This window comes from Sceloporus occidentalis, unplaced genomic scaffold (genome assembly GCF_023333645.1).
Source record: "Sceloporus occidentalis isolate IW3139 unplaced genomic scaffold, rSceOcc1.0.p SCAF_1, whole genome shotgun sequence".
NCBI classification, from domain to species: domain Eukaryota; kingdom Metazoa; phylum Chordata; class Lepidosauria; order Squamata; family Phrynosomatidae; genus Sceloporus; species Sceloporus occidentalis.
The window spans coordinates 263757955-263830043 of NW_028316981.1; the positions used below are offsets into that span (position 1 = coordinate 263757955).

General features: G+C 41.1%; 1 pseudogene; it reads right to left on the minus strand.

Annotated features, from left to right (window-relative positions):
• Positions 1-5023: 5023 nt before the first annotated feature.
• Positions 5024-28257, minus strand: LOC149323819 (uncharacterized; annotated as a pseudogene).
• Positions 28258-72089: the final 43832 nt, after the last annotated feature.

Sequence of the window (72089 nt, forward strand, 5' to 3'; positions counted from 1 at the left end):
GACTCCACCACACTCCGAGGGAGTGTGTTCCACTATCAAACTGCCCTTACTGTCAAGAAGTTCCTCCTAACGTTGAGGTGGAAGCTCTTTTCCTGCAGTTTGCATCCATTGTTCCATGTTCTAGTCTCTGGAGCAGCAGAAAACAAGCTTGCTCCCTCCTCAATAGGTCATCCCTTCAAATATTTAAACAGGGCTATCATATCACCTCTTAACCTTCTCTTCTCCAGGCTGAACATACCCAGCTCCCTAAGGCATTCCTCATAGGGCACGGTTTCCAGACCTTTCACCATCTTAGTTGCCCTCCTTTGGACATGCTCCAGTTTCTCCACATCCTTTTTGAATTTTGGTGCCCAGAACTGGACATTACCTTGTTCAGATACTTTCCATTGTACAGATTGACTGTCACGATAGGGACTGTCTAGCACAGAGATCTTTCATTTCTTCCCTTCTCAACAAATAGCTGATGAGTGTTATAAAGAATACATGCTCAGGCCCACACAAATACAAAGCTGGGCTAAGGCCAGATATTTGAATTATCCAATGCTAGTTGAGAGATTCTGTGACCTACAGTCCAAGAAAGTATTTTTTCTAGGGCTCTGCCTCCTACATGAATTGATATTTCCTATCCAGACATATTGCCTGAACAGGGAGAATGTCTCAGCAGTTTATACTTAGATGGAATTCCCCTGATTTCTTTGCAATAAATACTTAAGCACCATTCAGAGAATTGTATCTTTCTAAACATTCATAAACAATTGCCATTTCTTCTCACAGTTCCTCACTAACCATCTTTAATGTATCAGTTTAGTGCCTGACAACAGGATGTTAATTCAAGATCCATTTACTTAAATTAGCTTCTGTCATTGTAGCAGTTTGAAGTCTTGGTTCCCCCTTTGCATGAACACATTGACAGGGTATTCTGTGCATATAGGCAATATGTCCCCAGAGCAGAACCTTCATTATGAAGCACAACAAATATCGGCCATGAGACTCAATGATGTCTTTTTAAAAATGGTTTAAATGTTGCATCTTCCCTTGAGAAAAGACATAAAGAGAGAAATGTAGGAAACGTAGTTGAGCCAGATCTTCAATTCACTCATAAAGCTATTTGGATTCACTGGAGATTTTACAGGCAATCATCCAGTTGGCCACCACAACTCTTGAAGTTGTATTTTTTGTAGGAGTCATCTTAGAGCCCACAATTCACTATTGACCATGTGACAACTCCAAATCCCTGCCAACCTATCTTATCTCAGCAGAACCCCCACTAAATCTGGCCATTTTCTGGTCAGTGGAGAATGAGGGGAACAGCAGTGTCCAGAACAATGACATCATCTGCAGGGACCCATGGAGGAGACTTGGAGGTTCCTGCCTGTCATTTTTCATCCAGGTATAGAGAAATATCTGGACTTTCCTGCTTCATCTGCTCTCCACCAACCAAGAGATGGCCAGGATACAGCTGAAAAAGGGTTTGGGGGAACACAGCTGAGAATGTCTCTTTGGGGATGGATAGGAGATTATAATAGTTCAGTCTTGTAGTTACCTCTCCAGAATCAGGATTGGTGCCAATGTTTCTTTTTGGTTTCATACATCTATGAAGTACTTCACACTACTAAAGTGTCTTGAACATATGTCTTCTGAGGTGAAATTACTTAAATACAAAGCAGACAACAGCAATTCTTTCAGTTAATAACAATAATTAAAAAATAAACCACAGTACTGGCATGAAACAGAAGGATTAGGGAAAGTTGTTAATCAAATTCACACTATTCTGAAAGCAGGGGACTAAGAAACAGCAGGAATGAGCTGGTAGATGTTGAGGGCTGCTGAGTACCATAATATGAATTTTGATTATGTTTAGTTTTAGATTTCCAAAGTATAAGATTTAAATTCTATGTAGCACAGCTAAGATGCAGATATTTTGTTTTGTGTCGTACCTTGCAGTTAACATTTTGTGGCAGGTATTTAGAGCAGAGGGAAAACTGAATTTATTGACATGAATATTGTATATTCTCAAGGGGTTCCAGCTCCTTTCAACAGACCCTTGCATGTTTTTAAGCATGTTTCTGCTTAAAAAACTCCCTAACCCCTGTGGTGCAACATGCTCTTTCCTTGCTGTTTTTAAACAACATGTGGTGCTGTTTCTAAACAACATGTGGATTTATACTGGAGCTTAAACAATTTATTGCCCTTTCACAGAGGAGAAGGGTTGACAGAGTAATTCTGCAGGGATGATAAACCCATAGCAGTGGGATCATCACTTCCTGAGGTCAGCATGCTTTGAGCAAGTCAGAAAGTGGGAGTGTTTCCCTACCCCTTCCTGATCCATTCAAAGCTATGGCTCTGAGTTTGCAAGACCTGAGCAAGCTATTGATGACTGGGGCTCATAGAGGCCTCCATAAATTGAACCTGACATGATGGCAATTCATATCAAAGTAAATCTGTGGTGTTTTGATACTGTTGAATTTCAGTTTTAATCAGCTCTTCGCCACTGGTAAAGAATGATGGGTGAAGGAATTTATCAATAATGGGAGGGCAAAACATTCCCCACTTCTTCTATATCCCATCAGAGGTGTACTGACAGGATGTAGGTCTGCATGCCAATTTTCTTCTTTGCCACAGGTTTTCAAATATTTGAGGACTACTTTTACGATTCCTCTGCAATTAATTAATCACGCCCACTGCTTTATATATTTTATATATTTTCATGCAAAACCTTTCTTCTGGCTCCTGATTCTCCCCTGAAATCCCTCCATTCTGTTCTCAGCAAGTTCAGTGTTTGATTGATAAAATTATCATGCAAGTGGAGACTAAAATTAATAGCTTTGCTTCTTGGCATTAAATGTGACATGCTCATCTTGATATTATGGAATGATAAAAGGCTAATTTTGGGCACTTTTTAAGCTTAGAGGTAGGATAGGATGAGGTAAAATGCATAATCTTGCTGTATTGCCTACTGTGTTAAAACAGTCCTGTATTTTTAAGAAGAATACAAAAATGAAACAGATGCTTTACAAGCTTTGCACCCATGTAAGGATACTGTAGTAATTCTAAATGGCAATGCTTTACTGTTTAGGATCAAATGTTCTTACTCTGAAATATGGCACTAGCTGGTGGCTTTAGTATCAGTGAATCCCTGCTAGGATTCAACGTAAAAGGAGCTCTTCAAGCTGCTAAACCCAATTGCCAAACTAGATAAATAATCTTGGGCAGTTCTTTTGAAGTTCACACTTAAGCCCAGAGTGGACCCCTCACCCCACTAATATGGAAAGCACCAGCTGCCTTTGGAAAATACCTACTCCATTTCAGTGTGGGGGTGAGGATCACAATGGGTGACACATTGGTTGGGGTGTGCAGCTGCTGCACCTAACCCTTCTTCTCTACTGCTCAGGCTCTCTCTGCAAGGAGAAAGCCAAGACAAAAGAAGAAGAGAAGGGGCAGGGCACATTTCTTCTGTCCTGTCCTGCTGCCCCACTTGCAGAAAAGGACAAAGGGAGGGCAGGGTAGGCTGCTGCCTCTTGGCAGCCCTTTCTGAGTTTAGTAGGGTAGCAGGGGAGAGCGGGGTATTAGCCATAGTGCATTTTCCACAAAGCGATGGGACATATACACACCACACCCACATGAGGTCAGCCTAGGGTTGCCATATCCTGGTTTCTGCTGGGACATTCACAGTTTTTAACTGTTTTGAATGTCCTGTCCCAGATGTGGAGTCAGTCCCAGCTCCCGGCGCCCATCTCCTCCTCCACTGCCTCCTCCTTTGTTGTCAGTCCTGCAGCGGCAGCATGATGCAAGGCCTAGCTGCAAGGATGGCTCAGCTGGCTAGGCCCAAGAGAAAGAGACCACTGCGGCAGCAAAGCTTCTTCCAGCAGCAGGGGAGCCGTGTGGGGCCTGGCCAGCCAGCTAGGCCCTAAAAAAGGAGGCAGCAGCCACAGCAAAGCCTCCTCTAGCAGCTTCTCCACCATGTGGGGCCTAGCCAGCTGGCTAGGCCACAGAGAACGAGGCCGTCACCACGGCAAAGCCTCTTCCAGAGGCAGGGGAGCTGAGAGGGGCCTAGCTGGCTGGCTAGACCCAAAAAGAGCAGGCTGCCGTGGCGGCAAAACTCCTCCAGTGGCTCCTCTGCTGTGTGGGGTCTGGCCGGCCAGCTAGGCCCCAAAAAAGGAGGCTGCCACTGCGGCAAAGCCTCCTCCAAGGCGAGGGAGCTGCGCGGGGCCTGGCCCTAAAAAAACATTCAAAAGCATATATCACATAACTAATATTGCATGTTCTAAAGTGTGATCATTTGTATCATCGTTGATCAATACAATTTATAAATTCTATCATTTTATTTGTATAGGTGCAATATGTATAATAACCACATTTTGCACCTATACAAATAAAATGATGTGAGTGAGAGAGAACGGTGAAGGGCAGGATCCAATGTGACTTCCAAAAACAACAAAAATATTTACAATCTTTTTTTTTTAAAGACCACCTGAAGCCCAGTGGACCTGAGTTAGCTAATTGGGAGACGCCCTCGAAGAGTGGCACCTTTAAAATGCTGGCTCCTCGGCCCCCTCCCCAGACCACCTGGTTACACTGGCCCAGAGAAGGATGCGGAGGAGAGCAGCAGAGTATTTTATGCTGGCTCCAAAGCCCCCAGCACACTTGGCTGCACTAGCCTAGAGGATAACTATTTTAGACATGTAATTGTTAATAGATTGTTTTTTTGCTGCTAGGAGAGAGTTGGGGATTGTTATTTAGATTATTATGCTATGTCATGTATTTTGGATTTTTTGTACTTTGTACTTTTCTATGTATTTTTGACTTCTTGTCTAATTAATCTATTGTATTATGTTTGCTGTGATGCATTTGATGTGTGTGTGGGGTGTACTTTGTATTTTGCTCCATTTGCTTTGTAATCCACCTTGATTCCACAAGGAAAAGGCAGAATATAAATAAATCATAGCATTATTAAATTATTTGCTTGCTGGGCCATGTGTGGTGTATGGTTTCAAAATCATTTCTTGCTTGCCAAATGAGACCTTCATGAAACCCAGGTGGTAACTACCAAAGTGTACCACCAGCACGTCAGGTCGAAGGCCAACACAGTCCTCAAACCAGAACTTGAGTAGACCATTTCAATGTAGGCTTTGTCTGCCCAACCATTTGACTGTGGCGATGTCACTAAGCCTGAGGTGGGAACCAAGATGGCGAGATTGTGCTTGTCTTGCTGCCCAGTAAACCATATTGTATCCACAGATGAGGACACGGAATCTATCATAACGTACCCTGAAAACTAGAAAAGGCAAAAGTTAATGTTTACTTCAAAGTATGAACATTGCACACATATTTTCTGAAAGCTAGCAGATTTCCACCTTCCAATGTACTTAATTGTTGCATCGTCCATCCCAATAGCAGCTGCAGTAAATGCTGCTGCAATGCTGAATGAATGGGCACTAAATTTGACTCCCTGGAGCCCAAGGTTTGCCAAAGCCTTAGTTGCCACTGTACAAAATTGAAATTGAGTCAAAGGAGATCAATCAACATGTTGAAAGAGAGGACCCTGAAACTGGCCCCTTAGGGGTAAATATTCCTAAAAGTCCTGAACGGGGCAAAGACCCACTAAAGAAGATTTGTTTAATGTGATATAGTTCCCTTTACCTTTTTGATCAGTCTTAGACCTCCTAATTTTCAAAGTCGCTGTCTGGTTCATCAAAACTAAATCCTCAAAGAATAAAGCCCTGTTTGATGTGTCATTTTTTGATTACAAGACCAGCTCGCTAATTCGTAATGCTCCAAAGAATGTGGTTAAAGCTGTTGCATGGAATAAAGTGGCTTCATAATGGCAGAAATATAAATTAGCCCCATGTTCTCTCAAACCCCAAAGATTCTCTGGCGTGATGGGAGCCCTATCGTCATGTCTGATACCCTGAATCCTGGCCCATCCCTCTGAAGTTTTATGAACCCTAAAATCTGATGTGTGATCAATCAATCCCTGTGCCTTGGCAGCGGCTAGGGCAGATAACTTATTTTTAATGATCTGAGATGTGAGCCCTTTTTTATATAGATACACACAAAACTGAAGGCAATGATCCACTGGTGTAGGCTACATGGGGCTTAAACCATATTCATGACAAACTGCTCAATAACTTTGCATGGCCTTTTGTAATTAGAATGTGTGTTGTCTGAAAGTGAAGCACTTATTCCCTTTGCCACCTCATCCCCCCCAAGCATCCACAGTTCTTCCGGAATCGCTGGCGGTTTGAGATCCACCTCTGGAGCCAGCTGTCTGAAATGACACATTTGTTGACCAGAAAGGGCATCAGCGATTTCATTGTCTACTCCAGGGACATGGAAGGCCTTGAATAGGATGTTATGCCTCAAAAACTTAAGGACAAACACCCTAACCAGATTCATGACCCAACGGGACTTGAGTGTATGATCTGTATTTGAGCTATGGCAGTTTTTCATATATTCAGTGCATTGTCCATTTCCCTCCCAACATTTTTATTGACCTTTTACATGGGTATCTGAAACAAAAGCAAACACAACCTCATGACTCCTCTCCTCCCCATATTTATACTATATACACGACTTCCCACACTCCAACACCTAAGACAAAATTATATGTCTTTTATGTACTTCTTCATTAACATCACTACATCAACAATCACTCCTTCCATATATTAACAAATGTAAGCAGCACCTTCATAAATCAAGACTAAAAAGGTGCACATATAGCCTTCCCTCCAGTCTTATAAAAAATTGAGTAAAGTCTTTCCAATCTTTCACAAAGCTGTCTGATGATTTTTCTTCAATAATAGTAGATAGTTTGTCAATTTCTGCCAATTCTAAAGTTTTTAATGGCCATTCTTCTTTAGACAGAATTTCTGAGCTCTTTGATATGTTTAGAGCGGTTGAACTGCCAATATCACAGCATGTATCACTTTGTAATTTAAACTTCTAATCTGATAATTTGATATACCTAATAGGAACAATTCTGGGTTAAACACTATTTTAGTTTTAACATATTCTGCAAGATTTTTTGTATTTGTTTCCAGAACTGTCCTTCAAAAAAAGAAAAAGAAAAGAAAAATACTACTTTAAAATCCAATATATTTTTATATGCAACATTTTCTCACACACAACTTTTTCATGTACCATGTTATAATATCAATTTTCTTTTTCTTTTCTTTTTATCTAAGGAAGACACATTTTTGCACTTAAAAATTTGTTTTTATGTTAAATTATGAGCCAAAAACTGCACGGCAAAATTGGAACAGAATATGAAATCTATGCTTCTTAAGCAGAAGGATATTTGCATATCACTATGCATATTGTTGCTCCAGGAGTTCTTTAGATAAGGCTATTGAGAGAAAAATCATATGTAGATGCCTTATATGCTTAGAAGTGCACTATGGGGTGGGAGGAAGAAAGATATTATGAGGCGAATATATTCTTGGCACACTGCATAATGAAAGATTCTCTGGGATGATTTTAAGAAGCACTTTGACCTAAATGCTATTAATATTTCAAACATATTTCAAGCAAATTATGAGCTGCAGTTTTAAAGAAAAAAGCAGGCCAAATGAAATTATTTTTCATGTGTTCAAGAGCTGTATTTTTTTTCAATTATCCTAACTTGAAAAATTTGCAGCACACAGTCATTTGTATTGAATATGGTGGCTAGAAGAACTCTTTCCTGTCCCACCTTGTTCGTTTTACCAGATGGTAGCTTTCTCCATGGTTGATTTATCGCTGTAGCATTGAACCAGAAGTAAGAAGGAAAGAAACATGAATGAAAGGATGCAAATAAACACTGGGAATTCACACTGGTCACTACCTCAAATTGTGCCACCTGCAGAGAGTCTGCAAATTGGGCATGCCAAAAATGTGTGCTTGAATAGTGATTACAACAAATCTTGGGCTAAACCACTTGGATTTAAAAAAAAAATTAATCACTAGGTTATACAATGCCATCAGTATACACAATGGTTTGCAAATGGATGTGATAAACTAGCTTATACTAGTCAATTTATAGGGCTATCTAGCTCTGTACTGTCTAGCAATTACTCACCAAGGTTTCAGTATTTTTGTCCCTACCTGAAAATCCCAGAGATTAAACCTAGGGCTGCTTGCTACCGAGCAGCAGCCTTTTCAGCTGCTGGCCATGATGAATGGTCAAAAGCACTATTTAAATACAAGAGGTATAGCCATTCTCAGAATGAAGATCATGTTGGATCTGACTATCATGATGCTGTTAATAATGAGAAGCCTTGCAGGAAAAAAAGGAAGTGGCATCTATAATTCAACATTTCAAACAAAACAAAATATGTAAGGATTCAAATCCAAATGTTCAATCACTGAGCATTCGAACACTATGGATGGATGGAGAAATCTGTCAATTTCATATTCTCTCACATTTTTTAATTTTTAAAATTATTTTCATACTTTCACATATGAAGAAATTTGCAAATTTTTGAAATTTCTTGGTGGATGGGGTGTGTGTGTCAAAAATTGAACACAAGAGAATTCTCATCCATGGCTACCTTGCACAGAAATGCATAATTTGACCACATCTAAATTTAGTTCCTGAATATCAATCAACGTTTCCTCTTTTCCCTATGAAAATCCTGCTTAACTGATATGAAAATGGATCTTATAACACCTTTGAGACTAACTGAAAGAATGCTTCTCCCCGACCATTTGGGCTGGGGAGGAGATTTTGCTGGCCTCTCATTAGAGACCAGCATGTTAAAGGAAAACAGCATGCTCTGCTGGCTGTTGGGAGAGGAGGGGGCGGGGTTTAGCTTGCTTGGGGCTTCCCTGCCCAAACTCCTCTCACTTGGCTTCAAACGCTGGAGCAGGAAGGAGGCCTGAGATGCCTGTTCCTGCCCAGCACTCCTGTGGCCAGCCTTGGAGAAGAGGGGCCTGAAAGCCGGCTTGATTCAGGATAAGCCAGCAGGAAGCCAGCTGGCCTGATTGTGGGAAGCCCTTGGCAGGACAAGAGATCTCTGGAGGCTAAGTGATGGGGCTGGGAAGGGGGCTTGGGTCCTTCTTCACAGCAGCCCTCAGTTGGGCTTCTGGGGGAGGAAGAGAATATCCCCTTCAAGTTCTGTGCCTGCTACCTTCCTCCCCCTGTTAATAGTTTCAGTAGCAGCCATTTGGTTGGAGGCTTGGCAGCCATTTTGTATTGGCAGCCATTTCATATAGCTGCCTTGCAGCCTTGTTGTGGGAAGAAGGCCTGGGGCTCAGTGAGGAGGGTCCTTCCACTGCAGAGGGCCCCAACTTTACATAACAATCCTCAATCAGACCTATTCCACTGATACCTTAAAGGACTCAGATCCTGTCTGATGTTGGGAGCTAAGCAGTGTCTGCCCTGGTTAGTATTTGGGTGGGAGGCTGGCAGTGCTGCAGGCTATATTTCAGAGGAAAGAAGTGGCAATGCCACCTCTGAGTCTTATTTTAGGCTAAAAAGGTTCATGCTAAGCTGGGTTTGCCCAGATGGCTTTTGTAGGGGAATGTGCCCATAAACACAAGAGCAGCTGGTGTTTCATTCACTGCTGGCTGCCTCCCTTGCTGCTGAGAAGTGTGGCAGCCATTTTCTATTGGCAGCCATTTTCTATAGCTGCATTTGCAGCCTTCTTCTGGGGAGGCCTGTGGCTCAGTGAGGGTGCTATGCATCTCCAGGGGCCCTAGTTTGGCATAACAATCTCTAATCAGTCATTTGGGAATAAAAGTTTTCATGCTAAGCTGGTGTTTAATTCATTCTATAACAGCATTCAGTGCTGGCTACCCTCCCTTGCTGATTTGGTTGAGGCTCAGCAGCCATTTTGTATTGGCAGCCAATTTATATAACTGCATTCCCAGACTTGTTTGGGGAGGTCTCTGGCTCAGTTGGGAGGTCAAACAACTATAGAGGGCCACAGATTGCCATAACAATCTGTAATCAGTCATTTTGGAATAAAATTTTCATGCTAAGCCAGGTTGGCCTGGACGTTTTTTGGGAGGGAGTCTGCAAATAAACGCAAGGGCAGCTGGTGCTTAATTCCCTTTATAACAGCATTCTGTGCTGGCTACCCTCCTTTACTGATCAGTGTGGCAGCCAATTTTTATTATTATTATTATTTCCCCAGCCATTTATTATTCTCACATTGTCAGCCTTATTGAGAGGATGTCTGTGCTTCTACAAGGGGTGTCATACAATTTCAGGGGACCCCAGTTCCACATGTCAAGTGTTAATCAGCCATTTTCAAATTAATTTTGATGCTAAGCTGGGTCCAGTATGGATGATATTTGGAGGGGAGTCCACCGTTAAATACAAGGATGGCTGGTGACACAAACATATACATTCATTAATGTTGGGATGGGTGATATATTATGCAATTCAAGTTTGTTCTGTTCAGTATGGCCTTTGTTTTTTGGAGCACATCCTTATAATAGGAACTATCATTTACTCAGTTAAAGTAATTGCTAATAGCTCCAAAGAAAGGAATAGAGGGAGAAGGGCCCTGCCCCCAAAGAGGATGATAGTGATAAAGATATTCATTGGGATTCAGTGCTATCCAGGTTGCAGGCTTTGGAATCTGAGAGGGTGGAATATGTTCCAAATGCATCTTCTGGGCATATGTCAGCTGTGATGTTGGAACAAAAGAGATTATTTAACAAAGTTTGCTCTCGTCTTACTCCCCTTGAGCAGTTACAAGCCCAAGATGAGGGTTCTTCGCAGTCAATGTGTCAGGGGGCTTCCAGAGGGTGAGCGAACTACAGTGGATGGTAATGTTTCAGACATTTCACCAGGTGAGGAACTTGAGCAACAGTTTCTTTCATCACTGGTCACTTGACCACGGGGTCCAGGCCAGTTGCAGGCTGTATCACAGCCTAACCCCATACCTGGGACTTCCATGGCTACAGGGGTGCCATCTTCCCCTTCTGCTAGGCCTACACAAGGTGAGCGCTTGCATAGTGGACATCTGGTCCAGAAAACGCCTATTTTGTCTTCCTTTCATGGTTCAGAACCAACAAGCCAACAACAAAAACTGTTATGCTGGGAGTTTGGCTCACAGGGTGTCTGTAACCGAAAGCCCTGTAGGTTTAAGCATGAATGCTCATTGTGTGGAGGGAATGAATCCTTTAATAACTGCACCCTGATAAGGGGACAAATGGGACATAAGGACCAAGATACGAGAAAGGTAGGTGGCCCTGCCACCCCTGCTACAAAAGGGACCTAGCTCATTAGATGCTGATACCTTCTCTATCTGGCTGAAACGTTATCCCATCAGAGAGGCTGCATTGTTCTTGTTAAAAGGTTTTACTTATGGTTTGAAGATCCCCTTTTTGTGATATTTCGTCCCCCTTTCTGGCTCCTAACTTAAAATTAGTTAGGCAAATGGGAGACCTGGCATATAAATGATAATCAAGGAAGTTCCGAAGATAGGTTGATTGGACTCTTCCAGGTACCTCCTGTTCCAGACCTGTGGGTCTCTCCATTGGGATAGTCCCTAAGAAGACACTGGGGAAATTCCAGCTTTGACATCATCTTTCTTTTACCAAGAGAGACTGTGTTAAGGATGCCATTCCACACCAATTGGCTACTGTTAAATATATCTCTTTGGCACTTCCATGAGGGAAGTCAACAAATACGGATTGAAAGCAGAGTTGGCAAAATGTGATATTCAGCTTTTCTCCTGTTGCCAGTTCACCCAGGCAAATTTGATTGGTTAGGTTTTAGTTTTGGTGGTACATTTTATATGGATCTGACACTTCCTATGGGGTGCTGAATGTCTTGTTCAAATTTTCAAATGTTTAGCACATTTTTGAAATGGGTGTTTAAGACCAAATTGGGCTTAAAAGGGGTTATACATTATTTAGATGATTTCCTGTTCATGGGGGCATCTAGCTCTGGACAGTGTCTCCAATTACTACAGTGTTTTGAAACATTAGCTGGAGAGTTGGGGGTTCCTTTCTCACCAAAGTAAGACAGAGGGACATGCCAATAGTTTACCTTCCTAGGTAAAATTGTAGATATGGTTAACCAATGCTGGTAGAGGGTCAACTGCTTTGCTTCCCTTAGAAAGGCAACACTAAGGTAATTTCAAGAGCTCATTGGCCACTTTAATTTCAACTTTAGGGTTGTGGCCCCAGGTAGGGCCTTCTTAAGATGTCTCTGTGATGCCTTTGGTGGGATTTCACACCCTTACCATAGGACAAGGTTGATGCAAACTATCCACCATTTGATCTATTCTTAGATAAGTTCAGTGATATAACCATTTGGAGAGAGGTTAAGAAGCTAGATGCCCAGCTACATATTTTCTGATAATACAGGTTCAATAGGCTTTCTAGTCCACTTTTTGAAAAGATGGTATGCCCACAGGTGGCCTGTGCAATAATTAGAATCAGATATTACTTTAGACTTAACATTCTTGCAATTGTTCCCCATTTTAGTTGTCGTACATTTATGGACAAGCGAGTTGGCCAACTCTGGTGTGACAACATGGTGTTTGTACAAGTAGTGAGTTCACTGACCTCTAGATCACATAAAGTCATGAGATTAAAATGTGCATTCACATTGCATTGCTTGTCGCATAACATTCTCTTCGCAGCCTCCCTGGAATTGATAATGAGATTCCTGATTCTATTTCTTGTATGCAGATGGAGCGATTCAGGCAACTAGCTCCAGAGGTGGCAGATTCTCTACACCAGAGGTGGCAGATTCTCTACACCTGATGCTAACGGACATATGGAATATTGGCAGGGAAAATTAGTTCTGGCTTTGGGATTGTCATTGACGCCTGCATCAAAGAAAACCTGTGTTGGGGCGGCCAATGAATTTATGACAGTCCAAAGATGCTCAGGGTTGGCTGACCGGTACCCTGTGTCTGTTATACATTTCTTACAGTTTTGTGTGTCCTTACATGATAAAGGATTAACAGTTTTGTCTAGACAGAACAGGCTTTCGGCTATAACCTTTTGGCTACAGCCATGGTACTTCAAGTGATTTTAGGATACATAAGCTACTGGAATGATGGTACAGGGAAGCTATAATAACTAAGGACCCACACAAGCTTCTGTCACCCAATACTTTAAAGGGTCTCAGTGTTATTTGGCCATCTCTATCCACTTCCTCTTATAAGGCAATGCTTTTCCATGCAGCCACACTAAATGCCTTTTTTGGCATGCTGAGGATAAGCGAGCTAGTGGTAGCTTCAAGACAAGATTTCTCCAATAAGGCCCTGTTATTTCAAGATGTTACTCTATCCGAGCAGTCTATTTTCCTTTTTATCCATTCCTCCAAATCAGACCAGGCAAAAAATGACAAGGTGCTGCAACTACTATCATTCAGTGATAAATAGCTCTGTCCTGTTAGAGCTTTAGACAAATTCCTACAAGTTAAAGGACATACCCCTGGCCCTTTGTTATGCTATTTGGATGGGCTACCAATCACCAGGTTCCAGTTTTGTTCAGTTCCAGAAAGAATATTAAATTGTTTATGCTTTAACGGAGTTGTATTTGCCACATACTCCTTTTGTATAGGGGCTGCATCTACAGTGGCTGCCTTGGGCGTACATCAACGAGATATGCAGAGGATCGGTCGATGAAATCTCAGGTCTATGGGTCATGTTTGCGACCTCTGACTTATTGATGGTGTTTTTGTATGATCTGTTTCAGATGCAGTACACCCTGTGATGAGACACCATGTGTGGATCTGCGGACACATCATGGTGTTCTGTGTGGTTCGCCAAGCCAGGAGGTGCCATTTTGGAAGCCAGCTGGGGCTATCAGATAAGGCCATTGTTGAATGGAAAGAAAAACGTGTCCTGTGGTGGCACGGGCTACTGTCTTTGGCGAAGGCCAGTTTCTGCTCCCTCTTGTTTTGGAGATACATTTGGGAGGCAATGATTTGGTTTAAGCCATTCATGACATGCGGTGCATTCATGAGAGATGGCATTTTGTTATGCTGTTAGAGTCGGCAAAGCTGCCACACCAAGTTTGGGGCGGTGGAGGTGATCCACGCCTTTACAATAGGGCCTGTAAAAGGGCCAACAATAAGATCTGCAAGGCTATGAATGGAGGACTGGGTTTCTACCTGGTTCACGATGATATCATGTTGCTTAAGCCTGAGCTCTACTGAGCGGATGGCATCCACGTTTTTGAAGTGGGGAACCAGCTCTTTCTTCGAGATCTGCAAGCAGGGGTTTTGGCTGTTTGGCCAGCCTTGTGGGGGATAGGGGCTAAGCGGACGCTTGCCCCTTATCTGTGGCATAGGCGGGGGGAGATAGATGTTTCGGTGAACACCTCGGCACCCTCCTAAAGGGTGAAGCTAGGTCTCTGGAAATCACGTTTAGGTCTTGCGAGTAAACGTGAAGGGAAAGAGACTTGCCTTGGGGCTGGCTTGAGATTTAAACCCTCACTTAAGTCTGGCGAGTTAAGTGGGGGAGTCTTGGGTTGGCCTTCCGGATGCCGGCCGGGGAGCAACCCAAAGTATGGATTGCCCTTGGGGCACAGGTGTTTTCGCCCTTTGGAAGCTGGGGAATTGGTCTTGGAGCAGACCATCTGCCAGCTGTTCCTACACAAGGTTCTCCCCCCTGGTTTTTTGCAGTTCTCGAAGAAATAAGTTTAAATAAGTTGAGTTAAATAAAGTTGCCCATTGTATAACCCAGTTCTCTGTGTCTGGTCTCATTATTAATGAGTTGGTCAGCAATGCTTCTCCCCGACCATTTGGGCTGGGGAGGAGATTTTGCTGGCCTCTCATTAGAGACCAGCATGTTAAAGGAAAACAGCATGCTCTGCTGGCTGTTGGGAGAGGAGGGGGCGGGGTTTAGCTTGCTTGGGGCTTCCCTGCCCAAACTCCTCTCACTTGGCTTCAAACGCTGGCCCACCCCCCCACCTCGACATCAGTGTGAAAATTAATTCTGGTCGCCTCGGGGCCGGGTAGGAATTTTCTCCCCTTTCCAAGGGTTTTTTCGCCTACCCCACACTGTTGGTTGAGGACTTTGACAATTGGCATGGGTGTGGTCATAAATAGGTTCCACGCATAGGCGGGGGGAGATAGATGTTTCGGTGAACACCTCGGCACCCTCCTAAAGGGTGAAGCTAGGTCTCTGGAAATCACGTTTAGGTCTTGCGAGTAAACGTGAAGGGAAAGAGACTTGCCTTGGGGCTGGCTTGAGATTTAAACCCTCACTTAAGTCTGGCGAGTTAAGTGGGGGAGTCTTGGGTTGGCCTTCCGGATGCCGGCCGGGGAGCAACCCAAAGTATGGATTGCCCTTGGGGCACAGGTGTTTTCGCCCTTTGGAAGCTGGGGAATTGGTCTTGGAGCAGACCATCTGCCAGCTGTTCCTACACAAGGTTCTCCCCCCTGGTTTTTTGCAGTTCTCGAAGAAATAAGTTTAAATAAGTTGAGTTAAATAAAGTTGCCCATTGTATAACCCAGTTCTCTGTGTCTGGTCTCATTATTAATGAGTTGGTCAGCAAAGAAATGCATTTGAGCAAGTAGGCTAAAGTCTACAAATACTGATTTTCCAGACTAACATGGCTATGTCTTTGAATTCTACCACTAAGCTTAACTGAAAGGATGACATGGACAATTCACATTTTTCAAAGCTCCTGGTGTGTAAAATGAGAATAGGAATAATCAAAAAGTTTTGACAAGTAAGCAACAAAAGACAATAAAACTTTGCCATCCACAAAGGGCTGTGGGAATGATTAGTGACTGCAGATAAATGGTTTCTTCATCAGAGCCAAGGCATATTGAGGTGTAGCTTTCAAGGTCTGCAAAATTTAAGTCTTCCTTTAAGAGTGCATTATCTTTCTGAGGTTAGCCAAGGAAGTAGCATCTAAAAGTTGCCTACTACTCTGCTCTAAAGGGCATTAAATACATGTTCTGAGGTATTTTGCTTACTTGCTTTTCCTTACTCTCCATTAATAATCCATACATCTCATTCTAATATTCACAGAGAGGAGCATATGTGCTGATGTTAAGTATGCAACCTCTGTCTATTCTTGGTTTTTAAAATTCTCAGTTTGTTACATACAACAATATATATTATATATTATATACACAGTTATTCAGAGGAATTCATCCTGCAATGAGGATGGGGTTCCGCCCACACATTTTTTTTTATCGAGTAAAGTGTCTGTGTCTCTGCTATCCTTTTCTTATGGACATTTAACTTTGATTTATTGTTGCCAATTGAGGGGGCTGGAATACTTAGAAGGAGAAGAACTGTAGCAGCCTCTTCCGCAGAGCATCTCTGGTACCATTCTGTTTCTTCTCTTCCCTTTATGTCTGAGGTCTGCTCCCTCTTTATCCTTCTCTCACCTTCTTCTTCCTCTTCCTTATCACCCCCCCCCCAAAGAAACACATACAAACATAGTCAAAAGAGCAATGTGGAGCTTTCCTCCTGAGATCCTCCACCTCAAACTGCCATATGGGTTTAATGTATAATGCATGAGAAGCTGCACAAGCAACGGTTGATTCAGAAAGGAGAGTGGCAGAGGCTGGGCTCAGGAGGCACTAATAATTAGAAAATCAAACAGCATTTCACTGTTGTTCTAGTCATTTCATTGCAATTTAATAAGCCCAGCTCAAACACTTCCATTTTAACCCCCAAAAGATATTGTCACCTTTCCCCATCACAGTACAACTATTGCCCAAATACATTTCTTTGCTACTGCTGATCAGATTCATTTGTCTTGCTTTGCCTGTTAAAATAACAGTGCACTGAATCTTAAGATATAGAAATTGCTTAAAAGGGAAATTTTTGCTCTCCAAAGTTCTGGACCCTTTACTCCCAGAAGTGTCAGCCAGTATGGCCAATGATAAATAATTATGGTAGCAATAGTCCAAAAGGTTTCGGGCAAATGTTCCATAAACCCATCTAAAAATGACATGTCTGCAATTAAGTAACTATACCATTTTAAAATGCTATTTGAGTTGCATTGGCTTAGCATGGTGAGCCTCCCCATCACTCAATTTGGTTTCAGTTTGCTCACTGGGATACAGCTACTGTATATGTAAATATATTATTCAGGATTTAAGACAAGCATACTTCCCAAATCTTCTTGCAAATGTCAAGGCCTGGATCTGGGAAATTTTTTTTGCATGAAGCTCTCCTACTGAGCTACAGCTCTTCTCCAGAATTTAACAACAGATGGACAGAATAAAATAATGGAGAGCAAACCCATAATTTTCTACCTTCATTAAATGGCTCTGATGCTTAACACACTTACAAGAGAGTCAGCTTCACTGAATTTAGTGTGGCAGATGTCCAAGTCAACATAGGCTCATAGGGTATTCATGTTTCCTTATGAAGGAAGTAAAGACACTTTTAAAAATTTGTTCTTAAGGTAAATTTTGTTGAGCAATGAAGAACTATATCAGCATCATTTTTCTTGGCATCTTTGGCTCAAGATGCACTATTTAGATCAAGATACACCCCTTTGATATCTCTGATTTCTACAATCCAAAATCAGTTTCCAAAATTATAATCTATATATATCGTTTTTTGGAAAACATACACTTTTTCCTCCATTGCAGGGGAAGAGAGGTGTTTTTTTTAAAAAGTAGATTGAAGAAAGCATCTATATGATATCCTTGGACTCCTATGCTTTTAGCTATTTACTTAAAACACTGATTCATTGATCTTTGGCAAATGGTCACCTACATTTAATTTGAATTTACATGCAAATAAGATCTAGAAGATAAATCATAATAACTTGAATGACCTGGAGGTCTGTCAGAAAAAGCTTTTGAGGTGCTTGTTGGGAGTACTTCCAAGAGAATCCAGATGTGTGCCTCAGAACAGAGAGGTGGGATCTGTAAAAGCTAGGGCTAAGATGGCAGCCCTTTTGGATTATAAGAGGTTTTGGGACAGAGGACTGCCTTGTTTAGGTGGAAAATGGAGCAAAGGTGGGTGGATTAAACTTGTTCAAAACTCATTTACTGCTAAAACCTTTTCAACAGTTTTTTTTTTTAAATCTTTCCTGGAGCTAGAAACAAGCTGAGGGACTGGATCCATATGCTGGATAATGATCAGGACATAGTTTCAATTAAATATTCAAATATTTCCCATTGGTATCATCTGTTAAAATCAAATCACACATGAACTCAATATTTACAGATGCTTACCTTTGCTCATCTGAGAACTGCATTTACAAAACAGTTTCCAAACTATGCCAACATCTATTTTTGATGGCAGATATAGAAATGTTCTGAGAAATGTAAGGCTCTGCTTGTTTGATGTAGGAGAGATAGAGGATATTTCACTCTATTTACTCTATAGCCAGCTTTCTCAAAACTTCAGGAAGAGGTTCTTGGGACAGATTTTAACTTTCTTACAGGGTGAGAGCTCTTGCATGAAACCATGCTGGTTACTATCAGACTATGATCCTTATGTCACAGATAAAACAGCTTTATTTGCTAAAGTTGCTAAAAATATTTGTGCTAGTTGTTTGAAAGATATTGCTATAGACTGTGCAAGGGGATTCCCTGATTTTTTTTTGGTTGAGGTATAGATATACATGTACATATTTTATGTATTATTTTATTGGATTGGTTAGGGTTAGGGCACTAGTGGCTATGTTTCAGCACCTTGGATAGCTTGGTTTATATTGAACCTGGATGAATTCACTGCCTCATTGACATGGAACCCATAAGCCACCACTAGGTTTCAGTTTAATGTAGACATCTTGCATTTCCTGAATCCACTGAGAATGTCCCCCACAACCTTCTCCCAACCTTCTCTAACTGAATGGGACCAACCTACTAACAGCCAGAGTATACCATTTCTGCTTCCTAGCATCACTGTTTGCTAGTAATGTCTCAAGAAAATGAAAAAAAAAAAAAATCTCATTTGGTTGGGACAAAACATACCCTAATACATTTCTTGAGACAAATTTAGTTGTTTTTAATATATTTTTTAAAAAGTAAAATAAAAGAATATGGCCAGTGGTTGAATCGGGGGTACTCCATGACAATTGGAGTTTATCGTACTGGCCCTGAAATGGGCCCAGTGTGTTCTAAACGTGCACACGCACGGGCACACACAGAACGGGATGGGGCCAAGAACCCCATTTTATCACATGCTGGAACGCCGCCTTTGCCACTGGGTGTTCCAGTTGCATTCCTGTTCTGTCCCAGAGGGTGCCACTTCTAAGAACTGTTCTAAAGCGTTCTCAGAAATGGCGCCCTCTGGGTCGGAACAGGAATGTAACTGGAATGCCTGGCGGCAAAGGCGGTGTTCCAGCATGCGATAAAATGGGGTTATTGGCCCCATCCTGTTCTGTGCGCGCCCATGCATGCACACGTTTAGAATGCACTGGGCCCGTTTCAGGGCCAGTACAATAAACTCCAATGTTATAGCAAGCCTATAGTGTCACTCTTGTTCTGTGTAGACATTGCAACTAAACATGACTTTGTGGGATTAAATTAGCCTTATGCAACCCACCCAAAAAGTGACTTACTTCCCAAATATGCATCTGCATGTGAAATGGTATCACTTTTGCAAATCCACTTTTGCAACCTTGAACTGAATGTGGGATGTTCCACATCAGACAAAAATATCCAAGCACTTCTGTAGGGGAGTTTATGCATGTACCAGCAGGTTTCAGCCAGTGTCACCAAAGTGTTGTGGTTAATATTTCAGTAATGGAAAGGTAGAAGATCAGATGTGACCTCTTGGAAAGCCTATGCAGACACATTTTTGGCTTTCAAATTTTGGACAATAACTCCCACCAATTCACTCAATTTCTCTATGGTAATCACAGCTGGTGAGAGTTACCATCCAATGGAAATGGTCAAAAACCATGTTTTTCAGTTGTTGAGGAACCCTGATAAAAATCCTTGATTGATAAAACATTTTGCAGTTCAGGACCACACAAAATTCACACAAGCTTGTTTTGCACAGAAAACAGCAGTTTCTCACAGGAAACAGGATTTGATGGACAGAAAATAAAATTTCTATTCAGAAATACTATTTTTCTGCACAAAAAGGACTGTTTTCTATGAAAAACAACCAAGTTCTAATTTTGTACAAAACTGATTCCAAATTACAAATAGAACTGTGTGAAGAAATAACTGCTAAAATTACTTGTTGCTTCCTTTAAACAGAAGTTTAGCGAAGAATTACATTCCTAATCTGGATGAATGCAAATTGCCCACCCCATACTGAAAATGAAGCAGTTATTTGAGGCACTACACCTGCATGATGTAGTATACTGGCGAATATATGACATGGCAGCATACCCTTTTAATTTTATTCCACTCCCCAACACAGAAAGAAATATTTCCCTACATGCTGCAGTTTTTCATTCTTCTCAAATTCAGCCACATCTCTCCTAATAGTGCTAAATATAATCACATGGCATAAAATGTGAATAAGAAAGTACTGCACATGTTCCTATATAGCCCTCTAAAAGATCCCACTTCTTTAAGATGCATTATTTCTAGCTATTTCTCATTTTTTAAATCTTGTCTCTCTCATGTTCTTGTGAGCCCCTCCTTCCCGCCCACCTAAACAAAAGAATTACTTCTGGCTGTAATCCTAGATTTTTCTATATACCCCAAACACAGCCTCATAATCCTCACTCTATTTTTGCAAATATTTTGCAAATCCCATTACAAGCTTTAGATGTGGAGTATAGCTGAACAATCTGTCTTCAAGATTTACTAGTGTGAGCTCCTTTTAATGTATTGTATTTTCATGGGAATACTGGGTGGTGTCATGGTGAAAGACTTGCCCAGGGTGATCTATGCCTTAATTACTTGAGATCTGGACCAGAGCCTGGCAACATTAATTTGCCCCCCCCCCCCCAAAAAAAAAAAAAAATCCTCTCTTTTTCAAGCATTGATACAGCTACCAGAATCTTGTAGTAACGCTTCTGGGATTTGTCATTGGAATTATTGCAAATCATTCTACATAGGGCTGCCCTTGAAGAAGCGGCAATTGTTCAGATCAGAATTCTGATTCTCTGTGGCTAAATTAACACGATTGCATATAAGAAGAACATGATTCTCTTACTGAGGCAGTTAAACCGGCTTCCTGTTTATTTCCATACCTTTTGCCATTTGAGACTGGAGATTTTATAGCACCTTTCAGACTAACAGTGGGGCTGTTCAGACCAGCCTCAAAGGCCATCCACGGGGCGGAGTCGGGCTGCTGCATCCACATGATGCACACCCTGACTCTGCCCCCAGGGTGCTGTGATGCTGTGCCACGCTGCACAGTGTGTGGTGTGACAGCACCAAAGGAATGCCACCAAGCCGCAGCAAAGCGGATGTGGCACTCTTTCCGGGGTGCAAAAAGGACCCGCTTTTTTGGCTCCTTTTCCTACCCTGGAAAGGCCACATCGGGCCTACAGCATGTGGTTGCTGCAGCCCCAATCTGGCACAAAAAGGATTGGTCTGTTGAGCCCCTGTGTGAAACAAGTTGTAGCATAAGCTTTCATAGACATGCTAGATTACTACACTACACTCTTATAGTGCTGCTATTCCACTTTAACTGCTCTGGCTTTCTCCTGTTGCATTCTGGGATTTGAAGTTTAGGGAAGGGCATTTAGAATTCTCAGCCAGAGAGCTCTTGGGCCTCACTGAACTATAAGCCTCAGAATGTAACAGGAGGCAGCCATAGCAGTAAAAGTGGAATATAAGAATGTAGTGCGGCAATGTGGTCTGTCTACTTGCTTGGAGTATTTGAACCACCTTCTTCCATAAGGATTTGACTTCTGTGGTCACTATGACTTCTGTGGTCACCATCAGAGGGTCTCCTTTGTCTCCTATCATCCTCAGAAATTCAGTCAGTTGGGATCAGGAGAAGAGCCTTTCTACTTCCAATGATCATAAGTAAATGTGGGAGGGCTCTCCTTTCCACTTTGGGGAGAGATGCCTCCCCTATATGAATCACAGGCCACTGCTGCTTTTTGATGGATGTCCCTCTAACCCTCTTGCATCCAGCTGCTTTGAGCTCCTATGGGAAGGAAAATGTGGGTGCAATCCATTCAGAAACACTTTGTCATCCCTCCCCCCAATCTAGAACCTGCTGTTTCTTCATGATCTGAATCCCTTCCCACTGTGGGAGGACACAGAGCCATGCATCATGAACAACACATACATATAAAATCTCAGCTTGTACATGTAACACTGCAGCTATGTTATGCAACTCTGATGTAGGATCTCAGCCATTCTGTGACAGCGGTTGGCCTTTACCCAGCATTGCCATCAAAAAGTGGCCCATGGTCTATAATTTATGTTAAACACACACACACACACACTTATTTATTTGAGATGGTCCTAGTGGTTGGAAAGTATCTTCTCAGTCAAGGTTTTGCATCGTGTAAGGCTGAAGGAAATGGATTTTTAGTGGTGCCTCATGACATGAATCCCCAGTGAACACTGGTATCCTGTTACCACAACTGCAGAAATGAGAGAAATTCCTAGTACTATACAATGAAGCAATCCAGCTACAAACTAAAATAGATATAGGGAACTTTTGATACTCCAGACGTTTTAGCCTACTACTTCCATCAGTCCCACCCACAGCTATCAACAGTAAAGCACTGTATAAATTGTAGTTCAGCACATAGCAATCAGCAGATATATTATTGGAATCTGGTACAATTGTGGGAGTGAACCACTTCATGTTGAGCTGCAAGTTCATCATCAGCAATGCAAACTTTCCATTTAAATTTTAAACTAAAAGAAAACAAAAAGAAAATGCCTTGATGCAGACTGCAATTTTAGATTCTGTTCTGAATAATTATTTTGGCAGCCTTTCCCACATAAGTTCCACGTACCAATTCCCCATGACAGTCCATGTGTATTTACTAATGAAGTGCTCTCTGGTTTCCTAAATCACTTTTGCTCTCTTAATTATTCTGCTTGAAGATTCAACTTGCTTTTTAGTTTGGGTTCATTAAATTACACCTTTATAGCAAAGTGACAGGTAGGGAATTTTTGTTCCCAGAAGGAAGGAAGGAAGGAAGGAAGGAAGGAAGGAAGGAAGGAAAGAAATATGCTTACTGTCTGGATGACTTGTGTTATGAGAAATTTAAGGGCAATGCAAGAAGGATATGTACATGTTTATGAGACATGCAGGATTCTGGTTCCTTTCTATTAGGGATGAACTAATCCTGAATGTTTTTCAGGATTAAGACCTCATGTCAAATGTTCATGTTAAAGAACAATTTCCTCTGCGAATTTGCAATGTGTCAAGCATTTATTATGGCTACCTATGATGTAATATTCTGAATATACCCTAAGACATTTATCAGTTCAGATATTATTTGATACAATGCTAAAAGCACTAGCATGAGTGGACATGTATACAATGACCCACAAAGCACTGGACATAGAGGGTGTTAACTGCATGTAGCCACAACCATGAAGAATGCATGGGGAGAAAGCTTACTAGAAATCACAGCTGCACCCCCCCCCCCCCACACACACACACACTGCATTTCTGGCATGAAACTGACAACCAAAGGATAGTTCTTCCAGATCAAACAAGGCCAAATTCCCTTTTATCTTGTATGTGTTCCCCAACACCCAAAATATATCCTCTTCGTTTTGGAAACTCAGATCTGTCTAAGTGTTGTAAAGTCCATGAAACGTCATCAGTCACAATCAAAACTTCTCATTCTCCCAAACATTCAAAGAAACTCCTCAGTTTAGAAACCTTCTCAGGTTCCATCAGAGATAATCAGACTTTTGGATTTTCTACAGAACTTTCATGGAATAAAGGTGTAAATATTACTCTGAAAACAAAAACTTTTTGCTGCAGTTGCAGCAGCTTGTTTTTCCCCTGCATACACGACAACATTTTTCAGAGTCCTTTGTTCCTGTCCTCTCCCAAAACTTTCAGGCTCAAGCGCCCTAACTTGAGCCTTCATTCTTCCTGGCTATCTATGGATTTTTCTCTTCAATAATAATAATAGAGTTTATTTATATGCCGCCCAATCACTGGGAATCCGGGTGGCTTACAACAGAGGGGATAATACAAGGCAATAACAGTAAACATGAAGTAAAAAACAAATGTAACATAACAATGCATTAAACAATAACAATAAAATAAGATAGCAATCAACAATAGCAATGAATAACAAAAATACATAGCAATTATAGTAACAATAAAATTAACAAAGCAAAATACATAACAAAGCAATTAACAGAGCAAAACAAGTAAAAAGAAATTATATAATAATAGCAAATGCAGCTTTATTCAAGACAGGTATCTGCCTCAACCAATACTCAGTTTTCACTGTCTCTTTTCAGTTCTCTGTATCCTGTTAGCTCCGTATGCTGTGGTTTTAATGTGTTATCTTAGAATGTATGCTAATTACTATTATTCTTGATAAACCTATTTATAGTTCCTTGTGCCTGGAGTCTCCATAATGAGTACTGGTATAGCTAGTGCCAGTTCCTGCATATCACATTACCCTCTTTTGCATGGCCAAGTTCAGTGGTTTTCCCAAATTAATTCAGGTAGATTGCAACTGCTAGTGGAAGCTCCATATATTTAGGGTAACAATGATCATGATGCTCTCCCTTTTTGGTGATGCAGACAGAAGTGAAAAGATATTGAGGTCTAATCTGCATTGAAGAAATAATGCTGTTTGACAAGGCCTTAACTGTCATGGCTCCATCCTATGGAATCCTGGATTTTGTAGTTTGTTGTGTCACCAGAGCTCTCTAACAGCTAAGTATCTTACAAAACTATAAATCTCAGAATTCCAAAGCATTGAGTCATGTCAGTTAATTCTGCAGTGTAGATGCAGCCCAAATTTAGTAAGGACCTTGCAGAATCAGTGGTAGGATGTAGTTTCCATGTCAGTGAGATGGCATATTTGCTCTGTCTTAGGGCCCAAACACAGAGGCCAAAATAAGGCTGCTTCAGGTCACTTTAGAGGTATGCTGTTTAAATGATGCATGTGTCCTAAGAGGCTGGAAGCTGTGCCAAAGCCATGCTACTTTGGCGCAGCTTCTGGCTTCTTGAGATGCATGTGTCATTTAAACGGCTTACCTCCAAAGTGACCTGAAGTAGCTTTATTTTGGTCAGTCTGTCTGGGCCCCTAGTCTGAATATTAAAAGGGATATCTGTATCATATCCTCCAAATAATTTAATGTTCTTGGAAGTTCTTTTAACGATCATACTAAAACTCAGGGTAGATTCACTGTCACAGTGGCGGGTTATAGACCGCCCATTTGGGGCGGTCTGCACCCGCCCCTTTCCCCAGTGTATCGGGGCCTCAGTGTGCAGAGCGGCAGCCGCTGAGGCCCCGATCCGCCGCTTTTCAGGCTGCGGGGAAGCAGCAAAATGCCGCTTCCCCGCAGCCTGAAAAGGGGTGTCCCTGGGGCTTCAAGCCCCAAGGACACCCCGCGGCGGCGGGGAGAAGAGAAAGGGGCCCTTTCTCTTTTAGTCCGCTGGGTGCAGCCGTCTAAAGGCTGCGCCCAGCGGACTAAACCAGAAAGGAGCTCCGAAACGGAGCTCCTTCCTGCTCCGTGTTCAGGGCGCACTAAGTGCCCTGGCACAGAGCAAGGACGTCACGTCCGCACCGCCACGTCTAGAGGCGGCGCGGCCGTGACGTCCTCACGGCGGCGGCCGTATGGAAGGGCCGCCGCCATTTAGTGCGTGATGAGCACGCACTAGGGTTAGGGCGGTGTGGAAGCACCGCCCTTTTGTAACCCTAGTGCATGCTCGTCACGCACTAAAGTGCCGGTCTGTAACCAGCCAGTGACATAGAAGCAACAAACAACACTCAGCTCAATGGTATGTGGATTCAGTGTGAAGAATGTATGGTGGATTGGATAGTTTTAGTGGAAGTAGGTTTGATCTGATAGTTTTAGGACAAAATATTAACCATGAAGTTCAGTTTAACTTCAGGTTCTTTTCTTTTATCAGCTGACATTGTGAGGGGCCAATCAGATAAAGACCTGGGCATGCCAAATATAATTTTTCATTAATTTCATTCTTGAAAGTAACGGTGACTAATTTTAGTAATTTTCTTTGATCTACAAAAGTCTCCAAAAACTGTCTAGTTTTTCAAGATCATTTTTTGTACGAGATTTCTGTGCAAAAATTACATGTGGCATTGTTGTGCACTAAACAGCAGTTATTTTTATTTCTGCTGAAAATGCTGTTTTCTGTGCAAAAGAATCCCTGTGTGATTTTTGTACAGAATAACTCCCAAACTATAAAGATTATCTTCCATCCAGGACTGAACTAATCAATGTTCCCTGGATGACTGGGAAACCATTTTTTGACCATGTTCTGAATACCTGACTGTTCCCATCCTTACCAGACATGGAAATAGTGAAGATTTGACATTTTGTCCCCTGCTCTGCAATTGCAATTTCTACTAAGAAATAAAACCCCATATCTTTCAAATTGTTATTCACAATGGCTCGAGAAATTCCACTGGGATAATACTGTTATGTGATTTGGAATGCAATCTTCAGTTTGCATGAGCATTCCACCACTGGAATCTGCTGCTCAGCTGTGAGGGGGTGGTACCTGTGAAAGAGGCATTTCAAAAGCTTGCTTGCAGGCAGAAGCACCAAACCACCATCGGACTCTGCTGCCCAGCTGTGAAGGGGGCAGTACCTGTGAGAGAGGCCAAGCCTTGAAGTCGCTTCAACTACTGCTGGATTTGCTGTCAGTTGAGAACATAGAAAGAGGCAGTGCCAGTGGGAGCAGCACTTTCAAAGCCTCCAGGCCAGCAGCAAGCTTACCAGTGCCAGAATACTTGTGCCTGCGGAGAAGGAGGCAGTGCCAGTGGCAGCAGCACTTTCAAAGCTGGATCGCTGGTCAGACCCCAGCCCAGCAGCAAACTCACACCAGCACCAGCGCGGGAACACTTACACCTCACTGGCCAAAACTTCCAGATTAATCTGGATTAATGCCAGATTTATAACCAGCTGGAACTGCAGATATAGGCAGTCTATTCTGATGCAAGTGGACACAGTGAACACGGAGTTGAACCTCATGCCTTGCTCCTCTTATTCTCTTGAAATAGACATTCTAGGAGTTTGATTTATATTTAGTGGCTACAGTTTATAGGAGGATTACATAAGTAGATACCTTCATAATTATGTCTTTTATCTGACCTCTAATTTTTTTCAGATAAATTTGTAATAACATCACTAGTGGCCCATATGGGAACGAATTACATTGTCTTAATCCTCCATATATTGACATTGTTATCAACCAGCCACTTCATGGAGGAAGATAGAAATGGTCAGGGAATTAATACTGTGGATGGAGGAAATTATGGGATTGCTGATTCTAATTGTTGAGCGGCTAATGGAGTAGTGTGGGGTAATGGAAGATATAGCATTAACAGGGTGAAAATGATGTATAAGGGAAGGTGGGATCGATGCTTAAAATACATCTCACCTTCCATTCACCCTGTTAGCCCAAAAGAACCAGGGAGCATTCCAGCCATACCACAGACCCTTACCCTGCTCCTATGTAATGCCAGGTTGGTTAGAAATAAGACTCATATAATCTACGACCTATTAGAGGAGGAAGATGCCGACCTGGCATGTTTTACAGAAACCTGGCTGGGCAATGATAGTAATGTGACCTGGGTACAAGCCCTCCCAGCTGGGTATATTGTTAAAGAGCAGGTTAGGGAAAGTGGGCGAGGAGGGGGAGTTGCCTTGGTCCATAAAAACATCTTCACAGTGACCAGGAGACCTATCCAGAAAACTGACCACATCAAGTGTATTTACCTGACCCTCAAGGCCAGGGACAGTCCAGGGATTCTGTTGGTATACTGTCCACCCCATTGCCGAACAGACTCCCTGGCTGAGCGGACACAGCTGGTCTCGGAGCTGGTGTTGGATTCTCACAGGCTTCTGGTCCTGGAGGACTTCAACATCCCCTTCAAGTCAGGCTCATTAGATCTAACAGGTACAGCTTGGGAGTTCATGACTTCCATGACAGACATGGGCCTGTCCCAGTTAGTTTCAGGGCCAACACATTGTGCAGGTAATACACTCAATGTGGTCTTTAGTATGGATCAGGAACAGCCGTGGGCAGAGGTTATTCAGACCTCTGCTCTGTCATGGACAGACCATTTCTTGGTCAAAGTGGGACTGAAGGCTACTACCCAGATCCCCCTTGGGGGTGGAGGACCTATTAGAATGGTCAGCCCTTGAAGGCTGATGGAACCGATTAGGTTCCAGGAAGCCCTAGAGGGTTTTATTGCTGGGAATGACGGCGATTCTGTTAAAGCCTTGGTTGATACCTGGATTAACAATTTTACCAGGGGTATCGACATTATCGCCCCCGAGCATCCTTTCTGACCTGCTTCATATAGGAAACCATGGTACACGCAAGATCTTCATAAGATGCGCAACGACTAGAGCGCCGCTGGTGGAAACATCAACTTTTATCTGATAAGACATGCCATAGAGACTCTTTGAAGTCCTATGGAATGGCGATGGATGCAGCAAAGGATTCTTTCTATGCTGCATGCATTGTGTCTGCAAGGTCTCGTCCAGCAGAGCTGTTCAGGGTGGTTAATGAGCTAACTACTCTGCCTCCCGCCCAGAACCTTCTTTTGGAGTCAACTAAAGCCTGCTGTGATGCATTCAGTGATTTTTTCGCAGATAAAATCACTCAGATAAGAATTGATCTGGACGCGGGCATTAGAACAGAAACAGTAAGAGAGATGTCCAATGACTCTGTGGACTACATTAAACTGGATCATTTTGAGTTTGTAAATACCGATGAAGTGGACAAGCTTTTTGGAAGTGTAAGGAGGACAGCGTGCCCCCTCAATCCTTGCCCATCATGGTTGACCACCCAGGGAGGTGATGCAGTAAAAACTTTGTTAAGATCTATAATTAATGCATCTTTTAGGGAGGGAAAATTTCCAGATCAACTAAAACAAGCGGTGGTTAAACCCCTCTTGAAAAAACCCTCCCGAGACCCCCTGGTGAGAAATAACTATAGACCCTTCTCCCTTCTACCATTCTTGGGCAAGGGGATTGAGAGTAGGGCAGTTGCCTTCCAACTCCAAGCTGTCTTGGAGGAAGCCGATTATCTGGACACATTTCAAACCGACTTCAGGGCAGGATACAGAGTTGAGACTGCCATGATTGCATGAGTCGATGATCTCCGTCTGGGTATTGACAGGGGAAGTGTGACCCTGTTGGTGCTCTTGGACATCTTAGTGGCCTTTGATACCATTGACTATGGTATCTTTCTGGAATGCCTGAGGGAGTTAGGTATTGGAGGCACTGCACTCCAGTGGCTCCATTCCCACCTCTCAGGCAGATTCCAGATGGTGATGTTGGGGGACAGCTGCTCTTCAAAAAGAGAGCTGACATCTGGTGTCCCTCAGGGTGCCATCCTGTCCCCCATGCTGTTTAACATTTACATAAAGCCGCTGAGCGAGATTATCCGGAGACATGGGGTGGGATGTTATCAGTACGCTGATGACACTAAAATCTACTTCTCTATGTCCCCAACTGCAGCTGTGACTAAGAATGGCATCTCTCCTCTGCATGCCTGTCTTGGGTCAGTAATGGGCTGGATGAGGGAAAACAAACTCCAGCTGAATCCAGAGAAAATGGAGGAACCTGCGATAGATACCCCAAGTCCAGGGAAGGATATTTATCTACCAGTCCTGGATGGCATCACACTTCCCTTAAAGGACAAAGTTCGCAGTTTGGGAGCACTCCTGGATTCTTCTCTACAATTATCATCTCAAGTGGAAGCAACAGCCAGGAGTGCTTGGTACCAACTTCGGTTGATATGCCAAAAAGACCTTGAAGCAGTGGTACATGCATTAGTAATCTCTGATCTTGATTTCTGTAACGCCCTCTACATGGGACTACCCTTATATCAAGTTCGGAAGCTTCAATTGGTTCAAAATGCAGCAGCTAGATTGGTCACCGGTTCATCCAGATTTGACCACATAACACCTGTTTTAAAATCTCTTCACTGGGTGCCAATTAGCTTCTGGGTGCAATAAAAAGTGTTGGTCATTACCTTTAAAGCCCTACATGGCTTGGGTCTGAGTTACTTGTGGGAACGCCTCTCCCTACATATTCCGCCCCACACTATCAGAACATCTAGGAAGAATCTATTAGAACATCAACCAACCAGATTTTTAATGACTTCCCAAAGAACTTTCACTGCGCCTGCTCCGAAATTATGGAATAGTCTCCCAGAAGAGATCCATCTTATTGCCTCCTTGGAAGCCTTCAAGAGGGCACTTAAAATGGATCTCTTCTGGTGAGCTTACCCACCTGACCTCATGTAAGAAATACTGTTCCACTTTCTGATCACTGTATAATTGTATTGTATTGCTGTATGACGATGAGCTAGTTTTAATGAAATTATTTTTACTGTATTTTATTGATGTGTTCTTGTATGTATTTTATGGGTTGCAATCCCGCCTCGATCCATTTGGGAGAGGCAGGAAAATATAAATACCTTATTATTATTATTATTATTATTATTATTGTCAGAGGATGGAAAATGTATTTTTGGACTGTACTTCCCAGAAGTCCCTCTTAGCATGACCAGATCCTTTTTATTTTATGAATGTAGCATGGCCATTACTAGGGCATTCTGAGAGTTGTAGTCCGAAAAGGGAACTTTCTGGACATATCATCTTGATTTTATGAAAAAATGAAATGAAAGAGAGAACTCTCTGCAGTTTAATTATAGGGCCAATTCCATAGTTCTATAATTTCTTAAGGAACATGCTATTCAAAACTAGCAAAGGATCGGAGCAAAGCAACTTGGCCTTTCAGTGCTTGGCAACTGTCCTGAACTTTCAAAATTCAGATTACCTCCACTAGTTCCAGTTATGTTACTTAACAGCTATTCGTGACTTGGGAAATATAAGGAAAATTTGTTGTGCATAACACCATTTGATCTGAAACTCTCTATAGACTTTCTTACTGACAACAAGAATAGAAGGCTTTCAGACCAAATGGAATAGTGCTAAAAGAAGTCATGAAGTTGTTGGTAGCAGTAGGTTGCTCTAAAGGGAAATGAAAGAAAGAATTTCTGTATTGAAGAGCCTAATTCCTTCAGGGATGTGTTTGTGATGGATTATTCTAGTGGAGGGTAGCATGAAAAAGAGAAGAAAGGGAAGAAATAGCATCTGTTTGGTTATCCTGTAACTTTTAAATCTGGCTCAAGGTATAGAAGTGATGAAAGGACAAAGCAATTTTCCACATTTAATCTAACACAGTGTGGTGCACTGATATTCACTTTATCAATTTAGACTCATATGGCAAAATCACTAGCAGAATTCACTTCTGGGTTACGAAAGCCAGCCAACAGCAACTTGATTTTTTAACTTCTTGGTTAGACTACTCTCATGAATTTTACATGGGGCTGCCCTTGAAAATATCTTAGAAGCTACAACTAGTTTAAAATGCAGTGGCCAGGATTTTGACTGGGATGATGTACTCAGATCATATTTCACCAGTTCTTTAGTGACTACTAATTTCCACTGAAACACACTTTAAAGTGGCCCTATCATCAATTGTGTGTGTGTGTGTGGGGGGGGGGGGGTTGGTTTTTGTTGTTGTTGTTGTTTTGTTTTGGTGTGCCTTCAGATCATTTCCAACTTATGAGAACCCTAAGGTAAATCTATCATAAAGTTTATACTGGTCAAAGACCGAATAAATTTTATTACTATTACTATCATAAAGTTTTCTGGGGTGACAGTGTATGACTTACCCAAGATCTCCCAGTGAGTTTCCATGGCTAAGCAGAGAATCAGACCCTGATCTCCAGAGTCATAGTCCAAAGCTCAAACCACTATACCATGCTGGCTCTCTCCTATCATTATAGTTGGGCCAAATACCTTAAAGGCACCAGATCCCATTTGATCCTGGAAGCAAAGCAGGTTAAGACTTGTTAGTACTTGGGTGGGAGACTGTCAGGTGCTGTAGGCCATATTTCAGAGGAAGAAACTGGAAAAACCACCTCTGAGTATTCTATGCCTAAGGAAACACTCTGAATATTCTGTGTCTAAGGAACCACTATGAAATTCATAGGGCCACCAAAAGTCAACAGGCATCATCATAATCATAATCATCATATTCATCATCACCATCATCATGGTTAAGATAGAGAGGCAACAAAGGACAGGGCTTTCTTTTTAATCTGTGACATTCACAGTTATGGGATACTTTCCCTTGTGATGTTTGCCTGACACTGATTTAATAATATTTGAGAAACCAAGTTAAAAACCAGGCATTTAAATGAGTTTCATATATTAAAAACTGTGTATTTTTAGAAAATCATCCAGTTTGCCATTTTGTCTGTGTGCATATGTCTGTGTGTGTATGTGCGTGCATGCATGCTGATTATTATAGTAGTAGTTGCTGTGTGGTCATTTTATCAAATAGGGAGAATACTTTTGAAAGAGCAATATACAAATATTGTAAATCAGTGATGTCCAATTGCAGAAGGTGTGGGAGCCATTTTCTATTCAAACACACCCCTGGAAGGCTATATTGGCATGCCCAATATGGATGGAAGTGATATCATATCACTACTAGATTTTGTTGTGGATGATGTTTAACATTTTCTAGGGGATTTTAAGGCAGATGGGATTGTGTGTTATGGTGTTTTGATGCCATGTGGGCATGGAGTTGAGGCTGAAAAATCACCCAAATTTAGAATCTTACAGCTTTATTGGCCTCAGGGGCCCAAATTAAGGCTTTCTTTTCACCGCCCTGCCAAAAATAAAAAATGAAATAAAATATATTTAAAAGTATAAACTTCTGTCCATGTCTGGTGTGGCTATTGGTCCTTAGAATTTCCCCCCCTCATGAAATGTTTTCACTGCAACCACAGGCAAATGTAGAATAGTGAAGAAATGACTTAGTAAGCACATCCAAACTGAGTTAAAAATCCTATTGCTTCGGGGTTCAGTTGGCTGTAATTTTTCAGGCAGAGATAAGACAAATATTATCATAGCCCCTAATTCTACCAGTGTGATGCTTATGAAGTGCATAACCCAGCAGTGCCTCCTTTAATCATACTGGCTCAGGACAGCTGTGCTGAGAGTTGCTAAAACAGAATGCTCCTTGTCCCTACTAGATGATGCTGTGGTAGCCCTGGCATTATTATGTAGTCAGACAATCCTCTCCCCATGTGGTATAGTTGCCATAATAGTGAACTTTCAATTAGCTGCTGTGCAATTCTTAATCACCTATTTCTATACCATTTTGTCCCCTCTGCCCTTGGATTGACTGCTGATGACTAAGAGCTCATGTTTGACATTCCTCATCACATTCACTAATTGCTTTTCTCTATTCTGAACAATCCAACTGTGGTCTGACATGGCTTGGCTCTGACTGCTATGGTTGGCTCCTTTCCATGGCTCATACTTGCCTGTTCTGGAAAGTTTTTATCAATTTCTCTCCCTTGCCATATGCTAGACTGACTGCTTGGCTAGACTGCTGGCATACTCTTCATTATAAGTCTCCCCATGCCAGATGCACCTATCCATGGAGACAGTAACCTATTATCCCAGTGGCTTGGCAGGATTATGTGATTAAGCCTTCAGTTCACACTTTATGGAGCTTTTAAAAAAAAGGATAAAGGTAACACTGGCTAAAGCATAAAATAGCAACTTCTGAAGAGTGTATTACAAACTTAAAAAATCTGTGAACTGCAGTAAATAATAATTGCTATTCCATTAAAGTCATTATCACTCATTATACACAGACATTTTCCACTTGAGATTATCAAAGTTATTTAAAAACCTGTTAATGACTCCAAATCTATGATACTGGAACTTATTACTATTAATTATAACTAGCTTCCTTATTTACAGATAACAAAACATTGCCAGAGTGAAATATTGTGTCCATATTTGACATCAACACTATGGATAGGATTAGCATTCATCCCAGGATGGTAAAGCTTGAATCCTAGTAGATTTGTAACTAGAGTAAAAATAAATACATAAAATAAAACTTTTTATTTTTATTTATATCCCGCTTTTCTGTGACAGGACAATCAAAGTGGAGTATCCTATTGAATAAGTTGTTCCATGGTATGTCACTGTAGTGAAGTCCCTATGATTCAATACGTTACTCTAAATGAAATTAACTACAAGATTTAGGTCAAAGTAAGACTGGTGACTGGTGGCCAATGAGAGGGAAATTTGTGAAATTTTCATGATGTTAATTCTATTTTCTCTGCATCTTCTGCTGATCTCTAGAAATATGATCATGAACCACACCACACCACACATAAACAGCATGAAGAAGCCAGTGCTTTCTCTATGGGGCAATTCTAAACATACTTAGACAGGGCTCTGTTGTACAGTGCAAGATAAAAATGACACAATCTGTCAGGTTTTTTAAATGTATTTTTCCTGCATTCAGATTATCTAAACCTCATGTTCTTTCCTTCTTGCATATGAAGAAGTTTATAAATTTTGCTGGATTCTTCAAAATGAATGGAAGCAATGTTCTTCCATCTTTAGACTAGCCAAATTCAATAGAAAAGTGTATTATTCCCAGTATGAAGAAGTCTGTGCTGTACCCACCAGTCACACAGAGGTTAAAACTGAGAAATGACTAAGAAAAAAAGTACTAGTAGCCACTGAATGCCTTATCCTTGACAAATTTGTCAGGTGTGTATGTTTAGGGACTTGTGTTACAACCTCCATGGTAATTTTGGTTAACATTTGTGAAATTTAAGCCCCATGAAAATGTCAATAATGGGTATATAAGACATACAAAGTATATGAAATATAATGCAGAAGGTCCTGTGTATTGTAGAATGTGTGTGTGTTACCAAGAGCCTAGAGATACTCTAGTTCTAGGCAGAATGCAACTGATAACATGGCTGAGTGCCTCATTCTGGATGAGGCACCCAACAATGATAATATTGCTGGGCACCTCATTCTAACCTCAGAGTGACTGCAGTAGGGGGAGAATCTAGGGCCAGAATACTCTGAGGACAACCTGGAGTATTCTGGCAAATGTAGATGAGCCCTAGGTTATCACCCTCCTTGCTTTCCTCCTGATGGCAAGCAAAAACTATCCTATTACACCACACTTTTCAGAGTTTCCTGTGATGGCCTTTTAATGGTGTGCTGTTTTGTTGAGGTTTTTTTTTTTATATATTCTGTTTTATAAAACAAATTTTACATTGTTTTAACTCTATAGATAGTTCATTCTTTGAACACACACACACACACATTATATTATATTTTGAAATTTTTAACCCATATTGATTTTCAAAATTTCTAAGCCAGCTGGATTCTCAAATCATTCATGACTGTGGATTGATCCAAAACATAGTACTGAAGTGGTGCATCTAAAGATTGTCCCTACCAATTTTAAAGTACAAAGATTGACTTTAGGGAAAAAGCAGAGTATCTATATATGGTACATGAGAAGTATATACAATAATGAAAAGTATATAAATTGTGTATGCTGGGTGGATGACTAACAACAACAATCACATGTCTGTGTGTGTGCACAAGTATGAGCAGGCAACCATGGATCACACCTCCTGTATGTCAGAAATATTTATAGTATATTATTGATCCATTTTCTCTGAGGCAGGGGAAAAATCTACTGCAGCAAATAGGGGGAGATACATGAAAGAGACCAAGGGGATAATTAGTCAGTATTGACTTTATGGCACAGTTTTCTGCTGTAATATTTGAAAGAATTGCTGTAATTTGTTAAAAATATAAGAATAAAATACCTAATCCATGTCACCTGTCCTCTCCTCAGTGAAAAAATCCAAGCCACACATTCAGTGATGACAAAAATAAAATTAACATCAATGACTTATGATTCAGAGAGAGGGAAAGTGTGTGAGTGATTGAGAGAGAGAGAGAGAGAGAGAGAGAGAGAGAGAGAGAGGATGGTATATAGTACCATGTGGGTGACTGAAATTCCAATTTGATTAGAATACATGAATGCAGAATTCTGGAAGATTAGAAATTTCATTTTAGAGGTACTTAAAAATTCATCCCTGAAACAGAAATAGGAACATCAAAGGTTAGAAAATTACTTCTCCAAGAACCCAATGTAAAGATGACCTAAGGATGTAAACTAATTCTAAGGAGTGTTCTGTCTAAAACAGTTGGTAACTTTACAATCCCTAGATTCACCTCATCCCCTTCAGGTAATGGTGTATCATTTCACAGCCTATTCAGGTTTATCTCTAAAGTATGCTTGTCATGTAGAAATGAAATGAATTAGATGAGAATTAAAAGCATGGAAAAAGATTATAGCAAATCCAAACATCAAGTTGGATGAAATTTTAGAGAAGCAATAATACTACAGGGATGTGAGGATGATGAATCACATTTGACAATTATCTCCACGGTTGTTGAAAGGAGATTCTATGCCTTATTCACAGAGAAAAAGGCTCAGTGGATATCATCCAAAACATGATAGTGGAGAGATCCTATCCGGAGTTGGTTGGCCTGATAAAGGTACTGTTGTTTTGTGAATTTTGGATGTTAGTGGAGAAGTAGCTCTGAGGATTGTCCATAACAATTTTGAAGCAGAAGGGGCATGAAATAGCTTAGTTATAGAAATAAATTTTAAAGAAAACCCACTGGGTGACCTTGGGCAAGTCAAACTCTCTCAGCCTCAGAGGATGGCAATGGCAAACTCCTCTGATGGAACTTGATAAGAAAACTCTGTGATAGGTGCACCTGAGATTTGCCATAAGACAGAGGTGACTTGAAGGCACACACCACACACACACACACACACACACACACACACACACGTGTGTGTGTGTGGGTGCTGTCTGTTTTTATAGTGCCATCATCATAGCCTTCTGGGAACTGTAGTTTGTTTGTGGCTCTAAAGGAGAGTTCACACACATACAGATGCCCAGAACTCCCCCATTGCACTGTGGTAGCATCTCTCCGCCATTCCATTACTGGTGAAGAGCAGAGAGGATCAGAGAATAACCAGAAATTGGCTAATGACATCATCTGCTTGGACCCCAGAAGAGTTCAGTGGAATCATAGAATCATAGAGTTGGAAGAGACCACAAGGGCCATCCAGTCTAACCCCTTGCCTCCAGGAACTCACAATCAAAGCACCCCCGACAGATGGCCATCCAGCCTTTGCTTAAAAACTTCCAAAGAAGGAGACTCCACCACACTCCAAGGGGATGTGTTCCACTGTCGAACAGCTCTTACTGTAAGGAAGTTTCTCCTAATGTTTAGGTGGAATCCCTTTTCCTGTAGTTTGTATCCATTGTTCCATGTCTGGACCAGCAGAAAACAAGCTTGTTCCATCCTGGGTAGTTCCTTGAAAAATGAAGAATGTTCAGACCTTCTGACTCTGCCATTGTGACTTTGCTGTCAATTAAGAAGAAAGAAAAAGCTTAAATAGTTTTTAATTCATCTAACTCCACAGCTTCTTTTCAATTTTTGTAAGTTTCTTGCTTTTGGACACCTGTATGAAGTACAATGTTTTGATATTATTTCAAAGAAAAACATGTTTGAGGAGCACAGGGAGAGCAGTCATCCCCTTTCCTTTTTGAAGATTGTTAATCAACAAAAGCGACTACATATAACCTTCTGAATTTTTCAGGTTTACTGGTCCCATTTATTGTGTACACTGCTTTTATAACAACCACTCAAATAAACATAGATGCATGAATAAATCCTTTCTTGAACCCACAGATGCAAAATCTTGCATAAAATTCGCCCATTAATCTGACACTTTACATTTTTCATATCCCTCAGGCAGGGATAATAGTCTGGCAAATTTCAATCAGTTTTGTTGATTTTTTTTAAAATGATCATTGTCTCCTTCTTTCCACTTGTGGAGAGAATCAAATATCAAGGCTTCTGTCACAAAAGACTAGTATCTATTCATTTAAATCAGGCTCCCCAATTGTGCCAGTTTGGCAGAGGCAGTTCCAGTTAATACTCTCTTGTCCCACTTTTTCAGCTGCTTTTAAGATGTCCCAATATTTCTCCCCTCTTCTACTTTCTCCTTAGCTTACTTTGCTTGCTGCAAACTGGGTTTGCACTCAAACTAGTTTGCAGTTAATTAATTCAGCATGGCATAGTGGTTTGAGTATTGGACTACAACTCTGGAAACCAGGTTTTAATACCCTGCTCAGGCATGAAATCCACTGGGTAGCTTTAGGAAAGTCACATGCTCTAGGGGAAGGAAATGGCAAATTCCCTCTGAACAAATCTTGCCAAGAAAATCCCATGGTAGAGTTGCCTTAGGATCACTATAAGTTGGAATTGACTTGAAGGTGCACAGCACAGACACACAATTCACTGGGGGGAGAGAAAGGGAAAGCAAAACCATGCCCTTCCCAGTACACTAAAGCAAAACTAAATTGCTACAGCCTCTTTTGTGACTTAAACAACATATTCCATCTTAACTGCACTCGGATGTGACTTGGCCACATATGTTCTAGTGGCCATCAGTAAAATGTTGGAGCATATGCTGTCCTCATAGGAGGATACTATGCCTGCGACACACTAAAAGCATGATAACCACTTGCTGCTTTTGGGGGATGGAAAAGATTATTTGTTTCCTGGTTGAAAATGTGTTTTCCAACAGCTAGGAAAACTGTTATGAAATATAATAATGCAATGAGACTTTTGTGCTGTTCTCTTCCATTTTTCAATTATCCCCAAGTCTTCCTCGGAGCGTCTGGGAGACGCGCGGTGTGGCAGCTGCAGCTCCCAGATGCTGCAAGTGGCAGCAGCGGGAGAGCGCCGCTTCTTGGCGGTATGTAACCCACCATATTTTCTGCATAGAAAACAATTTGTGTGTGTGCAAAAGCCCACACATATTTCTCTGCAGAATAATATGTCAGAATTGTTTGGAACATTCAAATACAGGCAGAATGCTGTGGAGAAATATTCATTTTCACACACAGCAGGGAGAAAACTATGACAATTGTTCATCCTCACATGAGAGGATGAAATAGCAGAGAAGTTACTGCAGATTTTCAATGGGAGTCAATGGAAGGTAAATAAGTAAATAAAGTTGGATTTTGGCATTGAGCCAAATTCTGCAGTGTCTGACTCAGTCCAGGGCAAATCCTGCTATCCTCTGCATCATTGAACTGGGATGTTTGGTGCATATTTCAAATATAAATACCTTCAATAAACAAAAATATAAACAAACTGCTTGAAATTGTGAAGAGAGAATCAACCTAAATGTAGCATCAGTGAATCAAAGGTGGAAGTAGGCATAGTCCCTCTGGCATGACTGCTGAGGATCGAACCCATTGATAAAGGCAAAGTGAGCTTGTAACTGGGGAGGAAAGATCATTGGTATTTTCAACAAAATAAGACTTTTTAGAAATCTATAGTTACTGGCAATATTTACTTGACTTTTCAACAGAAGCGTTTGGTTTATACCCCAAAATATTAGGCCTGCACAGTTTTCAGAGTCTATGAACTCCCTGGTGAGTTTTAGAGTTACAAGATTTATTGTTAAGAGGAATAAGACATAAAACAGCTTTTATTACTTCAGCAACATTCCTTTTCTCTTTTCCACAGAAGTACACTTTCTTTCTTTCTTTCTTTCTTTCTTTCTTTCTTTCCACAGGGGTACATTTTCTATTAACTGTAGCTCCCAAAATTCTAAGCTGGCTGGGGGATTTTGCAAGTTTTAATCCAATAAAGGAACTTTTACCAATCTCTGTTGGTGATTCTTGCCAATTTATGTCATCTGAATGGTCTGCATGAGGTGACAAATTCACTTGTTAACTTACATGTTGCTGTACAATACAGAGCCATCAAAAGAGTGCTTGACATTTCTTTTCACTTGCCCTATGTGGCTCTGTCTTCCCCAGCCCATCTGTGAGAAAACAAAGCATCAGCAAGTTCAGTGCCTGTGTCCACTCTGTACCAGAGCTGTGGCATCAAGCTATTGTTTGACTACTGAAGGAAGATGAGTTCCATTGTGCATTTGAAGAGTGAAAGTCATCCTGAAAGAAAAGCCTCAGTAGTGTTGGTGCCTGCTGGGGTAATGATGAGCTGCCCAAAAATCATTGTCCCCAGCTGAGTCATTACTGCATAAAAGAAAGATTACGGGAACAGGAGCAGATAGTGCTCCAGGCTCTGGCAGAGATGTTGTTCTGGCAGTGTTTAAACCTCAACTGAACCATTTCAAGCTTCTTTCTTTGTTCTGAAAATCTGTAAGCATTGCCTTTATTTCCTCAACATGACCACAGGAAACACCACCTTTAGCATCTTCCTGCCCTCTCCTTCTTTAGCCTTTCCAAAAGAATACTACAAAAATACCTTCTTCTTTTTCTCTGCCATGAAAATGGCTTCCCACAAACTCCTCTGGTTACCTTTCAGAATTGTGTTTGCCCTCCTCTGCAAATTATTCAAGAATTTGGCTTGTCTTTCCCCACTAACATGTTAGCGCTTTCCTTCCTCCTCCCCAGGATGCAGTTTTCTTCATATGATTGCTTAACAATATGTACACCTCCTCCTTCCTTTTAAATATACAGCAGTGCACCATAGCACTAAAACCAACAAAATGAAATTCAACAGTGATAAATGTAAGGTATTATATTTAGGTGGGCGGGAAATCAGATGAACAAGTATAGGGTGGGTCATACCTGGCTTGACAGCAGTAAGTGTGAAGTAGATTTGGGGGTTGTTAATAGGCCATTAGCTAAACACTGTGATACAGCAGCAAAAAAGCAGATGTGACTCTAGTCTGCATCAAGAGAAACATAATGTTTGGATCAAGAGAAGTAACAGTCCCACTCTGTTCTATTTTGGTAAGACTTCATCTGCAGTATTGTATCCTCTTCTAGGCAACACAATTTAAGACAAGTTGCAGTGTATCAAACTAAAATGGTAAAAGGGTTTGGAATCCAAGCCCCATGAGGAACTGATGAGTTCTCCCTGACAATGCTTCTGCGTCCCTTGAAGTATATGGTAATCTAGGTTGGTATTATACACTTCTACCTCATGGCCCCATATGCACCCACCCCATCTCTTCCACATTTGCCTGCCTAAATCTCTAGTAGGATGTTGATGGAAACATGCAGAGCTGCTACCACTAGGAGATTGCTCACACTTTATTTCTGCCCAATGGGTCTTGCTGCCTAGCTGCTGGGATTTTTTTCTGCCTCTGTCCTCAGCAGGTCTTCCTGGTACTGCTGCTTAAAGTGTCAGAGAAATCTCCTGATAGTGTAATATTTTGGCAACTTACTCTGTTCATTTGCTGCCTGAAATGAAGGCAGATAGCCATCCCAGGGTCCATTTTCAGCTAAAAGAGTCTTTTTGTAGTATTACAGATTGTCTGTTTCATGTCACAGGAGTTGCCACTATCATGGCGCTTGTGCTGTTGCTGTCTATTCCTGATTTCTGATCTTCAGATCCAGTTAGGAGAGTATCACACTGCCTTTCCTCCCAGACTCAGTGTGGGCTGAAACTTTTGAAAACTTTTTAAAAACAGGTGTTATCGCACACCTCCATGCCCAGTCCAGAGGCATTGCATCCCCACCTTGTCATTCCATACCTGATCCGTACTTCTCCCATACTTTGAAAAGAATAGGAAGCTCCTATTCTTTCAAAAAGTGCTGGAGAAATATGGATTGGATACAGGATGCCAAGATCAGGTACACAATGCCTCCAGAGTGGGCATGGAAGTGTGTAATAACACCTGCTTTTAAAAAGTTTTCAAAAGTTTTAGCCCATGCTGAGGCTGGGTGGAAATGCAATGTGATAATCTCAAATCCTCCTGATAACAGAAGCAGACTAGTGCCCACTACCACCATCCTAGACATTACATCTCTTATTTAAAAAAATTATAGTATTTTTTGCATCTCATTTGTTGCTACATTTTCTCTCCAAATGATATTGAGTTTCTGCATCTCTCCTTTGCTCCAAAAATGCCATGACTTCTAGTTTCCCAGGTGATAACCTAGTGCTACTCAACATCTTTTTAAATCACTTGAATGATGGAATAGAGGCTATGCTTATCAAATTTGCAGATTACACTAAATTAGGAAGGGTACTTAATACCCAAGAGGACAGGATCAGAATTTTAAATGACCTTAATTGTTTAGAAAGCAGGACCCAAATTAATAAAATGAATTTCAACAGGGAAAAATGTAGCATATTGTACTTGGGCAGTAAAAAAAGAGAGACAGATGAACAGATATAGAACTGATGACACCAGCTTGAAGGCAGTACATGCAAAAAGGATCTAGAGGGGTCATTCCACTACAGTTTGCTCAGAAGCGTGATTCAGGGCAAACGACCCTCATTCCTATTTGAAACTGCTTCCATTACTCATTTGAATAATTCCAGGAGGAAAGAAGTGGGACAAACACAAAAATCCTGGGGTTTCCTAACATTAGTTTGAAAATGTTTTTTTTTAAAAAAAGAAGAATTGATTCCGGAGCATTCTCAATGAGTGGGAATGCCAGATCAGAATCGATTCTCTCTTTTTTTTTTACAATAGAATTGATGCAAAATTCAATATATTGCTAAGACAACTACTTGCTTTAGCAGTATATTAATTTTTTGATTATTTCTATAGGTTGTTTTTTTAATCGCTCTCACCCTCCTCCTCCTCCTCATTCTTCCGACCTGGCCTTGCCTTGCTCTCTCAGGCTTTCTGCAGTGCAGATGCAACTCCAAACCAAGCTCCCATGATGGTTTAAAAGGGGAAAAGCAGCCGCCACTTCCCTGTTGCTGGCTGGGCCCGCAGTGCTGCTACTGCACCGCCGCTGCTTCCCACTTGCTGGCTGGGGCGCTGGCGCTGCTGCTGCACCGCCACCGCTTCCCTGATGCTTGCTGAGTTTCTGGCGGTGCCACTGCGCTGCCTCTGCTTTCCCGGTGCTGGTGGTCCCACGGTGCTGCCGCTGCATCACTAGCGCTTCCCCAGTGCTGGCCAGGCCCCTGGCACTGCCACTGTGCCATCACCACTTTCTCGGTGCTGGCCAGGCCCCCAGTGCTGCTGGATGCCACCAAACAAACAACTGGTGGGCTTGTGTTCATGTCTTCCATGGGGGAAGGAGGGACCTGGGAAGGAAAGAGGGGAGGGAGGGAGGGAGGGAGGGAGGGAGGGAGGGAAAAAGAAAGAAAGAAAGAAAGAAAGAAAGAAAGAAAGAGAATCCGATCAGGACAGCAGTCTTCCTAAGGGGTTTCCGGGGAGGTGGGGGCAACCAGCTGAAGGACTGCCATCTTGCCCGGCTCCAACGAATGAGAATGACAAGTGTTGCCAACAAAAAAGTGATTCCACAAAAGGTCCCTTTCAATAGTGAGAATGTGGGACCTTGTGGAATCGCTTGACATAGTGGGGTGGAGCTGGATTGGAACACGAGTTATACCCCAAGCGGGAACGGGCCCTAGGAGTGTTAGTGGACCAGAGGCTGAACATGAGTCAACAATGTGATGTGGCAGCTAAGAAAGCCAATGCAATTCTAGGTGGCATCAATAGGAGTATAGGGTCGAGATCAAGGAAAGTAATAATACCACTGTATTCTGTTTTGGTCAGACCTCATCTAAAATATTGTGCTCACTTATGGGCACCCCAATTCAAGAAGGATGTGGACAAGCTGGAACATGTCCAGAAGAGGATGACGAAAAACAGTGAAAGGTCTGGAAACCATGCCCTATGAGGAGTGGCTTAGGGAGCTAGGTATGTTTAGCCTAGAGAAGAGAAGGTTAATATGGCAGCCATGTTTAAATATTTGAAGAGATGTCATAGTAAGGATGGAGCAAGCTTGTTTTCTGCTGCTGCAGACACTAGGACATGGAGTAATAGATTCAAACTACAGGAAAAGAGATTCCATCTAAACATTAAGAAGATCTTCCTGGCAGTAAGAGCTGTTTGATAGTGGAACACACTGCCTTGACAAGTGGTAGTCTCCTTCTTTGGAGGTTTTTAAACAGAGGCTGGATGGCCATCTGTTGGGAGTGCTTCAATTGTATCTTCCTGAATGTCAGGGGGTTTGACAGGATGGCCCTTGTGATCCCTTCCAACTCTATGATTCTCTGATTCTAAGAGCCTTCTTATCAAGAGTTTAAGACCTGTAGCAAACAAACAAAAAAAAAAGCAAGAGTTTGCACCTAGGAAGACAAAACATCATATGACATGCCAAGGGTAGACTGTGAACATCACAGGGGGGGGGGGGTGTCATATCAAATATGTCCTGTAGAATATGCTATTCTTCTCAGGAACCAATTAGATTTATCTGATCTGATCCAGACCTGCTAAAAATTGGATTCTCCTGATTTACTTCCACTAGATTTGTGATTCCTAGCAGTCCTAAGATCAACATATATTTGTGCATGTGCATATGGTAGTCATACATTCAAACAAATGGAAGATGATAACATCTGGGTCCCCATAAAATTCTGTGAATGAGACAGAGCAATTGCTCAATAAGAGCCTTGTCTGCAAGGAGCCTTGGTCACAGTCATGGGGATCTTAAATAGAATAAGCTTTACCACTGTTTGGCATGAAACCATTCCTATCTGGCCTCTTTTCAGAAGCTGTAGCAGAAAAAGAGAGGACAAAGTTCTGTCTTCAGTTTCCAGATTCCAATCCCTTCAAATATCTCAGTCACCCATAGGCAAGTGAGGAAAGAAACAGCCATCATTCCTTTGGTGCCAATTCTGGTCATTAGAATATGACAAGGTGCAAAGGTCCTACTGAATTTTATACATAGAATTTAAGGTTTTATGATGACTGATATAGGATGCTGTATTTATAGTCTGCATACTGAGAGCATCTTTTGGAGTGTGAAATTCTTCTGGGGGGAAAAAAAGGTTTCCCACAGATGTCAAGGATCACATGGTCTACTGAACACAGACTGTGTTTGTCATTGTAAGAAGTCACATAACAGAGGGCTACTCATGTTGAGATCAGAGATTATTAACAAATGATCTTCCAGCTTTGGATAACCCTATGAAATAGTTAGCAAAAATGGTAACTGTAGTACTGAGCACTAAGGCTAGTATCTAACTCAGGTTCTGCATGGAAGCTTGTAAACATAGCAATAGTTTTACCTGGAAAGAACTGCATGGTTAAAAAGAGTATTATCAGTTCACTGAGGCTGCAACTGTACTGCAGAAAAAATGCAACTTGACACCATTATAACCACCATAGCTCAATTCTATGGAATTCTGAGATTTGTAGTTTTGTGAGATGTTTAGCCTTCTCTGTCAGAGAGCTCTGATGCCACAACAAATTACAAATCCCAGATTTCCATAGCATTGAACCATGACAGTTAAAGCGGTGTCGAACTGTATTATTTTTTCAGTGCAGATGGAGTGCGAGTCTTACTTTAAATAATTAAGAACACCTCCAATCCTTTGAACCCATAAGGCAGTGGTTCCAAACTTCTGGCCCTCTAGGAGTTTGGTACTTTAAGTCCCAGAATGCTTGACATTTTGCCATAGTGGGTGAGGCTTCTCCAAGCCAAATAGGAGACCAACAGTTGAGAACTAATACCATAGATAACAATGAAATCATAGCCTTCTGAGAACTACATTTGTGTATAGGGTTTATTACAGCAGTGGGGAACATGTGGCCCTCCAAATGTTGTTGGGCTGAACCCTCACCACTGGCTATGGTAGCTAGACCTTAGGGGCAATGCAGTCCCACAATATTTGGAAGACCACATGTTTTTTATTGCAGGACTTGGCTAAAATGACCAGAGATCAAGTACCATTTGTAAAGCATTAGTATTTCCCCCATACTAGTTTTCAACATTGTATCTCATTCTTCAGAATGTTCTAGTCGCAAGTAATTAGTCGTGTTAGATATGGCTTAGGGCAAGGATATGGTCCTATGAATCACCACATGTTCAAAGAATACAACACTAGCTCCTCTAAATTTTTGGTCCTTAAAATCAGGGATGAATGACTGCCTGTAGATCCTTGCAGATACATTCCTGTAGAATCCATTCTAATTTTTCCTGGTATTGAGGTCAGGCTGACTGGTCTGTAGTTTCCTGGATCTTCTTTTTTGAGGAGAGGGACAATATTTGTTCCTCTCCTGTCTTTTGGCACCTCACCTATTCTCTAAGATGTCTAAAAAAAATTGTGGCAAGTCGTTCAGGAAGTACCTCAGCAAATTCATTCAGTACTTTGGGATACAGCAGATCTGGTCTTGCAGATGTGAACTCATTTGATTAGCTAGGTAATTCCTGACTAGCTCCCTACCAATCTTGACTTGCAGTCCAGATCCCTTGCCACGGTCTCTGCTGCTGTCTGGAAGCATACAGTTCTCTTTTTGGGAGAAAACTAAAGCAAAAGAGGTAATGCATAGTTGTTGTCGTTGTTGTTGTTTTTGCTGTGAACTATTAGCATTTTGACATCCTTCTTGAACAGTGGCCTGACTGTCTCCTTGGCCATTCTCTTATCTTGAGTATGTCTGAAAACCCTTCTTTTTCTGCTCATATTCAGTGAGAAGATAGTACACATTACATGACAGAGGTGTACATGGTGAAGGTGTTCTGTACATAGAAGATAGTGTATAGCAGGACAGATTCATTTTGAATTTACACAATCTACTTTGTATGTTTTGTTGTATTAAAAAAATAGAACCCCTATGTCAATTAGACCCTTATGCTTAAAAGTCTGAGCTCAGAAATTTGGTCTGAATGGAGTACCAAAACAAAGTGGAGGTTTTTTTCACACAACAGGCATCTCCAGGTTATTCTAAGCTTTTTTTGTTTCAGAAATTTCTTCCAAGTCAGCTGGGGATGGAAGTGATTTTATTGCTATTGGTGTTAAATAATTGAAATGGTTTCCACGAGTAGATTCAGATCTACCATCTGTCTACTCCAGAGGCATATTAACTCCTTCCCAACAGTTAGGAATTTTGAATAAAATCCTAAATTAACATTCAACTTTTGATCTCATGTTTTCAACTCCTCTTCTATTATTATCACATTCAAAGGACTATTGCATGAAACATAAGCATTTGTGATACTTGCTATTCAGAATATAGATACACCATTTCTAAAGCATCACATTGCATTTGATTTCATTCCTGCACTAAGCAGGGTGGTATACAGTTCAAAGAGTGGCTAAGAAGTATGCAAAGGTTTTTTTGTTCTTTTTGTTATCCAAAGAGAACATGCAGAGATAGTTCAGGAAACAAAAGAAATGTTTCCAGAATTTATTGTAATGGATGAAGTGGGAAATAGGTTTTCTGTAAAAGTGCTTGTAGTATGGTAATAACAGCCATTCCAAAACAATTACTATGTTTCTTGCATTGCACAGAAGAGGTTGCAATAATGAATACCCAGTGGTGTGCTGAATAACATGTATACTAGAAAATCAAGTCCAGTGGAATGATGGAGTTGCAGAATGTATGTTATTTTAAACATGGACATTGAATGGCTATTGCTTATTCTAACTGAAAAACAAAACAAATTCACTTTCATGAATAGCCAGGGATTCAAAAACATTAAATATCTACCACCACCACCACCACCCAAAAGCAGAAGATGGCTTACAGCGTATTTTTAGCAATAATACTCCATTTTTTTCTGTTCTATTTATGAGCCAAGACTATTGATTGTTTTATGAATGTCTTCCCATAAATCTAAAGGGATGGTTGAAATATTAAACCTTCACTCAAATTATGCTAACACCTGAAAAGCCACTGTAAAATTGCATATACCCCTGTGTTTCAGTAGTTTTGTATTTATGTCCAATGTTAAATCTCATTTTTTTCTTATTACATTACATTATTATCCCCTCAAAGGTATGTATTTGAACATGCAATATTATAACAGGTTTCTTCATACTACAACATGTGATTCTACAGTCTGTGTAGCTTTTCAAAGGGCTGATCACTCAAAACAATTCTTAAACACCTGAAAAGCAAAGCCATTTGAACATTTATGCAGTAAAGGTGTGTACTCCTTCAATAAGATTATGTACTAAAGCAACTCTGTATTTAAATGCAAGCCAAATTCTGCACTATATCAGTTTAAAGGGGAAAAAACCCTCTGGAATTCCACTGTATTGAAAGGGTTTAGGCTTAGGTACAATGTATTTTCCATATATTTCCTGACACCAATGTAAATTTTAATATTCTAATACCCCTCAAATGGGACCAAACTACTGACAACCAAAGCCTCTCATTTCTGCTTTGTTCCATCATGGTTTGCCAAAATTTGGACTAGAATAATGTTAATATATGATAAATTCACTGAGACAAAAAATGCCCCAATGGCCAAAAGCAAAAGACTAGTGGTGTGTTTTTATTGAAACTGATGAAGGCGGGATACAGACCGCCACTTTGCGACAGTCTCCCGCCGGCGCCATTTGCTCTGCGCGGGAGCTGCAGCAGCCAAACCGCGCAGCTCCCGCGCGGAGCAAAAAAGAAGCCATTTTGGAGCTTCTTTCCGCAGCGCACTGATGACGCTATGCATCCAGTACGTAAAGATGGCGGCGCCCATGTGGAAAGCACCACCCCTTGCTAACCCTAGTACGTATAGAATATGTACTATATGGCAGTTTGTATCCCGCCTTTATTTTGTAACCCCCAGACTCAAAATATTGTTCATAGAAAGTGGATTAAATTTAAACAAATGGTTTATAACTCTTCAGATAGCAATGCCATTAAGGTCCTCCATTTTTTATCAAGTTATGTATAGATTGTGCAATAAAATGTGAATCTACAGACTAACATGCCCTGCCCTGGTGCATGAGGCTTAAAGAGCAGAGTTGGTTATATGAACTGGATGTTACTAATGTTGATCAAAGTTAATTAATAGGATAAATTAATCCCAGAGCCTGAATGCCCAAGGAGGAGAAATGGCCTCTGTCTACATGGATATACATTTGTACTGTCTTAAAAGAGAACTGTTATAACAGCATCTTGATAAACTGTAAGCCTATGATTCTGACCTTATCATTTTTTTCTTCTTCTGATTTTTAACATCTTTGCATGATGAAGAAGCCAATGGAGCTTCAAAGGCTTGCATTATGTAGTTTGTGCATTTTGGTAGGACCAGTAAAAGTATCACTGTTTTGTGGATTTTGAATGTTATTGTACTTTGCTATATGACCAGCAACTGTGAGAGCACCAGGAACAACAAAAAAAGCTTTTCCCCACATCACATATCTTTGAATTGTCTTGGCATCTTACAACAATAAAAAGAACAAACACACTTCCATTGTAAAGGAAGAAAGCTACTGTGCCATCTCGGCTCACTAGAGAAAACATTAATAAACAAAGATTTTCAGACCAGCGCTTACGGTGCGGTAAGCGCTGGTAAAATGCCGCTAAAACATTTAGGAAGTGCATGTGTCTGAAAGCCTGACTTAGGTAGGGTACAGACTGCCCAAAAAGGGCAGCTTCCGGTGCCTAGGTTTCCACCAGAGGGAAGCCTCAGCCGCCAAACCGCGAGGCTTCCCACCGATGGAAAAAGAATCTGCAAAAAGCTTTTTCTTTTTCCGCTGCAGTGGCGACATAATGAGTGTGCCACTGGCGCACTCGTTATGTAAGTGCTGCGCTGCGCCCTGTGGATGCCATGTGGCACTTACATAACAATGGTGGCAACCATGTAAACAGGGCACTGCCATTGTTATGCCCTCATCATGTGCGAGGGTCGCGGGGGGTGTGGGCGCTCCTTCCACCAGGCAACCCTCACACATGAAGAGAGGGCACTTTATTATTATTATTATTATTATTATTATTATTATTATTAGTTTTATTTATAAAGCGCCATAAATCTACACGGCGCTGTACAAAACCAAGTAAAATCAAGAATATAAAAGCCTGCCTATGGCGTACAATTTAAAGTTAAAGCAACAAATTAAAAACATCATATTAAACAAGTTAAAACAGCAATATCCACTATTGAGTCAAGCATCTGAACAACCAGGACACAATCACAGACTCCCTGGGAACGCTTCCCTAAACAATATGGTCTTTAATTCGGCTTTGAAGCTGGTTAGAGATGTGTTGAGTCATGCTTGTAAGGAAAGGAAGTTCCAGGAGTGAGGGGTGGCAAGCGAGAAGGGACGAATCCAGGACGGGGCAGTGGAAATCCTGGGCTGGGACAGGAGACCTTGGCTACCAGAACGGAGGGAATGAGTGGGGATGTAGGGAGAAAGTAGTTCGGAGAGATAGGGAGGGGCCAGCCCATGGAGGGCTTTAAAGTGAGCAGGAGAAGCTTGTACCGAATGCAGAAGGGAAAGGGGAGCCAGTGAAGGGATGACAACAGAGGGGAGACATGGTCATACCGGCGAGTAAGTGAGATAATACGAGCAGCTGAGTGCTGAACAGAAATCAATGGGTGGAGGTGAGAGAGAGGAAGCCCTGCCAAGAGAAGATTGCAGTAGTCGAGTCGAGAGACCACTAGGGCATGGACCAAAGTCTTTGCAGTAGAAGCAGAGAGGTATGGATGGATTTTGGAAATATTATAGAGGAAAAATCTACAGACCTTGGCTGTGGCCTGAATCTGAGAGATAAATGACAGAGAGGAGTCGAAAATGAAACCAAGAGTGCGAGCTTCCTGAACCGGCTGAATAGAGATGCTGTTGACAGAGATAGAAAAGGAATATTGAAGGGTGGACTTAGGAGGGAAGACAAGAAGCTCCATCATAGACATGTTGAGCTTCAAACGCCGATGGAGCATCCAGTGAGAGACAGCTGTCAGATAAGATGAAACTTGCTGCTCAAGCCCTGACGAAAGGTCAGAGGTGGAAAGATACAACTGGGTATCATCGGCGTACAGATGATAAGAGAAGCTGAAAGAGCTGATAAGTTTGCCAAGAGACAGTGTGTATAGAGAGAACAAGAGGGGACCCAAAACAGAACCCTGAGGAACTCCAACAGATAGGGGAACAGAGGACAAAGTCTGGCCACCTGAGACCACTGCAAAAGATCTATCTGACAGGTAAGATTTAAACCAATCGAGAACGGAGCCCGAGAAGCCAAGGTCAGAAAGTAAGTCAACTAAAAGACAGTGGTCCATGGTGTCTAAGGCCGCAGACAGGTCAAGGAGGACAAGGATGGAGTAAAGTCCATTCACCTTGGCCTGCAGGAGATCATTCGAGATCTTGGTGAGGGCCGTCTCTGTGGAGTGCCATGGGCGGAAACCAGACTGGAAAGGGTCCAAAATGGAGTTGGTTTCAAGAAACTCAAGACAGCGAGAGTAGACGATTCATTCCAGAACCTTAGAAAGAAAAGAAAGAAGAGAAATCGGATGATAATTAGACAAGGAAGAAAGGTCGAGAGAAGGTTTTTTTCAAAATAGGGGAAACTAAAGCGTGTTTAAAGACCGAGGGGAAGGAGCCAGAAGAAAGAGAGAGGTTAAAGATGTAGAGGAGGGAGGGCAAAAAAGAAGCAGCTATGGAGATTAGAAGACGAGAAGGAATTGGGTCAAGAGAACAGGTTGTGGGTTTGGAAGAGTTCAGCAGCGTAGAAAATTCATCCAGCAAGACGGAGAAAACACAGAGAATTTGTTAGTAGGAGGAGTCAGGAGAATAGTGGTGGGAACCAAATCAGAAAGAGTCAACTCCAACCGAATGGCCCATCTGTACCGGGCCTTACTTCCTAAATGCCAGGGATCTTCCACTCACCTCGAGTGTCCCTGAACTGTTCGGGGAACAACAATTTCCTATGAATGTAAATTCCCTGGCATTTAAGAAGCATGTCAGGCTTTCAGACACACATGCTTCCTAAACATTTTAGTGGCGTTTTACCAGCGCTTACCCTACGGTAAGTGCTGGTCTGAAAATCTTCAAAGAGATAAATATTAAAAGGGAAAGGAGAAAAAACAGGAACAAGGATCCACAAACAGCCAAATATACTTCAGATTAACAGAGTATTCATTTTTATCCAGTATATTTTCATCCAGTATATGGAGATGCAGTGGCTTAGTGATAAAGACACCAGTTCTGATGATCAGAAGATTGGCAGTTTGAGGCCCGAGTGATACATGATGGGGTGAGCTTCTGTCACTGGTCCCAGCTTCTGCCAACCTAGCAGTTCAAAAGCATGCAAATGAAAGTAGATAGGTACCACTTCTCAGTGGAAAGATAACAGCGTTTGGTGCAGTCATGATGGCCACAAGACCACCAGAACAATCCTTGGACAATGCTGGCTCTTCAGCTTAGAAACAGAGATTAACACCAACTCCTATAGTCGGTTATGACTAGACATTCATGTCAAGGGACTACCTTTACCTTTACCTTTACCTTTATATAAATGTCTTTTCTCCTTTAATATTACTTCTACATCCCTTTTAAGTAACAGAGTAAATAGTTCCATGAAATGTTATGTAATTTCCAACCACTGGGAAGCTTTTAAGGCAGTACTAGCAGGAAATCTGTGGGTCTTCACTGGTTGCTCCAATGACCATCTGCCTCCACCAGCATGGAAGCTGTAGTCCAAAATGTTTGAAAGGCCACAGGTTCCCCACTGCTGTCTTAAGGGGTAATCATGGTTAAGATAAGCAACTAGGCACATCAGGGAATATATTAATTACTGGCAACCTCAAGGGTTCATGAATACTAAAGTTCTTTGAATGTGCTTCTAGATGTAGAAGTTGTTATCCTAATTCATATGGAGAAATTCAACTGTGCTCATGTGCAAAATCTGAGACATAGTAGAATCAGTCAAGTAGACTTACCATAAGAAGACAAGCTTAACAAGGTATCTCCTTGTACACCGCTTGGTACCTTATCATGAGACAACACACAGCTCACTGATTATATAAACCTATATTATAAAGCATGGCAAGGGGGCTATTTAACACATGCAAGTCACCACCTGAAGCTGCACTTTGCAAGTGACAAATGTGCATGTAAGATTGTACTATGACACTTAATCTTTTTATTAGGTCCATTTGCACACACACACACACACACACACACACACACACACAGAGGAAATAAGGAGGCAGACATAAAGGCTTGATTGAACTAAGGCCACTATTTATTAAATCCAATGAGAATGAGAATGACCAGCAGAAAGGAACTGATGTATGGTGGCAACCTACCCCAAGGCAAAAGCCTAAAGCCTATCAGATTAGGGCAAGTACTTCTGGCCTAGGGAAAGGAGTGAAGCAACACTCCATGTCCCCAACCACATTTATCTTGGTCTTCTAAGAAACAATCTCAGTGTCTCACAATTCTGGGTGGCTGCTGCTTAGAGGCTCTGGCCCAGACGTTTCATGTCTGAAGGGAACTTGAAGCCACATCTTCAGCACTCTAACTATACACTATACTAACTTTCTAATCTCAGAACAAAAGATCTACCACTCTTTCTCTGGCCACATGATTAGTTTCATTAGATTATTTGGCTTGTCACCAAAGTAAAAGATCCTCCATTTTCCCCAGCAAACAAGAGACTCCTCAAAAAATATCAGCATATGACACTTGGACCTCATCCCATTTGGACTTCCCTCATTCCAGGGAAATGAACCTCAGGACTGCTGGACAAGGTGGTTGGTGGATATCCAAAAACTGGTCCAGGTTTACCCCTTCCCATTGAGAGAATGGATCCCTTGCTTCCCTCTACCTGTACCAGGGAGAGTACAACCTATTTTCTGTATTTATCCCACTCCGTGCACCTTTCTCTTTCAGGAGGCAAATAGGTTGGGGGTATGAGAATCCTCATTTTATTTCTGACAACTAACACTCTATGCTACAGAGATCTTGGCAAAGCTTGAAAAGTTATTTTTCAAAATAAATAATTCCATTATTTAGTACAATATTCTGATGATAAAAAATACATAATTTACTCCATTCCCATTACTTCCTGATACTTTTTGAGAGAGAAAAAAACTCAGTAGAATTGTTAAGATCATGGCATAAATTTGTGTTTAGAAATCCTGCCAAAATGCCTCTAAAAATGCCATTAAAGGTTATCTTGGAAAAATAGCTAAACCATTTATATTAATTGTTATCAATAAAGTAATTTTGCTCTTACTTGTTACATTACTATCTAATGTAACTCCATTTTACCTTTGTTAGCTTTAGTTATGGGAAACAACATTACTTATACTTTGTTACTTCCCATGCTATCTATGTAAGATGCACCTCTCCTATATGTTGTCTCCCATTCAGGAAAGAAGGCAGTCACTATGACAACAGTATCTTTGAAGAGATAATCTGTGGACATAATACTTTTAGGTAGATGGTACTCAGATGCCTGTAAAGATTCCATATGTCTGCAAGAAGAAGCTTATTCTCAATAGCAATATTTCTTAGCTGTTTGACTTGCCACCACAGACAGGGCAAGATTAATGACAGAAATCAAAGACACCAAGACAAAGTGAGTGAGGGAAAATAGCAGGTTGAGCGATTGAGGAAAAGGAGCAGAGAAGCATAATCCAAGAGACACACTGGGGTGAAAGATGAAAGCAAAGCAGACAGAGAAGCAAGGGGAATGGAAGGGGAGGAGAGGAGAGGGGATGATAATGGTACCAAGGTTAATGGATAGAGTCAATGTGAGAGAAAGAGGGGAAACGGCCAAAGAAGATAATCAAAAGTGCCAGAAACAGACATGGGAATAAATGAACAATTTTGTTAATGAGGTGAAATAGCTTTTCACAGCAGTGAGTGTAATGGAAAAACAAAAAGATAAATGCATAATTTCATTTTCTCTCCTCCAAAATGTTCATTTGACTTAGTGTACTGTGCCTCTGCTTTTGTAAGCTGACAGATGTTGACCAATTCAAACTGCATTACTGAATCAAACTGTTTACTCTGAAATCAACCTTCAGGTTCCACCAATATAAGTCCCTGTGCATAAGCCAGTAGGTTGAAGGAAGTGGTGTCAAGCATCTTGCAGTGAAGAATCAATGTTTATTTTGGAGGGATTTAAAGTTCTTTTGAACACTTGCAATCAGCAGTAAGTATCCCAGAAATGTAGCTTTTTCTAATTATACCATGGTGACTTCCAAAAAGGGTTATTTTATCTTTGTATTCTATAAATTTGATCCAAACTGAGTGGCTCTCCTAAACTGAAAAACAGCATTGCACTGTATCTGTTAATATCTTTCTCTTGGCTCACATTTATAGACACGTTTGTTTTCACAAAAGTGATTCGGGGACCTAAATGTTATTTCCTTGATATCAGAACACTTTGCTTTGGTGCCAGGAACCAAAATAATTACCTTTCCAGATTCGGAGTATGAAAGCTAAAGAGATGAAGAGATTACAAAAATCAGTCAGACAGTAGATTCTCTGAAGAGTTTACACAGCATCCCTTAGTCTCAAAACCAAGAAATCTGAATTAGCATTGGACAAATACCTTTGCCAGTAAGTATTTCAGGAAGCTGAAAGCACTGAAGGAAGAAATATTGTTAATGAAGCCCAAATGCTTTTTGGTTACAGATTATTATTTTTTTAATGAACAGAACCGGAAGCTTCTATCCTCAGTTCCTCTTTTACATGCTCATTTTCATTTCTATTCCAACACATGAATGTGTTTTTCTTTCTTTCCCCCCCTGAAAGACCAAGCTCGGGAGAGGAGTATTTGAAAAAGACTGTTAACACAGGAGTCTTTTCAGAGACCTGCCCACATAACTGTATGGCTCAGAAAGTTACTGTGTACTCATTAAACACATCAGTCAGTGGTCTGTGTGTTTCAAGGCTGTGTGGGTGGTCCCCTGCTGGCCACTGGGAATGGCTCCTTTCCCTTTTGCCATCAAAGGGCTCTGTGCACCACATGGTTGAAGAGGAACCTGCATGACCTTATTTTCCTCTGTATCAAGAGGCCAGATGGAGAAGTCACCAAAGTCTGTAAGTCCACATGCCTCATGGCTAACATCCCTGATGGGAAGATTTGGAACATTTAGTTCTGACTCTACCATTAGGCAAAATGAAGAAGCTATCTCATGCAGGAGCTAATGGGTGCCACAAAAGGGCAGCAAATGTTGTTGTTGTTGCTACTGCTGCTGCTGTTACTGTTATATTTTTATTACTGAGAGGAGAAAGAAATAGGTGTATGATTTTCTACCCTATTCTGCAAACTAACTAGACTGGCTTTATGCATTAGGCACTTCAACTTTAATTGGTTAAACTTGCCATTTGCTGCCTTAGGCCACAAAATACAGTGGGCCAGCCCTGATTCTGACCCATACCTTTCAATAGTAGCTGATTGTTTTTATGTGAGTGGAATAGTGAATCCACTCCTGGTTTTAGTGGCAGTTTCAAGTTTTAGTACTGAAAGTCACCAGCACCCACTGATCCAGTTTATGAGGGTGGGGGAATACTGCCTGAAAAAAAGCTGGCAACATTATAGAGATTAGATACATATATGCATGGGTGTATGTATTCTCATATTGACCTATTCAGCAATGCATGGTTCTCCTTGTTTTAACAAAAACAAACAAGTAAGCAAAACAGAAGCCCACTCCTTTGTTTTCCAACTAGAACTAACTTCCAAGATAGGTGAGCTAGTGTACATCCCGAGAGAACCCACATCTGCCTGTAGGAATGCATCAGCCATGCTTTATGGTGAGCTATGGAGCTATATGAGAAGATTTCATGAATCTGACTACAGTCACTGCTTGGAAATGATGAAGAAGCCTTTGTTACAGGAACCAATGTAATAGTTAGGCTGCTAAGGTACCACAAGACTTTCTATTGTATTGCCTCAGCAGTCTAATATGGGTGCCATTCTCTCCTGCCCTTCTTCATAAGAAGCAGGAAACATACAACAATAATATGACTCCACATTAATTTTACATTTATTAATGAATTCATTTTAACTCCTGAATACATTTTACTGATGGGATTTGGCACACAACAAATGACACAAGAACTGTATCTATCTAAATGGCTCAGAAGATTCTGGGATGCATTGAAATCCTCACATGCTCAAATAAATGGGCATTTAATTTAAAAACAGTTTCACTGGGATGATTGAAACAGTCGGTATGGCTAAAACAGTCAGTATGGATAACTAGAGCTGAAGGAAAGCAATAGATCCTGCCATTCATGCCCATATAATTGAGTATTATGGCATACTACTGAATACCATCACATCATCTGGCTTTGCCCAGAATTTTGCTAATACACAATGCTAGCAGGTTCAGTTTTTCCAGAGTTGTGCAGGAGAGGAGATGGAGGGCCGACAAAATCTGAAGCTTACTTTCTTCATGCTGTTGCACCTGTGGCCTTTTCCTCATGCTGCCACTGTCTACTTCAGCAGTTATGCTGGCAAGAGAATTCTAGCCTTCCTGGCACCGCATAGGCTCCTTTTTCTTAACAGCTGGAATATATGTAAAGATAGGTAGCTACTCTGTGCCCAAATCCTTGATTTTATAGCATTCTGGAAAAAGGTAGGAGAGATTCATGCTGTGCATGGTGGCACAAATTTATTGCTATTTCACTTTATAGGAGACTTCTCTTCATGTACATTCCATAGTCTTTGCGGTGGGTCTCTGGAATGTGCAGCAGAGAACAGGTGGACATACCAGAGTGGTGGCCAGCTGACCACCCAGGGTGAAGAGTCACATAAAATCAATTAAGAAAAGGTGAAGGGCAGTGTGCTCTCTAGGTTATTTTGAACTTAGTCATTAGGGGACCTTTTATTATCCTTCCAGCCTGGAACTCTGGTTCAGTTTTCCAGAACATCCCTAAACACAAGTTGCTGAGCTCAGACGTTTTTCTTGCGGCATATGACCAGATTCTCCCCCCCCCCCCCCCCGGTTATGGGCACATTGCTGAGCAATCTAGTTGTCTGGTGTGCTTGCCTCATATCCCTGCAGCCCACAAGCAAGTGAACTAAACTAGCAACAATGAGGGAGACAATACAACTAGGCATGAAGCAAGAATTGGGAAGTGCAGGCTTCCCCAACTTATTCCATCTGGATGTGTTGGAACACAACTCTTAGTAAGAGTATGTTGGTGCTGGTTGTAGGTGATGGGTCTAGCCATCCAATAAACTGGAGGTCACAGGGTTAGGGATGATGGATGGAGCATTTATCATTGTGAATATGCATTTATCATTGTGAAAACTATTTTACACCCCAAAAACAGAAATCACAAATATTTCATACAAACACACAAGAACATTGTAGGATCTTCTCAGTTATAATAAATGAATAACAAAACTTTCCAGTTCCTATCAAATAAAGAAAAGAGCCCATATGTTCTTGTTCTTAGGGAAGCTGAAGTGAATTTGAAGCCATTCAGCAGATGCTGTTTCAATGCCTGCTGTGAATTTGTGGTATATTGCTTTGCTCTCCATGGGGTCCAATACAAACTGTGTGTGGAGCAATGCTCCAGCTGAAGGAATGGAAATTTAGCTTGCAGCTTCCTGTCTGCTTCTCTATACCCACCCCCCAAAGTAAATGGTTCATTTGACAAAAGGACACCTGCTTCCTACCCCCCTCTCTCACATTTACTTTTAGGATGCAGCGCATGTTTATCCTGCTGTGCAAAGGACATCATGAAAGGAAACCTTTTTGAAAAAACAACAACAACCCCAATCCCCTTTTTAACGTAAGGGGCACAGGAAAATTGTCCCCTCACAAATGAACTACCCTGATTTGCCACCAGTTTAATCCCTGCTTCTACTGGTATGTTCACCTGTGAACATAGAAATGGATGTGCAGAATTTTAACTGAATTTTAACTGATGTTGGTTAAGAATAATTCATGGTGGACTAAAGATATTATTTCCAAAACATGTGCACATATGTCTATTGAACAGGGAAGAGAGAAGGATAAGTGCTCTCAGCATATTGTACTTGCTTGGCACAACACAGGCATCATCCAGAGTGCTAGTTTTGATCTATAAAGCCCAACATGTCCTAGGTCCAGACTTTCTGAAATCCTGTAACTCCCCATGTGAGCCTGCCTGAGTATTATGATCCTTGAGGGATGGCTTTCTCTCTGTTTCACTATCATCCCAGGTTCGACTGGTTAAGTGCACAGGAGATTGCATTCTGGGTTGCTGCGCCTAGGCTATGGAACTCCCTCTTAAGAGAGGTACAGTTGGTCTCCTCTCAGTTGTCCTTTCACCAGCAGTCAAAGACTTTCCTGTTTAAAAAGGTCTTCAACCTAAACTGATCAGAACAGAGTAACTTGAAATTAGGTGTGTTGGGTTTTTAAAATATTTAATATATAATTCATGTGTTTTAAACTGTATTTTAATTTAATGTTGTAATGGTAATGTTTTAACTGGATTGATGGTTTAAAGCCTTTTAAACTTGTGAACTCCATACTGTTTAAGCTTGTATATTGCAAGCCAGTTGAGACCCACTTGAGGATGACAATCAATCAATCAATCAATCAATCAATCAATTTGGGTGGAACATTGTGTTGCAGTTGTTCGAACACTGGACTGTGACTCTGGAGACCAGAGTTTGAATCCCCCACTTAGCCATGGAAACCTTGGGCAAGTCACATTTTCTCAACCTCTGAGGAAATCAAAGCAAACCCGCTCTGAACAAATCTTCTCAAGAAAACCCTGTGAAAGATTCTTCTTAGAGTCTCCATAAGTCATAAACTACTTGAAGGCACAAAACAACAAATATCAATTTGGAAGCATGCAGTCCACCTGTCCTCCCCACATGCCTGACTGGCCCAATGCTGTATGTTTGCAACTATGCATGACAATATTGGGTAAGATAGCATTTCTGCAAGTTAATATATAGCAGTAGATTTTCTAATTGTGAACATCTTGGGTGATCTTTCCTATCTTCTCCCCTTTGCCTTTCTGATCAGACTAACAGACTATCTTGTGATGAGGTCCTCAAGAGATGCATCTGTAGAAATCTATTCATTAGGATACTGTGATGCCTAAAACCGTTCTACTTAACTCCTTTCCAGAGGACCTTAATTGTTGTTTTATGCCTTCAAGTCATTTCTGACTTATGGCAACCCTAAGGCTCTCACAGAGGTTTCTTGGCAAGATTTGTTCAGAGGGGGTTTGCCCAGTGGCATCACTAGCGGGGTGCGGGGGATGAGGACCACATCGGGTGACATTCCAGAGAGGGTGTCATCCAGTGGGGAGGTACACATGCTGTGGCTACTGAGCGAGTGAGAAAGGGAAACGCATACCTTTCTTACTTCTCCAATGCCATGGCAGTCCTTTTCATTTGGATTTTGGCATGGTTTCAGCCATGCCAGAGCTGAAATGGACCTCTATTGCACCCCCACCCACTACAAACCCCTGGTACACCACTGAGTTTGCCATTTCCTTTTTCAGAGGTTGAGAGAGTACAATTTTCCCAAGGTCACCCTGTGGGTTTCTGTGGCTGAGCATAAATTCAAACCCTGGTCTCCAGAGTTACAGTTCAATGCTCAAACCACTTCACCAATCTCTAAATTCCTCTTAAAGAGCAAACTACAGTCATCTCTTTTCTGATTAGCATTTTACTGCTCTATGGGGCATGCGCTGCTTCTTCCTCTCTTACATTTTCACATCCCACAAGCAGAAACATCTTATATATGCTTAGGAAGGTCCCACTGATCACCAGTGAGCTCCATCATATATAATTGTGTTGTTTTAATGGCTCCCCCAACACTTCCTTTTTTTGTAGAAAATCTTTAAGATGGCTACACAAGCAGTTACAGAAAACAAATCAGCATTCTAGTTGTACATAATTGTCTCCTGTAATGAAAAACAGCATGGTTCACTGCTTGCTAAATGCTTACTTTATCTTTGGCATATAAGCACCTGATTAAGGAAACTGTTAAAAAGAAAAATAGAAAAGGGAATAGTTAACACCTACAAAATGCCCTCTGGGTCTCTTCTTGCATGTGAAAGGTCAGAGATGTTCAACCTTCTCCTGTGCTGTAGTTGAAGCAGATAAAACCACTTCAGTTATGCCTGAAAATATTTCAGAACCTCCTGAAATAACTGTATTTCTTTGGGGGTTTCTTTACTCTTTGCACTCAAGGTTGCAAACATGATGGATGCTAACAGCTGAATCTTTATACTTTGGCTATTAGAGATATTTGACTGGAACTGATGAGCAACAGATGTTAAATTTGTGTGTGTGTGTGTTTTAAAAGATTCTCAACTTTTTTTTTCCATAGGGGAAAAATGATGCCCCCAACATGTGGTTATGAAGGCTGGGAGGATATCTTGTAGTTTTCCCTACATATAGATTAAGGTCATATTGATGGTTCAATTTCCATTGATTCTTCTAAGGACATTGGGGGAATTTCAGAAACAGCCCGTACACAAATGAGACCCACACACAAACACACATACACAGTGTGTTTTTTTTAAGTGATGCAGTGTCTCTTCTCAACAGTAATGTTTCACTTCATAATGCCAGCCATTCAAGCCTTATATAGGATATTCTCAATGATTGGAAGAGTTTCTCTTTTTAACTACAAATCCCAGTATCTCTTAGCTAGCCTGAACACAACTGGCTGGGGTTCTGGAAACTGTAATCAAAAATAGTTTTTGCAAGCCCTGAGTTCACTATTCTTGTTTCCTCTTCACTGAATTAAAGAGACACAATGGCGGGTTACAGACTGCCGAAAAGCGGCAGCCTATACCCGCCCCTTTCCCAGCCGGATCGGGGCCTCAGTGGCCAGAGCGGCAGCCGCTGAGGCCCCGATCCGCCGCTTTCCAGGCTGCGGGGAAGTGGCAAAAGGGCCCTTCCCCACAGCCTGGAAAGGGGTGTCCTTGGGGCTTCAAGCCCCAAGGACACCCCGCGGCGGCGGGGAGGAGGAGAAAGGGGCCACTTGGCCCCTTTCTCCTCTGCATCGCTGGGCGCAGCCATCTGAAGGCTGCGCCCAGCGATGCAAACGGAAAAGGAGCTCCATTTCAGAGCTCCTTTTACAGCCGGGGAAGGGGTGCACTATTCGCTCTGGTGCAGTCGTGACGTCGTAATGGCAGCGGCCGTGTGGAACGGCCGCTGCCATTTTGTGTGCGCTCCACGCGTGCTAGGGTTGGGGTGCGCACTTTTAGGCCCGTCCGTAATGGGCCTAAGTTTCATGGCCACTGGCTATGCTCTGTCCTCACTTGGTTGTTATTGAGGGGTTTGACCCTTATACTTGTTCTGAGTTTTCTCTGCATTTCTGCAGATCATGGGGTCTCTTAAGCATGGTGACACTTCTATATTGTTGCTCAGTGGCTCTGCTGTCGCTTAAATTGGCCACATAAAAGACAGTAAAAAAGACAACAACACTTTTTTCCATGATTTGCCCCAAACTGTCTAGGGTATTTTCCCTTTGTGTAGCAAACCACACATACAAAACAAGCACAAAAGGACTAGCAGGTTGATTTTAAAAAATGCAATCCCAACCCAGTGCTTCTAATCTTTAAAAGTCCATGCAACAAGCACTGTAGGCTTGTATCACTATTTTGTAGAGCAATTTGTTTAGCAATTGAACAAATGTAAAAACTTTGGCCAAAAAAGGCAGGAAATATCTCACCATCTTGCAGGCAAGGAGAAAAAAATATATGCAGTATGTCATTTTCACTTGAGGAAATGAAGCAAGCAAGGATTTTCATTCACATCCCTCCACAAAAATACACATATAGAAAGAAGGCTTTGCCACACATGACTGTTAGCAAAGCTACATGAAAGATATTTGTTTTAAAAGGCAAACTATGTAAGTTTACTGTAGTTTCCCTGTAACTAGCCTTGGATCATAGTATGTCTGCACTGGCTGTCGTAGACAGAAAGTGAATGTATAGCAGAATCTCTTCCCTCAGCCAGAAATAAGTGCATCTGGATTTGTACAATCTCTCCAAAGGCAATGTGAATCTAAACCTTATTTGTCTGGCCATTAGGTTCTGTGCCAATGCAATTTCTAATGTTGCTGTGGTTTATTTTGATGGAAATTGCTGCTACCTCCCTGGGACACTCTTGTTCAATAAGAAGTAATTTCTGTGAAGCTGCTTTCTGTGTAACATAATTATATCCCAGAAGTTCCTTTTATCATTCCAAAACCTTTTTAAAAATATCACTGTAGATTATTTAAAGCCAATACATTTCCAAATGTGAGGCAAATTGGAATTTTTTTCCTACAGTAATTCAATGAGTTTTTGATGAAAACGGGTCTTTCATCATGCAGCAGTTTCTTTAGAGCAAAAGCATATCTTTGCTGTAAAGCCAGGAGATTTGAAGTTGACACAGTCTGTTGTCCTATTGCTTGGTGTGAGATTAGCAGTGCTCTGAACAAATCCTGTCTATAACCTCTGGTTTTCCAACCCCAAAGCTAAGTCTTTTAGTATATTGTGTAGCCTCTAACCATTCCATCTAGTTCATGTGACCCCTGAGCAAAAAATATAATTTTTTTTAATTCAAGCTTTTTTTTAAATCACAAGCTTTGAACAAACTGATCCCTCCTACCTTTGCTTAAGTCATGTGAGTACAAAATAGACTAGTTTAATGAAAAAATGAGCTCAAAAATGTAGGTCATGGTATACAAATGAGGCAATAGAAGTAAATGTGACAAAGGGATTTACATTAGGTTTTGATCTTAAAGAAAAATTTATAAGATGATGTACCACTGGTATCTGACATCTGAGGGACTACCAAAAATGTTTAAAGGAACTAATAATGTTTGCTAGAAGTGTGAACAATAACCAATAACTTTAATCATATGTGGTGGACATAGAATAATAGAATCACAGAACTGAAATAGATCACAAGGATCATCCAGTCCAATCCTCTGTCATGCAGGAAGCCACAATCAAAGTACTCCTGACAGATGGCCATCCAGCCTGTTTAAAACCTCTAAAGAAGGAGATTCCACCATACTCTGAGGCAGAACATTCCACTGTAGAACAGCTCATGCCACCAAGACATTCTTTCTAATGTTTAGATGGAATTGCTTTTCTCTTAGCTTGAATCCATTGCTCCATGTCCTAGAACTTTACCGCACAGGACCTAAGGGATGGCCTCAGAATGGAACAGAATGAGTGGGGGACGGATTTTACTGCACACACCAGTCCCTCACTCATTCTGTTCCTCCTCTCTTCTGTTCTCAAACCGTTCCAGAAGAGGAGGATTTTTGATGGGAGGTGGCGGGGAACAGATTTTACCACACACTTGGAACGCTGCTGCTGCCCCCGAGCATCCCCATCTCATTCCAGATATGTTCCCCAGGGGGTGACTTCCGGGAATGCTGAAGAAGCATTCCCGAAAATTGCCTCCTCTGGAACACATCTGGAATGGGATGGGGATGGTTGTTGGCGGCGGCAGCGTTCCAAGTGTGTGGTAAAATCCATTCCCTGCCACCTCCTGTCCCCAGAACGTTCCCTTTTGGAACGCTAGTGGCCCATTCCTGGGGCAATGCAGTAAAGTTCAATGTCTCAGCAATAGCTGTTACTACTGTATAGCCAATTACATCAACTTCTGAACATACTATGGCAGGCAAGGTGCATATGCAATTCCTGACCCTAACATTTCCTTTTCTACATAATCACTAAAAGTGCAGGAGAGCTTCCCAGTTCTTACTCTAGTAACTCTATCTGTATTAGGGTACACTGCAAGAGACAATGTTTTGGCAGTGATTGATCTTAATGGTTCATCAAGGATTTGAACCTGGCAATTCAACTTTTTACATGTCAGACTGGTCAGACATAAGCCTCAATGAGTTCAATGGTATTTAGTTTCAGGTGAGTAGGTGCAGGGTTGCCACCTCCTTTACCTACACCTTCCATTTAATTATAAGACTAATATGTGTTGATGATTATTAAATGGTTTCAGTTGAAGTGCTTCGAGTTGCAGAGAATCCTTTGCATTTAACCTTTAGCTTGTCAGATGAGTCTCTAATGCCATTACAAGGATATAAGATGTAGAATTTAAAAGCTAAACACATTTCAGAAGATTCCTTATAAAGAGTGGTGTGCTACCACTGTGACTGGAAATTCTATTAAGGAAATAAATGTTCTTTCACATTTAAGGGTTGATTCTCTACTGTAGAGCCGCAAGCACTATTACATAGATGCTACAGTAGCATTGGACCACTCTGGATAAAAGCCCAAGTCATTAACAAAATGTGTGCTTTAATCAGTTTAAATGCACATTTAATGTCCATCAACAGGCTTTTAAAAGTCTGTGACATATATTTTAGAATCATTTTCAGAATAAAATGAGCTAAATAAATGCCAAAAGCGGAACTCTGAAAGAAGCCCACATAATATTTCCTTACATACAGCAATGTGTTTGCAGCTCATGGCAATTTCATTGGGAAAGATCTATCAAATCTGTTCATTAACTGGAAAGTTCAACTAAACAGTTGTGTTCAGGTTTGGAAGCTGCTCTTTTTGGAACAAATTCTAGAATGCAGAACATATAGTCATCATGATTGGGCTATACCTGGGACCAGAAAGACTGTTTGATAAATCCTTTCCTATCCAACCCACAAAATATCAGCAGCCCAGAGTACAATGTGCCTGAATTTTCTATTTTTCTGTAAGAGTTTGTATGGACGCAAGACTTGATTCACCTGACATGCATGCAGGAGATCTTGAAGCAGCTGCCTTTGATTTCATTTTCATTTTTTGCAACAACAACAACAAAAAAATCTTACTGTATTCATACTGGAGGGTTATACATGGCTCAGTACATAGCTCCTTTATACTGTAGTAGTAACAGTCAAAGAAAAGCATTGGTTAGATAATTACTTCCATACCCTAAGTGAGAGTAGAATTCTAGCTGGGCTTCCCTTATCCTTTTTGATATCTCTCTTCTTCACACTCCTTGCCCTTGGCATTAATGGAACTCTGCCAGTGGGGAGCAGGGATGGAATGAATGGCTGGCATTCTTTTGGTTACTCCCAGCTGTAGAATGAGTCAGTCCATAGGCAAATCCAACTGATTTAGTGGATCACATTGAAAAATGAGGCTCCTGAAATCAGGGAAACCTCATCAGGAAGAGTGAAAATTTTGCTCCATAAGAACAATACAGAGACAACAGTGCACTATATATTAAACATGCACTTGCTAAGTTTTAACAACCAAGTGATTAACCTCTTACTTCCAAATATATTCAGGATATTAATGCTCACATGCATATAGCCTTCCAAAAGCTCCTAGTAGTGGAAGGATAGACAGTGTGCTTCTGAATCTCTGCAGGGCTTATGGATCACCTAAAGTGTAACCCTTCCAGCTGGGCTCAGTGACATGGCAGATCACCTCTAGGAAGGTCTCCAGAGGCGATTTCAGCACTTGGCGGCTCCCCTAAAATAACACTAGACAAATTAAAAAATTAGCGACCGATAAATGGGGAACATCTCACCCTTGCAAAAAGGTGGAATCGACGGGTTCACAGTGGGCTTCAAGACCTCGGCGGAGCTGAGACAGAGGAGATGAGTGGGAGAAGAACAACTCCATCACCCAGAAGAGTACAAGCGATACGAGAGCCAAAAGAACACTGCATGGTTTGAAGCCACGTTGGAAGAGCAGCACAAATTCACCACTGGCATTTAAATAAACAAGTAAGCCAATGATATTCAAAGATCGTGCAGATTGTGAGGCAGAGAAGAATCCTACAAGATAGATACATAGACAGAAACAGACATAGATATTAAGTGACTTTTTCAAAGAAGGGGGTAGACTTGTATACAGTAAGTTGTTTTCTTTGTATATTTGAAATATATGTTTCAAATAACCAGGGCAGGCTTTAAGTAAATGAAGCTGTTGCTTAAGATGGCTGCTTGTTTCTGGAATGGGAGAGAATTGCCACATTGTTCTTTGCCTCAAGAAACAAGATGTCTTAGGATGACCCTGGCAGTGACTGCTTGAACAAGACTCCTGTGTCATTAACATCTGAACTTGCTGAACTTTACTCTAGTATATAAAATTCCATTAGAAGCCCATATTAGAATATTTTATTAGTTCCATTTTACTTTGTCCAAAAAAAGCCTTTTCAGTCTTACCTCTCCTTTATAAATCCACAGCTGGATTTTTCTCTCTCAGCCTATTTGTTTTGGAAAGGTTGCATTCCAAGCTTGTGAATGTGATTCTATAATTGGAAGCTCTGACAGGCTTTAGCATTGGTATTTTTGCATGCACCCCATTTTTTCCAGTCCTCCCCCTGCTATAATCAGAAATAACCTGTCAACTCTTTAACAACTGAATAGTTTATCATGGCAAATGTAAAACAGGTGTACCTTCTTTCTCCATATCAACTTGCTGTTTGTTGATTCTGTTGTCACTGTAGCACCAAGACTTTAAATTGACAGATTTGCATCAATGAGGCTCTGATGGGAATGCTGCTCTCATTAGAAAATGGGGGCCAGATTCTTTCAAAGAAAAGAGGCTTGGAGGTTTTTCAGCTGCTGACGGATTTCAATAAGCTGTTCAGTCCAGGCTTCTATTTTCAACTGCCTGAGCTCCCCAAATTTAACATATAATTTCAGTTTATTTTACTGAATTTGCAGTACATAAAAAAGATATAACAAAAACTAATTAAATAAATTAATGTGGATATTCAGACACAATGCTCTTTTCAACACAAAATTATGAGCTGAGCACTCCTGAATCATGTTCCAATAACTGTGGCAGCCAAAATGAAATCCTCAATTCTTACAATGACGCCATAGTATATTTTTCATGGACCATTTGACTGTAATAATACAGTAGGCCCTTGGTATCTGGGGCTTGGTTCCAGGACCTTCCAAAATACATGGATGCTCACGGTCCATTCACAGTGGCATAGTAAAATTTTGTCCCTTATATAAAATGGTAAAATCAAGGTTTGCTTTTTGGAATTTATATATATTTTTTGGAATATCCATGGATGGTTGAATCTATGGATAAAACAAATCTGTGGATATGGAGGTTGGCTGTTGTGGACTGCTTTATGTTAAGCGGTACATATTCCTTTAACATTACAGTAGAGTCTTGATTATCCGACCTTTGATAATCCAACATTTCGGATTATCCGATGTCACTGCTCAGTGATTTCTTTACATTTTCAGAGGAGTGAACTGTTTATACATTACAATGTTGTTACTATAACATTACTTTTACTGTTACTGCAGTAAAACTTCGATACGTTTGCAATTCATAGTGATTTCAAGGCTTTTCTTGGACCCTCTGAATTATCCAGCATTTTCGGCTATCCGACTATCAGCCTGCCCCTTTATGTCGGATAATCTAGACTCTACTGTATCTGTTTATAATGGTGTTCTAAGTATAATTGTTGTCATAGTTGTTGTGTGCCTTCAAGTCATCTCTAACTTATGGTGACCCTACCACAGGGTTTTCTGAGGCTGAGAATGTGTGACCTACCCAAGGTCACCCAGTACGTTTCCATAGCCAAGCAGGAATTTGAATCCTGGTCTCCAGAGTTGTAATTCAGTGCTCAAACCACTACACCACCATGGTTTCTGTCCGAAGAATACTTAGGACCAAAGATTTTTAGAGTTGGAAACAGTGGTGACTGATCATATCTCATGCCAATGAGGCTTTGAATCTGTTCAAGCTTTTACCCAAAATGTTAAAAGTGCTATCTAAGGTGATGAACTTATTTTAGAAATAGGGTTTGGCACTGTGAGTAGCTCCACTGTCTCTGTTGTTGCTCTTTATGGGTGGAGACAATCTGAAGGGAAGAGTCTCCTCTACATATGGAAGCTCTGTATGGAACTTAGGGCCCGAACAGACAGGCCAAAATAAAGCTGCTTTGGTTCACTTTGGAGGTATTCTGTTTAAATGCTGCATGTGTCCTAAGAGACCAGAAGCTGCACCAAAGCCACACTCCAGTCCTAAGGACTAGAGCACAACTTTGGCACAGCTTCTGGTCTCTTCAGATGTGTGTGACATTTAATCAGCATACCTCCAAAGTGTCCCGAAGCAGCCTTATTTTGGCCTGTCTATTCAGGCTCTTAGTATCCTGCAAAATAAAATGTCCCAATTGTGTCAAGAGGCTGCACATGTAGAGGTTAGTGTCCTCTTCAGGCTGCTATTCTCCAATGTGATGACAGATGTTCTTCTCTCCTTGTTCGGTGAATTTAACCCTTTTAGTGAAAACCTGAATAGGCAGTTGTTCCACTGTGAAACAGCTCGTACAGCTAGAAATGTATTTTTATCCAAATCAGCAAAATTCCTATAACACTTCAGTCCTTTTATGGCAATGTATTTCCTATTGTCTCACCAAGCGAGGTAGAACCTAAAGTTTACTATAAGATGCATATGTAGGAATACAAGTTTCACACAACAATTATGCCATTCACTTGCCTGAAAAGGGGGATAATTTTTAGCCTGAAAGGAGGGTTGTTTATGTGGTTATCCAGCTCCTGTTTAACTGAAGATCCCATCATCAATCATTGGCTATACTGGCCAAGGTTGGTGGGTGCTGAAGTTCAAGGATATCCAGATGTCTGCATAATTCCCATAGCTCAGCAAAAACCAAAACTGAAAGTGCAAACATTAGATGTTTATGCCATTCCTCAGTAGTGCAGTTCTGACCACAAATTCTTGTTATTTTAAAAGACATGCCCAAACTAATCCAGGATAATTTTTACATGCTTTTGACAGTATTTCAGGAATCGGGCACATGTGTGGTTCTGTAGAACCCTGTTAAAATGGACTTCTGCAAGAGAACTCAGAATACACTGTGTTCCCCATATTTTGTACAAGCTTAGTGCATGTGAACCGTGAAATAAGGAGTCCCAGTACTTTTGAGGCTTATGGACAAGTACTCTGGAACATATTTGGGGTGAAGATAGGCAGAGGCATTGAAGGGAAAAAAGGCAGGCCAAGGAAAGTCTTTTGTTTCAGTGGAAGCTCATTGAAACAATTCTAAACACTATTCAATGGAACTGACACTGAAGGAAAGACAAGCAGAATCAGGCTGCAAGGCACAACAAATGCCTTTCTAATGGAGTTTTCACATGCAAATTCCTCTGCTAGTATTCAGTCTACTGAAGTTGTGTAGTTTGCACAGTAGAAAACCTTCAAAACCACAAGCAATAATGTTAAAAGAAATAACGCACATCACAAGAATTTAATTCATACTTTTCCAGCCCTGCTAGCACTGATATACAATATTTGTGATGGCCTTTTTTAGAATGGGAACATGCAGCAGTTTCACAATACCTTTCTTGCTGAGGCAAGATCTGCTGCTATAACCCATCCACATTTCCCTGAGGGCATGAGCACACACCCTACTCTACTGAGTAGGCTGAGAAATTGTTATGGCAGTTAGAAACAGAGGACTGGCCAGTCCACTTATTGTTTAACTCTTCTGAGACTTTTAGCTAGTCATTTGAGCCTTGCATACCATTTACACAGTCTGCTTACAGTATAGACGAGAATCATGCAGTCTTCGTGATATGTTGTATTACAAGTCCCAGCATCTCTAGACAACTCAGCCAATGATGTTGCAGAAAACCAGGAACTGAAGATTAATCAACGATAGCTGTAGTTGCAAAAGCTCAGGATGTAAAAGCTGTTGTTTTTCCTCAGGTGGTTACAAGGTTGTAACGAACTCACCCTGCTCTTTTAAGAAAGAAAACATAAAATCTAGAAGCATGAATAGGCTAAGACATGAAAGAGAATATTGAATTATTTAGAATCAGTAAACACAGAACATACAATAGGGTGAAATGTATCTATAATTTCATAAAGGGGCTTCCAAAAATAAAAGACATTTTAAAAAAAGAAAGAAAGAAAACCTGCTAAGTTACACATACGAGATCAACCCAAATCAACATTTTTCAGAATTAAAGGGGATCATTTGAAGGGTTGATCTTATAAACGATTTGACTGTTCAAATGAAAGCAGGACAACATTAGAGTCTTTTCATCAGTAGCTGTTCCGACAGGCTGAAGTAGCAGAGGGAGAGGAAACAAGAAGCAAGACTTCTCCACCAGCCTTACAGAAGGGCAATTTGTTTTTCTTTATTTTTTACTTTTTACCTATTTCCCCTAGGCCCTTTTCCCTTTTGCATTGTATACTTTTAGATTATAGCTCTGGGTTTCTCTTTCTCTTTCCTAACCAATTGCATGTGAGCCATTCTAAGAATCTTTTCAGCTGAAACTGGAGATAAAGGTCCAATAAATAATTAATGAATAAAGTTAATACAGATGCCTTTCAGGCTTACCTAGACTCTTTAAAAATATTAAAAGTTTTAAAATACATTTTTAAATTAAAGAAATTAAGAAAAGAAAGCAAGAAGAAAAAAGTAACTTTTGATCTTCCCGTCAGTGATTTTTTTTAATATATATATATATATATATATTCATACCTTTCTCTCTAACAAATTACAGCATATTCTCTTCTTTCAATAGCTTATTCTTTCTAATCATCAAAACCAAAGGTTACCAAGTCATTTTCTTTTTTTCTTAAAAAGTCTATAAGGGGTTTTCAGTCCTTGGGAATAATGAGCTTTCTCTAGTCAAACCACATAATTTGTCAATTTCAGCTACATCTGTTAATTTCAATAACCATTCCTCCATAGTAGATAGTGCTGACTTCTTTCTTTGAGCATACAATCGTCTTGCTTCTGTGGTCAAATATTGAAATAATCTTCCATGACACTTTTCCAGCTGTGCATCTGTCAGCCCCAAGTGAAAAAGTTCCAGTTTTAATTAAATATTACTCCTTAAAATCCCATGCATGAATGTGTATATCTGAAACCATTTGAAAAGCTTTTTGACATGTCCACTACATATAATATAATCAAGCTCGAACTCTTCCCAGAAGCCAACATTACTAAACTGAAATTATCCTATTTTTGACATATCATAATACAGCATTACTCTTTGAAAAAGACCATAATACTTACTAGAGTTGTAGAAAAAGATGGAGGATGCATTACAAGTGGATTGACTCAGGAAAATCATAGCCCTGCATTTGCAAGACCTGAACAGTGTTAGGAAGGATCTAATTAGGGGACTTTCTGAATTTAGCTCAAATTGCTGAGAGGGAGGGTCTTAACCAACCCTTGCGAGACTGTGTCCTGTAGTGTATACCAGAAGACCAAATGATCCCTTGAGAGACGATGCTGAGACAGACTCCTCCAATTATGTCTAAATATTTATTAAAAGGGGGAGAAAAGGGGGAAACAAACACACAGCAAAGGACACACACATCCACACAATTCTCAATGAAAGTAAAGGAGGGAAATTCAGGAGAGAGTTAAGAGAGGCAAATCTACGGGAAATACTTACTTCTGAAGGCTTCTCCAGGAAGCCAATGTAGATGTAGATGGTGGAAGGACACGGCCATTGAAACATGGGGGGAAATGGTCGAGGGAGCTAAAATCAGAG